This window comes from Clarias gariepinus, chromosome 5 (assembly GCF_024256425.1).
Source record: "Clarias gariepinus isolate MV-2021 ecotype Netherlands chromosome 5, CGAR_prim_01v2, whole genome shotgun sequence".
In the NCBI taxonomy this organism is placed as follows: domain Eukaryota; kingdom Metazoa; phylum Chordata; class Actinopteri; order Siluriformes; family Clariidae; genus Clarias; species Clarias gariepinus.
Genome location: NC_071104.1, coordinates 4047792 through 4119880, shown reverse-complemented (window position 1 = coordinate 4119880; position 72089 = coordinate 4047792). Strand labels below are relative to the sequence as shown.

The 72089-nt window shown below is 39.4% G+C and overlaps 2 protein-coding genes across 6 annotated transcripts; one reads left to right on the top strand and one right to left on the bottom strand.

Annotated features, from left to right (window-relative positions):
* Positions 1-32699: 32699 nt before the first annotated feature.
* On the top strand, positions 32700-43581 carry LOC128523908 (cingulin-like protein 1). 4 transcript variants are annotated; one of them, XM_053496100.1, is made up of 14 exons: positions 32700-32909; positions 32989-33053; positions 34797-34976; positions 35523-35564; positions 36570-36749; positions 39222-39305; positions 39418-39558; positions 39914-39997; positions 40939-41088; positions 41814-41993; positions 42232-42324; positions 42506-42646; positions 42907-42990; positions 43126-43581. In XM_053496100.1, exons 1-14 carry the CDS (start codon positions 32765-32767, stop codon positions 43195-43197), a joined length of 1641 nt encoding a protein of 546 aa, XP_053352075.1. In that variant the 5' UTR covers positions 32700-32764; the 3' UTR covers positions 43198-43581. The 4 variants fall into 4 exon arrangements, with proteins under 4 accessions (XP_053352075.1, XP_053352076.1, XP_053352077.1 ...); XM_053496101.1 differs by lacking the exon at positions 34797-34976; XM_053496102.1 differs by lacking the exon at positions 36570-36749.
* A 2581-nt stretch (positions 43582-46162) lies between these two features.
* LOC128523909 (zinc-binding protein A33-like) lies at positions 46163-51509 on the bottom strand. Of its 2 annotated transcripts, XM_053496105.1 has the most exons (7): positions 51475-51509; positions 50872-51327; positions 48358-48453; positions 48036-48266; positions 47885-47907; positions 47687-47805; positions 46163-47580 (listed from the first exon to the last, which is right to left on the bottom strand). In XM_053496105.1, exons 2-7 carry the CDS (start codon positions 51268-51270, stop codon positions 47009-47011), a joined length of 1440 nt encoding a protein of 479 aa, XP_053352080.1. In that variant the 5' UTR covers positions 51271-51327; positions 51475-51509; the 3' UTR covers positions 46163-47008. The 2 variants fall into 2 exon arrangements, with proteins under 2 accessions (XP_053352080.1, XP_053352079.1); XM_053496104.1 differs by lacking the exon at positions 51475-51509 and having other exon boundaries at positions 50872-51464.
* Between the last annotated feature and the right edge of the window lie 20580 nt (positions 51510-72089).

Here is a 72089-nt window from a genome sequence, read left to right as displayed (position 1 = left end):
TTGAGGCATCCCGCGGAAAAACACGCGCAGTCTTAATGGCCACATCTGTACAAGACAGGAAAGCAGAGCTTGAAGAAGAGGAAGCAGAAGCAGAACAAGCTGGACCCTCTCACCAAACAAGAGCCCAAGTTAGACAGCGAGAAGACAAACGTACCAAAATTGAACCAGTGCAGAGACAGTTAGAAGCGGATACTGGCTCAGATGGTGATTAAATTATTTAAATCAACTACAGTAGAGAGAACATACCCAACAAAAAACACCCCAAAAAACACATTGTGTAGATTATTTGGCCATAGTCCCACGTGTCACCGTTGTGATCCTGATGGTGAAACCATCATTTTATTGCCCCCTAAAAGACAGAAGGAAATCCATGGTTATAGTAATATTTCTAATGATTGGCCTAATTGATGGTAGGGCTGCCAGAAGAGAAAAGAGCTAACCAAAGTGGAACACTAAAGAGAAACAAATACGTTGCGTACTAAGTAACTAGAGCAAGACTGGTAACTGGCTTATCAATGTGGGAAAAAAACAGAAAATTGGGAAGGAACTTTTCAGATAGAGGTAGACAAGTCACGACCCCAAGAAGATCAAGTGTGAATTTATGTAGAAATAGAGAAAACTCCTGAATCAAAAATGATGATCGCGTTAGATGGACTATAAACTTATCACATGTATACTGAAAAGTATCTAGTGTAACAGCATATTTTAATCTAACACATTTAATCCATATATCAGAGAAAGTAGAATTAGTAGAAGTATGTCTTGTATTTTGTGTTTTGTATCTATGTTTGTGTCTTGTTTCTCCTATACACGTGTTGTAGGAATGAACGGGTACCTGACCCAAGGTGGATAGTTCCCTGTACAATCTGCTGTAATGCATGGAAAGAAGTGATGAAAAAGACCCCAATGAAAAGATGGGCAGAGTTGAGACATGATCTGGTTGATTGGCATCCACAACGCGCAATAGGGAACAAGGAATCCATCAACGATGCCAACCTCTTGACAAAGGACTTCAAATGGATTAAAACAAGAACACAGGAGACTTTCAGCCTTGACATAAGCACAGGACTTTGTCTAGTAACAACTTCATAAGAGCTTGGAAGACATCTGAAGCTAAGCATCTATAGAGGTATTGGGATCAAAGAGGATTAGGCTACATATGATATCTGTGGGATAGTTGAATTTGAAGATGTGTACATGCCAGCAACTAAGACCATAACCAAAGTAATGTTGGAGGATAACATTTTATGGAGAGATACACTGATATCCCTGCAACGTTCGCTGGATGCTCTTCCGGAAGCCGATGAACCGTGGTTAGACTTTTTGTGTCTAGAGATGAGCAGAATAAACCGAATTCCACTATCACAGCTGGGAACTGTAAGGACCTGTATGTAATCGAATCAACTGATGAGGATCGTAAGACATGAACTGAAGAGGGGACTGAAAATCTTGACACACTATCCTTAATCTACAGGGACCCTAACGGACTGCTTAAATGGCTTTGATGGCTTCAAATGTTTTTTGTCATATGTGTATTAGTATAGGGGATGAAGTCCTGGTGGTGAATACACTGTCAAGCTCAAAAAAAGCTGGCTAGGTGGGAATTTTTCCTTCTGAATTGGCTGTACTGGAGTTTTTTTACCCACCTCTGGACTCATCTTTATTATAACTAAGATGGATTGTTTGGTGAGGGGGGTTATATGTAAGGTTTAGGTTTCTTTAATTACATTTGAATTTGAAAATTTCTGTAAGGTTTGACAGTAATATGTAAAGTTTATTTCTTTTTTCTGTATTAATATGTAAGGATAATGTTCATAAGTTAGTAAGTAAGCATTATTTTCTTTTTCTTTACTTTTCTTTATGCTCTTTTATGTGACTTAAAAGTCACAGAGGGGGAAATATGTAAGCAAATTTTAATTAAATATATTTGTGCATGTAACAAAAAACTAAGTAAAAAAGAACATAGAAATGGGGTATGGAGAACAGAGTCGAGTCAAGGACAATGTGATGTCACAGTAGCAAGGACATCATGTTCAGTGTGCAGTATGAACTCAAATGAACTCTAGATAGGTTGCCATCTTAGATGTGAGATGCTTAGTGGACAGTGTGTACCCTAGAACATATGATGTAATCTTTGTACACTGAATACCCAAAAGCACCTCGTGAGAAAAAGTCCCTGTAAAATCCCTGGACAAGATGTAATGTCAGCTGACTCATGAGGTGATCTTAACTGTGATGTCAAATTAAAGGAACACATATAAATTACCAAAATGTATAAGAAAAATAAGCGCCATCCCTTTATTTTTAAAATAAACAAAGTGAAAAGATAATGGAAAGTTATTTGCAACAAAAATAAGTTATAATGGGAAAAATATGGAGTCAGATGACGAGGTATATGATGTAACGAAACAAGTTTGAGGGACGTATGATTGTAATGGGTTAATAATTTGGTAAGAGATGTACAGAGGAGGGGACAAGGTGAGCGCCCCACCCCTTGAAAAAACTGTATAAAAAAGCATGTATGGCACAGCCAGATCAGTCTGTCCTTGGTGATGGCTAGATTCATAACCTAGGCATTTTCAAGGCTGGCTCACTTTGTTTTATTGTTGCAATAAAACTTATCCTTACTTTATCCAGATCTGCATGGAATCCGGAGTCTTTCTTTGATTTCTTTTACTAAAAGTTACAGTATTTGGTTAATATTTTAAATTAGGGCAACTTCGGTGTGGGGAGAATAAAAAATCCACCACACTGGGTTAACAACGACCGCCACTGGTGCTGTTGAGTTACAGGGTGCCGGTGGAAATTGGGCTACTGTTGGTCAAAGAAGGAGAGGAGGAAGGCGTGTTCGAAAGCAGAGAGAGAAGAGGAAAGGCAAGAGTTTAGGAGTGATAGTAGGGACTTTGAATGTTGGGACCATGACAGGGATATGATGAATGATATGATGCAGAGATGGAAGGTGGATATACTGTATGTCCAGGAGACCAGGTGAAAAGGTAGCAAGGTCAGAAGCCTAGGATCAGGGTTCAAATTGTTTTACCATGGTGCGGATAGAAAAAGAAATGGAATAGGAGTTATTCAGAAAGAGGAGTTTGTAAGGAATGTTCTAGAGGTGAAGAGAGTATCAGATAGGGTAATGAGTCTGAAGCTGGAAATTGATGGTGTGATGTTTAATGTTGTTAGTGGTTAGGCTCCACAGGTAGGATGTGTGTTAGAGTAGAAAGAGAAATTCTGGAGTGAGTTAGATGAAGTGATGCAGAGCATCCCCAAAGGTGAGAGAGTGGTGATTGGTGCAGACTTTAATGGACATGTTGGGGAAGGGAACAGAGGTGATGAAAATGTGATGGGCAGGTTTGGTCTTCAGGACAGGAATGTAGAAGGATATATGGTGGTGGACTTTGCAAAGAGGATGGAAATGGCAGTAGTAAATACTTTCTTCCAGAAGAGGCAGGAACATAGGGTGACATATAAGTCATATAAGAGTGGAGGCAGAAGCACTCAGGTAGACTACATCTTGTGTCGACGTTGTAATCTGAAAGAGATCAGTGACTGCAAAGTGTTGGTAGGGGAGAGTGTAGCCAGACAACACAGAATGGTGGTGTGTAAAATAACCCTGGTGGTAAGGAAGATGAAGAGGACAAAGGCAAAGCAGAAGACAAAGTGGTGGAAGCTGAGAAAGGAAGAATGTTGTGTAGTCTTCAGGGAGTAGTTGAATTCAATTCAATTCAATTTTATTTGTATAGCGCTTTTAGTAATTTTCATTGCCGCAAAGCAGCTTTACACAATCAAAAGAATTATTTAAGTTTGTACGAAATGTGAATTTGTATGAATCAAAATGGTCAGTTTGTCCCTGGTGAGCAAGCCGAGGGTGACAGTGGCAAGGAAAAACTCCCTGAGATGGTAATAGGAAGAAACCTTGAGAGGAATCAGACTCAACAGGGAACCCATCCTCATTTGGGTGAAACAGAAAGCAGTAAATTATCTGCATTTATACAGTGTTAGGTGGCAGGCAGTTCAGCTATAATAGCTGATATTAATTGATGTTAATATGAAGTCCAGGTAGTTATAGTAAGTTCCAGTCCTGAACTATCGAACTGTCAAGTCCCCAGAGAAACAGTTGCCAACACCAGTCAAGGTGAGACACACGGGGCATCCATGTGACGAGATCTTCGGCCAGAAGCGGGGCACCAAGATGGGTCAGACAGGTCCGGAGGGCAGAGGAAGTCTGGATCACTGGCAGCTCGGGAACGACATGTGTAGCTCGACAGAGAGAGAGAAAGAGTGAAAGGGGGAGACAGGAGGAGAGAGGAAAAAGAAAGGGGGGAAAGAGAAGAAGAGGAGAGATGGCAGTTAGGTATGGTTACAGTCACACAATGTATAGTGTGAATGTATATTAACTGTAGAGTGCAAGCAGAGACTCCGGCAGGACTAACTATGACAGCATAACTAAAAGGGAGAGCCAGAAGGAAACACAAACATGAGGGCTCCCTGAGATGTAAAGCAAACAATCACCTCACCGTCAGCAAACCTGATTGATCAATGAGAGTGAGGAAGACAGCATCTAAACATACCAGTTCACCATAATACTCTACGTCCATGAGTCACCTAGATCTGCTCCTTTACCTATGGCAAATCTATTTATAAAAATGCTTGGCTAAATAAATAGATTTTTAGCCTGGACTTAAACACTGAGACTGTGTCTGAGTCCGGAACATTATTTGGAAGACTATTCCAAATTTTAAACTTTGTAAGAAAAAGCTCTGCCCCCAGCTGTATTTTTCATAATACGTGGTACTGACAAGCAGCCTGCATCCTTTGATCAAAGTAGGCGTGGCGGATCGTAAGACATTAGCAGTTCGCTCAGGTACTGCGGCGCGAGACCATTTAATGCTTTATATGTCAAGAGTAGTATTTTAAAATCAATACGAAATTTCACAGGGAGCCAATGCAGTGAAGATAAGATAGGGGTGATGTGCTTATATCTTCTGGTTCTAGTGAGGACTCTCGCTGCTGCATTCTGGACTAGCTGAAGCTTATTTATGCATCTAGCTGAACAACCAGACAGTAAGGCATTACAATAGTCCAACCTAGAGGTAATAAAAGCATGAACTAGTTTTTTTGCATCGTTTAGCGACAATAAATTTCTTATCCTGGCAATATTTCTGAGGTGAAAGAATGCTATCCTGGTAATTTTATCTACATGAGCTTCAAATAAAAGGCTGGAATCAATAATCACACCAAGGTCTTTCACTGTTGCATTTGATGGAACAGAAAGGCCATCTAAAGTTACGGTGTGATCTAAAATTTTACTCCTGTATGCGGTCCTATGACTAAAACTCCTGTCTTATCCAGATTTAGCAGAAGGAAGTTAATTAGCATCCAATTTCTTATGTCCTGCACACATTGCTCAATTTTAGTAAGCTGTTTTTTCTCATCAGGTTTTGCTGTGACATATAACTGTGCATCGTCAGCATAACAATGAAAACTAATACCATGCTTACGGATTATGTTGCTCAGAGCAAGCATGTAAAGGGAAAAAAGCAGTGGACCTAAAACTGAACCCTGCGGAACGCCAAACTCCACTAGAGAACATGCAGAATAATCACCATTTAAGTCTACATACTGATAACGATGGGTCAGATAGGATCTAAACCAGGAGAGGGCTGTACCCTTAATTCCTACTACATTTTCTAATCTGTGAAGAAGAATAGTGTGATCAATGGTGTCAAAAGCTGCACTGAGGTCGAGTAATACAAGCATAGTTACACAACCCCGATCAGAGGCCAATAGTATGTCATTTACTACTTTAACGAGTGCTGTCTCTGTACTGTGATGAGGCCTAAATCCTGACTGATACAGTTCATGTATGCCATTTCTATGTAGATATGAGCATAGCTGCTCCGCTACTATCTTTTCCAGAATCTTAGAGATAAAGGGGAGGTTTGATATTGGTCTGTAACTGGACAGCTGACAGGTTTCGAGGTCAGGTTTCTTAATTATTGGTTTGATAACTGCTAATTTAAAAGATTTTGGAACATAACCAATGCTGAGTGAAGAATTAATTATTCTCAACAGGGGTTCTGTTATTGCTGGTACTATCTGTTTAAGAAAATGTTTCGGTACAGGATCTAATATACAGGTTGATGAATTTGCAGAAGAGATGAGTGAAATTAGTTCATTCTCTTCAAGGGGAGTAAAGTATTCTAGGTTCTGATCTGACATGGCTAGATTAACATCTGCATCAATTACATTGTTTGATTTCAAAACCTCAATTTTATGCCTAATATTTACAATTTTATTACTAAAAAAGTTCATGAAGTCCTCACTATTGCATGATGTTGTTGTGGAGATTTCTGCAGTGGTCTTATTTCTGGTTAATTTGTCTACAGCATTAAATAAAAATCTAGGATTATTTTTTTTATTTTCTATAAGAGTGGAGAGATATGTTGATCTAGCTACACTAACAGCTTTTCTATAGTTCAGGATGCTCTCCTTCCATGCTATTTAAAATACTAACAATTTAGTTTGACGCCATTTACGTTCTAATTTCCGAGCGGTCTGTTTTAAAGTGCGCGTGTGATCGTTATACCAGGGAGCAAGTTTCTTATTTCTAATAATTTTTCTTTTAACTGGAGCTACATTATCTAAGGTATAGCGAAATGTCAACTCTAAAAATTCAGTCGCCTGATCGAGTTCTGTGGGGTCAGACGGTGATCTAATCGAAGTTGGGAACTCTGGGAGATTACTGATAAAACTCTATTTGGTAGTTGATGTGAATGTACGTTTCATACGGTAGCGCGGCGCTGTGCGTACATTATTACTGTGACACACTTGAATTGAGACAAGATAGTGATCTGAGATAACTTCAGATAGTGGAATCAAATTCAAATTCAAATTCAAATTTTATTTGTCACATACACAAACATACACAGTACGAAATGTAGTGAAATGCATTTTACGGCTGCCATTGACCCTAGAAGAGAATTAAAGTTTACAAATAAGAAATAAATATGAATAAAAGAAATACGATAGAAATTAAATAAAAATTAAATTAAACTAGGAAAAATAGAACTAAAAATAAAAATAGAAATAGAAATATGATGTGCAAAAATAGAAATCTACTGTACAAATTGAAATATACTGTGCTGTGTGTGCAAATATGCATGGAATAAAGTGACTTTGTGCAGAGGTTATTAAAGTGTCTTTGTGCACTGGTCCAGGATGTAAACGTAAAACTGTAAAATGTAGTGTAGTTGTGAAGGTAGGTGTGCAAAGTTATTAAAGTGACTTTGTGCAATGGTCCAGGATGTAAGCAAACGACATGTAGTGTATATATGAAGGAAGGTGAGCATGTAATTGTCCATAGTGTTCATGGATGTAAGAAGATTGATGGATTTGATCAATTATGAAAAAGATGAAAAGATTGTTAGTTCTGCATAGTGGTGTGGTTGTGGTTGAGAGACCTTATCGCCTGCGGGAAGAAGCTCCTCCTCAGTCTCTCTGTGTTGGCCTTCAAGGAGCGGAATCGCTTCCCAGACCGCAACAGAGTAAACAGTCCGTTATTGGGGTGACTGAGGTCCTTCACGATCTTCCTGGCCTTGGTCAAGCACCGCTTGTTGTAGATCGAGTGCAGGTCAGGGAGCTCGATGCGGATGATGCGCTCAGCTGATCGCACCACCCTCTGTAGAGCTCGTCTGTCCTGCATGGTGCTGTTCCCGAACCAGGTCGTGATATTTCCCGTCAGGATGCTCTCTATGGTGCAGGAGTAGAAATTCCTGAGCACCTTGGAGGGCAGTCTAAAGTCTCTCAAGCGTCTGAGGTGGTAGAGACGCTGCCGGGCCTTTTTTACCACGGTGTTGATGTGACAGGACCATGCCAGGTCCTGCGTGATGTGAACACCGAGGTATCTGAAGCTGTCCACTCTCTCCACTGGGCTCCTGTTGATGACGGGGGTCTGGTAGTTCCTCACCTGCTTTGTACTAAAGTCCACTATCAGCTCCTTTGTCTTACTGACGTTCAGGAGGAGATTGTTTCTCTGGCACCAGTTCTCCAGATTTCCAACCTCCTCCAGGTAGGCCGTCTCATCGTTGTTCGTGATCAGGCCCACCACAACAGTGTCGTCAGCGAACTTGATGATGGTGGTGGAGCTGGTAGTGGCCACGCAGTCGTGGGTGTACAGAGAGTACAGCAGGGGGCTCAGAACACAACCCTGGGGGGCTCCAGTGCTGAGAGTGAGGGAGGCTGAGACATGTCCGCCCATCCTTACTGCCTGTGGTCTGCCAGTCAGAAAATTGGAGATCCACTGACACATTGATGAGCTGAGTCCCAGGTGCTCCAGCTTGGTGGTAAGTGTGGAGGGAATTATGGTATTAAATGCAGAACTGTAGTCGATGAAGAGCATTTTCACATAATTCCCCCTCCGAGTGTCCAGGTGAGTGAGAGATGTATGGAGGAGATGAGAGATTGCATCGTCCGTGGAACGGTTTGTACGATAAGCGAACTGTAGTGGGTCTAGTGTGTCTGGTAGTGAAGAGATGATGAAGTCTCTGACCAGGCGTTCAAAGCACTTCATCACTACTGAAGTGAGGGCTACAGGGCGATAATCATTGAGGGAAGCAGGATGAGGTTTCTTTGGGACAGGAACAATGATGGACTCTTTGAAGCATGTGGGGATCACCGACTGAGATAAAGAGATGTTGAATATCTCAGTGAACACAGGTGCTAGCTGGTCTGCGCAGGCTCTGAGGATACGGCCTGAGATGCCGTCTGGTCCTGCTGCTTTCCTGGTGTTCACTCTCTTGAAGGCTCTCCTCACGTCATGCTCGGTGATGATGAACACGCTTCCGGTGCTGGCAGTGACTTCCTGTCTGCAGCCGTTAGCGCCGCTAGCATTAGCATCGCTAGCGTCTTTAGCTGCAGCCTCGAAGCGAGCATAGAAAGTGTTGAGCTCATCTGCCAGAGACACGTCTGCGTTTATCATACCGGATGTTGGTGCTTTATAATCCGTTATTGTTCTTAATCCCTGCCACAGGCTCCTAGAGTCACTCTGTTGGAGTTGTGACTCTAGTTTTCTCCCGTAGCGCTGCTTCGCCTCTTTCACCGCCTTCCGGACGCTGTATGACGCAGCCTTGTACGGTTCCATGTCCCCCGACGCGAGTCCCGTGTTGTAGGCAGCGGTGCGAGATCTCAGAGCATCGCGGATGGTTTTATCCACCCACGGCTTCTGGTTGGGAAACGTTTTAATAGTTTTTTTTTCCACGGTATCATCCGCTAGTTTCCCGATGAATCCCACAACCGCTTCCGTAAACACGCTGACGTCACCATCGGAGCTGTTTCTGAACATGTCCCAGTCTGCGTCATCGAGTGCGTCCTGTAACGCGGCCACCGATTGGTCCGTCCAGCACGCGACCTCCCTCTGAACCGGAACTTCCTGTTTCAGCCTTTGTTTGTATTTTGGCATGAGGAAGATGGCGGCATGGTCGGATTTACCAAACGGTGGACAAGATTGTGCCTTGTAGCCGTCCTTGACCGTTGTATAGCAGTGATCCAATGTCCTTTCGCCCCTGGTGGGGCAAGTTATGTGCTGATAAAAGTTCGGCGCTGCGCGTTTGAGGTTGGCACTGTTAAAGTCCCCCGCCACAATAAGCGCAGCGTCCCGGTGTTGTGTTTGTTGCTGTGTGAGTGCCTCATGCAGCTCGCATAAGGCAGTGTCCGTGTCCGCTTGTGGTGGAATATAAACGGCGCTGATTATGACCGATGCGAACTCCCGAGGAAGGTAAAAAGGACGACACATGATGGACAGTAGTTCCAGGTTGGGTGTGCAGGAGCGTGTGAGAGAAACAACGCTCGCGCTGTTGCACCAGCTGCTGTTCACCATTAAACACACGCCGCCTCCCCTTGATTACCCCGAGTCCCGCGTCCTGTCCATGCGGTGAACCGAGAAGAACTCGGCCGGCTGGATGGCGTGGTCCGGCACCGCTGGGTTCAGCCATGTCTCGGTGAAGCAGAGGAGATTGCAGTCCCGAATGTCTCTCTGGAACTTTACCCTGGCCCTGAGGTCATCGAGCTTGTTTTCCAGTGACTGGACGTTGGCGAGCAGGATGCTAGGCAGAGGTGTGCGGTGTGCACGGGCTCTCAGCCTGTTCCTGACGCCGGCTCGTTTCCCTCGAGGCCGCCGCTTCGCGTCGCGTCCTTTGTTGTCCCTCAGGATCTCACTCGGCCAGCTCGGATCCGGAGTTAAAAACGTCGAATTGTGAGTACATTGTATACCAATAGAAACAAGAGTGTCTCTATCATAACTAATGTACCCCATGGTGGTAATTTTGCCAGTTTTAAAACGCTGTAAACTAACTTAAAGAACAAAAACAAAGAAAAGGTGGTCGGAGCAGTCGTGACGGCAGCCGACCTCACCGGCGCCATCTTGGATCTTGGAATTGTGAGTAAATTTCTTATACTTAATCCGAATAATATTATTAAATCTAAAGTGTGACCTGCTTTATGAGTGGGTCCTACTACACACTGATTTACTCCTATCGAGTCCAGTATGGACATAAATGCTGTTCTCAGAGTTGAGACAGGCTATGGGTGGTCAGGAGGTGCTTTTAGTTGACTGGACAACTACAGCCAATGTAATCAGGGAGAAAGATAGGAGGGTACTTGGTGTATCATCAGGTAAGAGAAAAGTGGACAAGGAGACATGGTGGTAGTATGAGGAAGTCCAGGAGTGTATACAGAGAAATAGGCTAGCTAAGAAAAAGTGGGACACTGAGAGGACTTAAGAGAGTAGACAGGAGTACAGGGAGATGCAGTGTAAGGTGAAGGTAGAGGTGGCAAAGGCCAAACAAAGAGCATATGAGGACTTGTATGCTAGGCTGGACAGTAAGGAGGGAGAGGTGGATCTGTACAGGTTGGCGAGGCAGAGAGATAGACATAGGAAGGATGTGCAGTAGGTTAGAGTGATTAAAGATAGAGATGGAAATGTACTGACAGATTTCAGGAGGGTGATGGGAAGATGGAAGGAGTACTTTGAGGAGTTGATGAATGAGGAAAACGAAAGAGAACAAAGAGTAGAAGAGGTGACTGTTGTGGAACAGGGAGTAGCAAATATTAGTAAAAGTGAGGTGAGAAGGGCGTTGAAGAGGATGAAGAGTGGAAAGGCTGTTGGCCCTGATGACATACCTGTGGAGGTATGGAAGGGCTTAGGAGAGGTGGCAGTAGAGTTTCTGACTAGTTTGTTTAACAAGATCTTGGAGAGTGAGAGGATTCCAGAGGAATGGAGGAGAAGTGTATTGGTGATTTGGAAATTGCCGATTTTTAAGAACAAGAGAGATGTGCAGAGCTGTGGCAATTACAGAGGTATAAAGCTAATGAGCCATACAATGAAGCTGTGTGAAAGAGTAGTGGAAGCTAGGTTAAGGGCAGAGGTGAGCATTTGTGAGCAGCAATATGTTTTTATGCCTGGAAAGAGTACATCAGATGCAGTATTTGCTTTGAGGATGCTGGTGGAGAAGTACAAAGAAGGTAATAAAGAGTTGCATTGTGTCTTGTAGATTTAGAGGAAGCGTTTGACAGGGTGCCGAGAGAGGAGCTGTGGTGTTGTATGAGGAAGTCTGGAGTGGCAGAGAAGTATGTTAGAGTGGTGCAGGACATGTATGAGAGCTGTAAGAAAGTGGTGAGTGCTGTAGGTGTGACAGAAGAGTTAAAGGTGGAGGTGGGTCTGCATCAAGGATTGGCTCTAAGCCCCTTTTTGTTTGCTCTGGTGATGGACAGGATGACAGATGAAGTAAGACAGGAGTCTCCATGGACTATGATGTTTGCAGATGACATTGTGCTTTGTAGCGAGAGCAGGGAACAGGTGGAGGAAAATTTGGAGAAGTGGAGGTATGCTCTGGAGAGCAGAGGAATGAAGGTTAGCCGCAGCAAGACGGAATACATGTGTGTGAATGAGAGGGACCTAAGAGGAACGGTGAGGCTACACGGAGCAGAGGTAAAGAAGGTGCAGAATTTTAAGTACTTAGGGTCAACGGTCCAGAGCAACGGAGCATGTTCAAAGGAGGTGAAGAGGCGGGTACAGCCAGGTTGGAATGGGTGGAGAAAAGTGTCAGGTGTGTTGTGTGATGAAAGAGTATCAGCGAGAATGAAAGGAAAGGTGTACAGGACAGTGGTGAGACCAGCAATGCTCTACGGCTTAGAGACAGTGGCACTGAAGAAAAAACAGGAGGCAGAGCTAAAGGTAGCAGAGCTGAAGATGTTGAGGTTCTCTTTGGGAGTGACAAGGATAGATAGGATCAAGAATGAGTTCATCAGAGGGCCAACCCATGTTAGATGTTTTGAAGATAAAGTCAGAGAGGCCAGAATAAGGTGGTTTCAGACATGTTCAGAGGAGAGATTGTGAATATACTCAGCAAAAAAAGAAACGTCCTCTGACTTTGAACTGTTTTTACTTTCAGTAAACTTAATGTGTAAATATTTGTATGAACACCAAAAGAGTCAACACCGTAAGACATAAACTAAAAATGTTTTACAATGTGTCCCTGAATGAAGGGAGGCTCAAAATCAAAAGTACCCGTCAGTATCTGGTGTGGCCACCAGCTGCTTGAAGTACTGCAGTGCATCTCCTTCTCATGGACTGCCTATTGCGGACAGTCTGAGCACTGATAGAGGGATTGTGTGTTCCTGGTGTGACTCGGGCAGTTGTTGTGGCCATCCTGTACTTGTCACGCAGGTATGATATTCGGATGTACTGATCCTGTGCAGGTGTTGTCTTCCACTGCAAGGATGATTAGCTGTCCTTCCTGTCTCCCTGTAGCGCTGTCTTAGGCGTCTCACAGTGCGGACATGGCAATTTATTGCCCTAGCCACATCAGCAGTCCTCATGCCTCCCTGCAGCATGCCTTATGCACGTTCACGCAGATGAGCAGGGACCCTGGGCATCTTTCTTTGGGTGTTTTTCACAAGTCTCTTTAGTGTCCTGCATTTTTAGAACTGTGACGCTGTTAAGGTCTTAACGACCATTCCACAGGTGCATGTTAATTAATTGATTATGGTTAATTGAACATGCATGGAAAACATTGTTTAAACCCATTACAATGAAGTTCTGTAAAGTTATTTGGATTTTTACAACATTATTGTTGAAATACACAGTCCTGAAAAAGGGACGTTTCTTTTTTTTCCGAGTATATATTGGTAGAAGGATACTGAGGTTGGAACTGCCAGGCAGGAGGTCTAGAGGAAGACCAAAGAGGAGATTTATGGATGCAGTGAGAGAGGACATGGAGTTAGTTGGTGTAAAAGAAGAGGATGCAGAGGATAGGGTTAGATGGAAGCAGATGATTCACTGTGGTGACCCCTGAAACGGAACAGCGAAGACAAAGAAGAAGACTGTTATTGTTCTGGGGTTGCACATCTATCTATAAAAAATATTTTTGGAAATTATTTTGTGCAACCTGTACTTTTAGTCTGCTAATTAGGCCCAACCTTCCCTCCAAGAACTTTATTAATCCCAAAAGGAAATTTCTTCATGTGACCTGAGACCTCAGTATAATTTTCTTTAAATCAACCATGGCGGACACAGAGCCAACCTGTAAAAAAGACGCCAGCTTTTTATGGAATCTGCCAGAAAAAAATCTTCTTACATTTTAACACATGTAATATACATTTTGAGAAACACGTATGGTCTGTGTCAATCTGTAAGATCTCTAACCAAGGTAATGTGCAACTTTTAGTGCACTTCTATATATGGTACATACTGGAGCATATTATTATCTGTATAATACTGTATATTATTCATTATCAATAATATTGAGTCATAACTTCTGCATTTTATTATTTACTCTTATTGGTAATTTCATGCTCCCAGTGATCTGTTCACTGTGTGATCTTTTATAGATCTTATTGGGCATTACTAAATAAAAATGGGTTGTGTCAGGAAGAACTTATAATTTTACAGGTGATAAACATGAGTACAAAAAAAAATAATAATTTACATTATTTTTTACGTAAATTAGGCATAAAATGTATGGTCCATGATGGGGCCATGGGAACAGTAATTAATGGCCACTGCAGATCTAAAATAAAACAAACCCAAGCTGACCAGCTCTCCTGTTCATGGAGCTCTCCAGTAACTGCTCTCTGGAAAGTTGACTGGATTGCATCCAAATCTAGCAGATATTTAGTGTGAGCTTACAGGGTATGGGTTTTTACAGAAATGTGGCCCAGCAACCATGGATGGTGATTTTCTGCTATACTAAACTCTTTACCCCATCTGCTGTCTAGACAAAGGTACTGAAACGTTCAGACCCAAACAAAATACTCAAAAATTATCAAATAACAAAAATTATAATTTCCATATTTACTATTAATTATTGTAAAAAGGTTTTTGCACAATATTCTCATTAGAACAATGTGCTGGTCAGAACTGCACTGTTTTGTGCCTACTATTTTGTCCTGTTTTTAGTAATAATTGTACTATCCTGAGCAGTTTGCACACATTTGCACTTTATTAAGTCCTGTATTCTAAATTAGCAATAGGGACTCTCAGACGACTCTTTTTTGGCTCATTTATGTTTCTCTAGGAATGCTGTTTTACATCAATGTGTATTCTATCTCCTGTATTTGCATATAATGATGATAAAAACACTTAATCCTGTTTTATTTGGCTTACCAAAACAATTAGACACAATTTAACTAAATGTGTGATAAATAAAACCTACTGCGAGTTCTTACATTGTTTCTAAAAGAACTGCATAATGCAAAAATTTCTTATTTACCTTTGTTATTGTGGTCCACTTATTCTGTGCCTTACTGAGCTCTTCCTCCAAATCATGCACAATGTCTTTGTAAAATTCCATAACCAATTTTAGGTTGAAGATATTGGCTACTAGCTGAGTACTGGCCCATCAACGTATTGCATTTCTCATCAGATTCAGCCAAAGCAACCTGCGTTGTTCTACAACCAAAACATGTTGGTTTAATTAAATTACTTCTACACTTACAGATGTTGTCACAAGATTACATACAGTACATTTTAAAATTATCATGATTTGTTGTTGTTGTTGTTGTTTGTTTGTTTTTTCAAGCTGCTCGAATCAAAGAGTCATTGGATGGGACTTCGACATGGCAGGCGAAAAAATTAACCATTTTTCCATGATAACCATGATCCAATTTTTTTTATGGACTTTTAATTGATTCTATAAATGGGTTTATTTCTGTATCATTGGACCAACAAACAGGACAATCAGAATGTCCAAGGAGTTCAGTATTAGTCAGGAACACCTCTTGAAGGAATTTCCAAACAACTGCATATTACATGGTGAACTATTATACATGAATTATTTAGAGATGGAGCCACTTTGCCAAGATCTAGAAGATCAAATCAGGAATCAACCATGCACAGGTCTACCATGTACTGGAACCTGCTGGAACATCAGTGTCACTGTCGAGTCAAGTGAATTTTAAATCATTATTAACTGAAAGGCTGCTGTGCAAGAAAGAAGCCCCTACTTTAAAATCAAATAAGATTCACAAATCATCAGCTGAGTGTTCCAACTTTAAGCTTTTTTCAATTCAATTCAATTTTATTTGTATAGCGCTTTTAGCAATTTTCATTGCCGCAAAGCAGCTTTACATAGTCAAAAAAAATTTTTAAGTTTGTATGAAATGTGAATTTGTATGAATCAAAATGGTCAGTTTGTCCCTGGTGAGCAAGCCGAGGGCGACAGTGGCAAGGAAAAACTCCCTGAGATGGTAATAGGAAGAAACCTTGAGAGGAACCAGACTCAACAGGGAACCCATCCTCATTTGGGTGAAACAGAAAGCAGTAAATGATCTGCATTTATACAGTGTGTAGGGTGGGAGGCAGTTCAGCTATAATAGCTGATGTTAATTGAATAGCTGATGTTAATTGACTTAAGCTTTTGAAGACTGAACCCTATTGAATATTAGTAAACTGTGCTTAAGCTGGATCTATTCCAGGAAACCAACACATATACAGTGAAGGTTTACGTTATTAAGGGAGAAAAAAAACTCCAAACCTACATGGCCCTGTGTGAAAAAGTGATTGCCCCCCTTGTTAAAAAATAACTTAACTGTGGTTTATTACACCTGAGTTCAATTTCTGTAGTCACCCCCAGGCCTGATTACTGCCACACCTGTTTCAATCAAGAAATCACTTAAATAGGAGCTACCTGACACAGAGAAGTAGACCAAAAGCTAGACATCATGCCAAGATCCAAAGAAATTCAGGAACAAATGAGAACAAAAGTAATTGAGATCTATCAGTCTGGTAAAGGTCATAAAGCCATTTCTAAAGCTTTGGGACTCCAGCGAACCACAGTGAGAGCCATTATCCACAAATGGCAAAAACATGGAACAGTGGTGAACCTTCCCGGGAGTGGCCGGCCGACCAAAATTACCCCAAGAGCGCAGAGACAACTCATCCGAGAGGCCACAAAAGACCCCAGGACAACATCTAAAGAACTGCAGGCCTCACTTGCCTCAATTAAGGTCAGTGTTCACGACTCCACCATAAGAAAGAGACTGGGCAAAAACGGCCTGCATGGCAGATTTCCAAGGCGCAAACCACTTTTAAGCAAAAAGAACATTAAGGCTTGTCCCAATTTTGTCTAAAAACATCTCAATGATTGACAAGACTGTTGGGAAAATACCTTGTGGACCGGCGAGACAAAATTGAACTTTTTGGAAGGTGCGTGTCCCGTTACATCTGGCGTAAAAGTAACACAGCATTTCAGAAAAAGAACATCATACCAACAGTAAAATATGGTGGTGGTAGTGTGATGGTCTGGGGTTGTTTTGCTGCTTCAGGACCTGGAAGGCTTGCTGTGATAGATGGAACCATGAATTCTACTGTCTACCAAAAAATCCTGAAGGAGAATCTCCGTCCATCTGTTCGTCAACTCAAGCTGAAGCGATCTTGGGTGCTGCAGCAGGACAATGACCCAAAACACACCAGCAAATCCACCTCTGAATGGCTGAAGAAAAACAAAATGAAGACTTTGGAGTGGCCTAGTCTAAGTCCTGACCTGAATCTTATTGAGATGTTGTGGCATGACCTTAAGAAGGCGGTTCATGCTAGAAAACCCTCAAATAAAGCTGAATTACAACAATTCTGCAAAGATGAGTGGGCCAAAATTCCTCCAGAGCGCTGTAAAAGACTCGTTGCAAGTTATCGCAAACGCTTGATTGCAGTTATTGCTGCTAAGGGTGGCCCAACCAGTTATTAGGTTCAGGGGGCAATTACTTTTTCACACAGGGCCATGTAGGTTTGAAAATTTTCTCCCTAAATAATAAAAACCATCATTTAAAAAATGCATTTTGTGTTTACTTGTGTTATCTTTGACTAATAGTTAAATGTGTTTGATGATCAGAAATATTTTGTGTGACAAACATGCACAAGAATAAGAAATCAGGAAGGGGGCAAATAGTTTTTCACACCACTGTACTCTATATAGATTTCTTAAATTATTTCTAAAGTAACTGCATAATGCAAGGCTGCAGTTCTCCATTGCTTCATGGAACTCTTTTTCTTGATCCTTCACTGGGTATTCCAATAAGTTCACAAAGGAGCTCAGTTCAGAGTTCTCCTCCTGTAGCTGAGCAATGGTCTTCATTGCTTCCTCATATTTCCTCTGAGCTTCAGCTACTGTAGTTTAGACTGGACGTTCTACAAACAAAGTGATGGAATTAAACTTAAAATATTCAGCAGAATTATTATCAAGATTCCCAGTTTGGTTAAACATTAAACCACAGCCAAAGATGCCAATAATTACGGGTTAATCCTGATTTATATGAGTCTCTGTGAGCATGTCAGGATGTTGTGTGCTGTTGCTCGCATAGGGTCGGGGTTCATACTTGTACCTAATGTGAGTGTGTCTTCTAGGAGGCAAAATCACATAATCCACAACAAAAGTTATTTTCCAGCAGGGCTTTTTGGTTGTCAGAACATCGTGCATATGTTTACTAAGTGTTACAGATGTTGGAAAACACACAACAGTACAGTACTGTTAAACTGACTGTAATAGCTGTCACCCACTGAAGCAGTGACAGAATCTCATCTATTTAACCAAAACAATTTTATTAATGGCAGTAAACCAGGATGTAGGAAAATGTTTAAATGTAAACAAAAAGTATTCTATTCTATTACTGTACTGTACATGTAGATATTTAACACAGTAATTAATATAATTTGATAAATTAATTCAGGTAATTAATGATCAAATATAATTTTTTTTAACATACAGTATAAAATGTTTTCAGATGCATGTTAATAGTATAATGTATTAGGTATTTAATATGCAGTATATAAATATAGATTAGTAATACTCAATATTGCATTGCTAGAAATTAATAATGGTTTACATTTATTTGTGAATTATAAGACTGATCTGTGGTGTGCGCATGCTCTGCGTTTCCCGATGGTTGTCATCAACCTTGTTGCATTTCCGTCTTCTACTGGTCCTGATCTAAATCATCTGCCTTACAGTTTAAATCCTTGCGTCACAATGACATGCTGATGCGGTCACCATAGTAACGGGAGGCGCTGAACGCGTGTCATCCAGTAGAGCTGGAAAGTGCTAAAAGGAGGCACCTTCATCATCATCATCATCTATCTACTGCATGTTTTATAACTAAATAAAAAATGCACTGATAAAGTGTGTGTGTATTTATATACAATAAACATGATGAAACATTTAACTTTTCACATAATTAACCCAATGCCTTTAAAATTATAGATTAATTGACTTATAATAGTATAAAAACAGAATCTATTTCATATGATTGTTCCAATAAAATGCATAAAATAATATAAATTCATATATTTTCATATAAAATATAATTCATTAAAAACATATTAGGGGAACATCTGGAAACTAGACAGATACAGTGGCATGTACTTCAAGATTAACATTAGGTGAAATGTCTATTATTTTAAAGTGTGAAGGCAGTATTTTAAGATTAGCACCAGCATTATTTTAAGTTAAACTTACTGCATAGTATATGAGCAGTAAAGAGCAGTGTTAACTACATAATTAACAACATTACATTAATACGATTAACATTACATCAGTAACAACAGAACAATTAGATGGGATTTTGTCCTGGGTTAATATTAAAAAAATCATAATCTTCAAGACTGACCTTCATGTTTGGGAAGTGCTTTGACTTTCCACAAGAATTAGACCTTTGCTGAGGGTAATTCCTCAGTCCCAGAAACAACATATCTGCTCTCATTTATAAACTCCTGTGTGAAATCTTTATTTTTAGAAGCATGGAGGACTGGGACTGGTAAAATATAAAGTTAATAAAATTTATCAAATAAATCACTTAGATTTAATGCTTATAGTGCCGTGCAAAAGTATTGAACTTTTCCACATTTTGTATGTTACAACCACAAATGTAAATTTGTTTTATTGGGATTTTATGTGATAGACCAACACAAAGTGGCACATTATTATGAAGTGAAAGAAAAATTATAAATCTTTTTTACAAAATTGTTAAAAATGAGTACAGTGAAACCTCGGATTGCAAGTAACGGCGGTTTGCAAGTGTTCCGCAAGACCAAAGATTTTTGATAAATCTTGGTTAAAATACACATTCTCTCTTTCTCGTTATCTCGTTTTGTCTTACTGTATATTCAGCTCGTTCAGTGTGTATGTTTGTGTGGATGTTTAGACATTCTTCCTCCGTCATTAGTGGTAATTTTATTTGTGATAGGTGTGTGTTAGTGAGAACTCTGACGGAGAAGATATCAGCGTTAGGGGAGCGCATCCCGACTTTAAAGAGGGTTAGAGAGTGTGAGAGCAGCGTTATTGCTGTAGCAGACAGTCTGTGTGCCACAGGTGGAGATAACCAGCCCCCGACTCCGGCATTAGAGCCCTCACAGCGGGGCGAGTGGGTGACGACTCGGCGGCATACTCGTTCAGCCACAGCTAACGCTAAGGTTAGCCCACCAGAGCACACCTCTTTTGCGTTTCACGTGTTTAACAGGTTTGTTCTCCTCAATGATGCACCCGCTAAGAAACCCGAAAGGGCTCTGGTTATAGGAGACTCTCTACTGAGACATGTGAAATTAGCCAGGCCTTTAGGGGCACCAGCGGCAGTGGTTAGGTGTATCCCGGGAGCCAGAGCACCGGACATAGCAGGTAATCTTAGGGCTCTAAGACAGCATAGGTTCTTTAAGATAGTGGTACATGCTGGAGCTCATGATATACGCCTTCATCAGTCAGAGGTTAGCAAGAATAACTTTATAGAGGTGTTCAAATTAGCAAAGGTGATGTCTGATGACGTAATATGCTCTGGTCTCATCCCAGTGAGACGTGGTGACATAGCTTACAGCAGTTTATGGTCGCCGAACCGCTGGATGTCCAGGTGGTGCTCCGAAATCAACGTGGGCTTTATACATAATTGGGAGACCTTTGAGAGCAAAGCTGGCCTGTTAGGGTCCATCCCACTCGGGAAGGTGCTGCTCTTATTTCTTGTAGTACAGGTCCTTCTAAAAAAATTAGCATATTGTGATAAAGTACATTATTTTCTGTAATGTACTAATAAACATTAGACTTTCATATATTCTAGATTCATTACACACAACTGAAGTAGTTCAAGCCTTTTATTGTTTTAATATTGATGATTTTGGCATACAGCTCATAAAAACCCAAAATTCCTATCTCAAAAAATTAGCATATCATGAAAAGGTTCTCTAAACGAGCTATTAACCTAATCATCTGAATCAACTAATTAACTCTAAACACCTGCAAAAGATTCCTGAGGCTTTTAAAAACTCCCAGCTTGGTTCATTACTCAAAACCGCAATCATGGGTAAGACTGCCGACCTGACTGCTGTCCAGAAGGCCATCATTGGCACCCTCAAGCAAGAGGGTAAGACACAGAAAGAAATTGAATGAAAAGGCTGTTCCCAGAGTGCTGTATCAAGGCACCTCAGTGGGAAGTCTGTGGGAAGAAAAAAGTGTGGCAGAAAACGCTGCACAACGAGAAGAGGTGACCGGACCCTGAGGAAGATTGTGGAGAAGGACCGATTCCAGACCTTGGGGGACCTGCGGAAGCAGTGGACTGAGTCTGGAGTAGAAACATCCAGAGCCACCGTGTACAGGCGTGTGCAGGAAATAGGCTACAGGTGCCGCATTCCCCAGGTCAAGCCACTTTTGAACCAGAAACAGCGGCAGAAGCACCTGACCTGGGCTACAGAGAAGCAGCACTGGACTATTGCTCAGTGGTCCAAAGTACTTTTTCGGATGAAAGCAAATTTTGCATGTCATTCGGAAATCAAGGTGCCAGAGTCTGGAGAAAGACTGGGGAGAGGGAAATGCCAAAATGCCTGGGCCCTCATTTATTAACAGTGCGTAGAAAAGGTTCTATATTTTGTCCAACGAATTTAGAATGTGCCTAAGTACAAGAAAATCCGCATTTATCAAACGTGCGCACGCAGTTCTTACACACATGAGTAAGCAATCATTGTTGATAAATACCACATGTGCGTAAGTACCATGCTCGTTCACATTCATGGTCATTAGCATTCGGAAACACCTCCAACTAACCATATATGGTGACAACACTTCCCTTTAAAAATTACGTGATTGTGTTTTTTCCTCACTGCAATAATGGCAAAGAGGAACTTCACAAACACAGAATTAGAGATACTTGTAAATGAAGTTGAATCCAACCAACAGATATTGTTTAGTTTATTCACTGCAGGAGGAATTACAAATAAAAGAAAAAATTCTGCATGGGAGAATGTCACCAATGCAGTTAATTCCGTTGGGTCTGAGGAAATAACTGTCCCAGAAATAAAAAAAAATGGTTTGATATTAAAGTATTGGCTAAAAAACGTCACAGCACACAGACGAGAAATGTCCACAACTGGAGGAGGACAGACAACAACGGAATTTTCCCCATTGGACAACCGCATAGCCTGCATCATCGGAGACACGGCTCTGTTCGGGATTACTAAAGACGGTAACACTGATGCTCTTGCGACAGAACAAACCGGGCCATCTAACACCCAAAGTGAAGGTAAAATAAACCAACTGGAATAGGATATTGTGTTTGCATACATTTTATTTCAATTTGTAAACTGTTAATGAAATCATTCATAGGATAAACTCAATTAAATTAATGTGAACATGTGTTTCCTCAATAGCGACACCCGTTGTGCCTGAGGAGCTTGAGGAGCCGGGCCCATCCATTGCCCCTTCCATGCGCCGTGCGCCAAGAGTGCTGAGGAAACAACAAAATCCATTAATGACCTAAAGGATCAACTGAGCAACATAACAAATGTATTGATTCAAATCAACGAGTCCCTGAAACAGATTGCCTATTGCGCAAATACAATTGCTAATAAACCATAAACCGCTGACTAATGTGATTTCAGTTATTTGTTTCCACGAAGCTGCAAAACACAAAATGAAATCGCTGTAATGTTTCTGCACTCGACCAATGGCCAGACTTACCTAAAATGTCTGTATGATCCTCTGTCTTGTCTGAATGCCAGCGGCATTAGAAGGTGGCAGGGGCACTGCATCGGGCATAGGGCCGTCTGGTCTTGGGGGTTCCTGCAGAGGGATGCCCTGTCTGATGGCCAAGTTGTGTAGCACACTGCAAGCCATGATGATTTTGCATGCTTTTTCTGGCTGATACTGCAGTGCCCCTCACGTGCTTGACAGACACAGCCATCGTCCTTTCAGCAGACCTAGGACCCGAGGACCGAGCAGGAACAGGCGTACAACCGTGCCCATGCGCGCTCAAGGAGAGCACTCGAGTTGGTTAGGGGGGTCATTAGCCATGGGTTTAGTGTGTAACCTTGATCACCTAATGATGAAATAGTTTTAAGTAATTGTACATAGCCCTACAATAGCATTTTAAACATTTTGTAGCCTTAAATTCACCAATGAGCCAGCCATCCTCAACAGCGCCTTCTTGGAGACGCACACCCACAGAACTATTCTGCAGAACGAACGAGTCATGTGTTCCTCCAGGCCACCGCGCAACGACGTTTAATAACAACAAATTTGCATCACAAATTATTTGCACGTTAACAGAATGAAACCTTTTTCTATTTACATAATTAAATTCGTTGGTTGATGGTGCTTTTATGGCGATGTGGGTGCAGTCTATAGCTCCAATTATGTTTGGGAATCTAGCAATGGCATGAAAGTCCCATTTTATTGCGGCTTGTTGAGGATTTCGATAAGGAAACTGGATGTAGGTTGGGGCCAAGGAAATAATTGCATCCAACACTGCCGGCATGATCCTACTCACTGATGGCTGGGATATACCACATATGTCTCCAAACTCACGCTGAAATGTGCCAGTAGCTAAAAATCCAAGGGTGGACAGGAGTTGGATGTGCACAAGAATGGCTTTCGTGCGATTTTTTTCTCTCTCCAACACTGGTCCTAAATCATGACACAAATCCAGCAGTACATACTGGGAAGCGGTACCTACTTAGAAGCCACTCTGTGCTCTCACCAAGCAGATCAGTGCGATCTAGGAAAACGCGCTCTCTGCGGAGCGCATTGTTTGCCAAGTCTTCCAATAACGCAAGATAAGCCATTGCACTGAGACAAATATATTTCACATCTGTCTTTTATAGGGTTTGACACCAATTAAGCATAGTGTTTAAAACTAGACAAATGATAAATTGAGTGTTTTAAAGGAAATACAGGACATATGTGGATTGCTTAATGCTTACTGTGACACTCTTAAATGCTTTTTATGTGTAGTGTCACTATTCTACCACTAGATTATCTGCGTAAGCATGCTCAGAGGTGTGCTTATATTTACACACATTTCTACGTATAAGTACAACTTGGTGAATCCCACACTTTGCGTGAAATTGTTCTTACGCACTCACTACGCACAAATCTGTCCGTACGCACCATTGATGAATGAGGGCCCTGAAGTCCAGTGTCAAGTACCCACAGTCAGTGATGGTCTGGGGTGCCATGTCAGCTGCTGGTGTTGGTCCACTGTGTTTTATCAAGGGCAGGGTCAATGCAGCTAGCTATCAGGAGATTTTAAAACACTTCATGCTTCCATCTGCTGAAAAGCTTTATGGAGATGAAGATTTATTTTTCAGCACGACCTGGCACCTGCTCACAGTGCCACAACCACTGGTAAATGGTTTATTGACTATGGTATTACTGTGCTCAATTGGCCTGCCAACTCTCCTGACCTGAACCCCATAGAGAATCTGTGGGATATTGTGAAGAGAAAGTTGAGAGACGCAAGAGCCAACACTCTGGATGAGCTTAAGGCCGCTATCAAAGCATCCTGGGCCTCCATACTGTAACACCTCAGCAGTGCCACAGGCTGATTGCCTCCATGCCATGCCGCATTGAAGCAGTCATTTCTGCAAAAAGATTCCCGACCAAGTATTGAGTGCATAACTGAACATAATTATTTGAAGGTTGATTTTTTTTTTTTTTGTATTAAAAACACTTTTCTTTTATTGGTTGGTTGAAATATGCTAATTATTTGAGATAGGAATTTTGGGTTTTCATGAGCTGTGTGCCAAAATCATCAATATTAAAACAATAAAAGGCTTGAACTACTTCAGTTGTGTGTAATGAATCTAAAATATATAAAAGTCTAATGTTTATCAGTACATTACAGAAAATAATGAACTTTATCCCAATATGCTAATTATTTGAGAAGGACCTGTATAGCTCATAGTCTCAGAAGAGCCCTAGTTAATCGGTGACAATCCAGAGCCCAGGCCAGGGAGCAGACAGACAGGCTAAACCAACCGTCTGCAAGCTGCATAGAGTCGTCACTCAGGGTTCACTATATTGAGACTGTGTCTGTTCCCCGAGCTAAACACAAAAACAGATTTAGAAAGACTCAGAAAGTCTGTTTTAGTAATTTAATTAACATAAAGACCACAAACTCAGATCACACTGAATGCGCAACCGGCACCTCTGATCTGAAGCTAGGACTGTTAAATATTAGATCTCTCGCATCTAAAGCAGTTATAGTTAATGAAATTATCACAGACCAGGAGTTTGATATACTCTGTTTAACAGAAACCTGGATTAAACAGGAGGAGTATGTAGCTCTAAATGAAGCTAGTCTTCCTGGATACAGCCACATACACCAGCCTCGGTTAACTGGTGGAGGAGGAGGCGTCGCAGTTATTCACAACGATAATCTGATTTTTATATAAAAACACGGACACAAATTTAATTCATTTGAAGTTCTCTATAGTAACATAAGTGTAGCTACAAATATTATGTCAGCTCAGTCGATTCCACTAATGATCATTTACAGACCTGCAGGGCCGTACTCTGAATTTCTTAGTGAATTTGCAGATCTCCTTTCAAACCTAGTTTCTGTAGACAAGGCGTTAATTGCTGGAGATTTTATATATTTATTTTGAGAATCTGGAATACCCTGTGTTTAGAGCATTTATGTCCATACTGGAATCAGTAGGAGTAAATCAGTGTGTAGTAGGACCCACTCATAAAGCAGGTCACACTTTAGATTTAATAATATTCTTCAGATTAAGTATAAGATATTTATTTACAACTCCATTGTCTGAAGTTATATCAGATCACTATCTTGTGTCAATTCAAGTGTGTCATAGTAATAACGTACGCACAGCGCCGTGCTACCGTATTAAATGTACATTCACATCAACTACCACACAGAGTTTTATCAGTAATCTCCCAGAACTATTAACTTTGATTAGATTACCGTCTGACCCCACAGAACCCAATCAGGCGACTGAATATTTAGAGTCGACATTTCGTTACACCTTAGATAATGTAGCTCCAGTTAAAAAAAAATTATTAGAGATAAAAAACTCGCTCCCTGCTATAACAATCATACACGCACTTTAAAACAGACCACTCATTAGAACGTAAATGGCGTCAAACTAAATTGTTAGTATTTCAAATAGCATGGAAGGAGAGCATCCAGAACTATAGAAAAGCTCTTAGTGTAGCTAGATCAACGTATCTCTCCACTCTTATAGGAAATAACAAAAATAATCCTTTTATTTAATACCGTAGCCAAATTAACCAGAAATAAAACCACTGCAGAAATCTCCACAACAACATTGTGTAATAGTGGGGACTTCATGAACTTTTTTAATAATTAAATTATTATTAAAACCAAACAATGTAATTTATGCTGATGTTAAACTAGGCATGTCAGATCGGAACCTAGAATACTTTACTCCCCTAGAAGAGAATGAACTAATTTCACTCATTTCTTCTGCAAACCTGTATATTCGATCCTATACCGACACATTTTCTTAAACAGATATACCAGCAATAATAGAACCCCTGTTGAGAATAATAAATTCTTCACTTAGCATTGGGTATGTTCCAAAATCTTTTAAACTAGCAGTTATTAAACCGATTATTAAAAAACCTGACCTTGACCCCTGTCAGCTGTCCAATTACTGACCAATATCAAACCTCTCCTTTATCCCTAAGATTCTGGAAAAGATAGTAGCACAGCAACTATGTTCATATCTACATAGAAATAACATACATGAACTGTATCAGTCAGGATTTAGGCCTCATCATAGCACAGAGACAGCACTCTCTTAAAATAAAGTAGTAAATGACCTCCCATTGGCCTCAGATCAAGGTTGTGTAACCATGCTTGTATTACTCGACCTCAGTGCAGCTTTTGACACCATTGACCATAGTATTGTTTTTCACAGATTAGAAAATGTACTAGGAATTACGAGCACAGCCCTCTCCTGGCTCAGATCCTATTTGACCGATTGGTATCAGTATGTAGACTTAAATGGTGATTATTCTGCATGTTCTCTAGTGGAGTTTGGTGTTCCACAGGGTTCAGTTTTAGGCCCACTGCTTTTTTCCCTTTACATGCTTCCTCTGAGCAACATAATTCGTAAGCATGGTATTAGTTTTCACTGTTATGCTGACGACACACAGTTATACATCTCAGCAAAACTTGATGAGATAAACCAGATTAATAAACTTGAGCAATGTGTGCAGGACATGAGAAATTTGATGCTAATTAACTTCCTTCTGCTTAACCCAGATAAGACAGAAGTTTTTGTCATAGGACCGCATACAGCTAGAAGTAAGATTCTAGATCACTCTGACAGTAAAAGACCTCTGTGTGATTATAGATTCCAGTCTTTCATTTAAAGCTCATGTAGATAATATTACCAGGATAGCATTCTTTTACCTCAGAAATATTGCAGATAAAAAATATATTCTCGCTAAATGAAAAACTAGTTCATGATTTTATTACCTCTAGGTTGGACTATTGTAATGCCCTACTGTCTGATTGTTTAACTAGGTGCATAAACAAGCTTCAGCTAGTCCAGAATGCAGCAGCGAGGGTCCTCACTAGAACTAGAAGATACGAGCACATCACGCCTATCTTATCTTCACTTCATTGGCTCCCTGTGAAATTTCGCATTGATTTTAAAATACTACTTTTGACATATAAAGCATTAAATGGTCTCGCGCCGCAGTACCTGAGTGAACTGCTAGTGTCTTACGATCCGCCACGCCTACTTCGATCAAAGGATGCAGGCTGCTTATCAGTACCGCGTATTATGAAAACTACAGCAGGGGGCAGAGCTTTTTCTTACAAAGTTATGGAATAGTCTTCCAAATAATGTTCGTGACTCAGACACAGTCTCAGTGTTTAAGTCCAGACTAAAAACCTATTTATTTAATTAAGCATTTTTATAAATAGATTTGCCTTAGGTAAAGGAGCAGATCTGGGGGACTCATGGACGTAGAGTATTATGGTGAACTGGTATGTTTAGATGCTGTCCTCCTCACTCTCATTGATCACTCAGGTTTGCTGACGGTGAGGTGATTGGTTGCTTTCATCTCAGGGAGCCCTCATGTCTGTGTTTCCTTCTGGCTCTCCCTTTTAGTTATGCTGTTATAGTTAGTCCTGCCGGAGTCTCTACTTGCACTCTACAGTAAATATACATTCACATTATACATTATGTGACTGTGACCATACCTAACTGTTATCTCTCCTCTTCTGCTCTCTCTCCCATTCCTTCTCTTCCCTCTCTCCCTCTCTCTCTCTTTTCCTCTCTCTGTTGAGCTACACATCATGAGCTGCCAGTGATCCAGACCCATCCTGGTGCCCCGCTTCTGGTTGGAGATCTCGTTACATGGATGCCCCGTGTGTCTCTTTGGGATGCGTCTCGTGTCTGGGGATGGTTCTCGCTACCTAGAAGACGGTTCTGGCCTCGACTGGTGTTGGCAGCTGTTTCTCTGAGGACTTGACAGTTCGATAGTTCATACAAGTCTACCTGAGTTTTCAATAACTAACTGGACTCCATATTAACATCAATTAACATCAACTGTTATGCTGAACTGCCTGCCAACTAACACACAGTATGAATGCAGATCAATTCCTGTTCTCTGTTTCACCCAGATGAGGATGGGTTCCCTGTTGATTCTGGTTCCTCTCAAGGTTTCTTCCTACTACCATCTCAGGGAGTTTTTCCTTGCCACTGTCTCTCTCGGCTTGCTCGTTAAGGACACACATAACTAAAGGCTCAAAAACACACACACGCGCGGATAAACTGAAACACCTATCTGTCGGGATTTATTTTTACTTTTTTTTAAAGGTAAAGTGCAGGTTAATTTGTTTTATTTTTACTTCATATTTTGGATTAATTATTGTTATGTATTTATTTTTTGGGGGCTGTGGAACAAATAATTTTAATTTCTTACGGGAAAATTAAATTTGGTGTTTGTGTTTTGGAATACGAGCCCGCTTCCCGAACGATTTATGCTCGTAATCCAAAGTTCCACTGTATCTAAAAAGTGTGGAGCGCATTTGTATTCGGGCCCCATGAGTCAATACTTTGTAAAAGCACCTCTCACTGCAATTACAGCTCCAGTTCTTTTGTTGTAAAATATGTATGTTTCTACCAGCTTTGCACATCTAGTGATTTGGGCATTTTTCCTTGCAAAATAGCTCAAACTCAGTCAAATTAGATGGAGAGAATCTGTGAACAGCATTTTTCAAGCTACAGATTCTCAACTGGATTTAGGTCTGGACTTTGACTGGTCAATTTTAACACATGATTATGCTCTGATCTAAACCATTTCATTATAGCCCTGGCTGTATGTTTGGGGTCATTGTCTTGCTGGAAGTTGAAGCTCCGCCCCAGTCTTAAGTCTTTTGCAGACTTAAACAGATTTTCTTCTAGGCTTGTCCTGTATTAGGTTCTGTCCATCTTTCCTCTGTCCAGCTTCCCTGTCCCTGCTAAAGAAAAGCATCCCTACAACATGATACTGCCACCACTGTGTACAGTCTTAGTTTTTCGCAAAACATTGCATTAAGGCCCAAAAGTCTAATCTATTCAGAGCACCTTCTTCACATGTTTGACAAACTGCAAACAGGACTTCTTGTGGCTTTTTCAAGAAATTCTTTATATTTGCCACTCTTTCATAAATGCTAGATTTGTGGAGGTCACGACTAACACTTGTTTCTTCCAGATTCTCCCACCTGAGCTGTGGATCTCTGCAGCAACTCCAAAGTTACCATGGGCCTCTTGGCTGCTTCTCTGATTAATTCTCTCCTTGCAAAATCTGTCTGTGTCAAATCATGTCACTACACGAGATGTTTAAAGCTTGTGATTTTTTTTTTATGATCGAACCCTGCTTAAAACTTCTCCACAACTTTATCCCTGACCTGTCTGGTGTGTTCCTTGGGATTTATGATGCTGTTTTCAGCTGTGTCTGCATCACTGGCATCTGTTTTGTCCATCTCCATCGTTCTTGTGAATTTAGCGGGTTTGTTCCCCTCGCTGTTATGTTTTTAAAAAATTATTTTTCTTTTTTATTCATTAATTTTTTTACTCAGTAGTGAATGTGATTTTAAATGTAGCGAAGTACAATACTTTACACAAAACATACTTAAGTAAAAGAAAAGATTTTAAAAACTACTTTAAAAACTAGAAGTACACAAAAAAAAACTACTCAGCTACAGTAAATGTAATTCCTTTCCACCTCTGCATATTTAAGCCATTACTTTCTCCACTAAAGTATGGAAAGCCAAAGTGTTCAAAATTAAATAAATAAATAGGACATGATGAAATAAATAACTCTATAAATAAATAAGACACGGATATGTAATATGAGAATGATATTGTAAAATAATAAAACACATTTAAAAAAAAAAAGCTTATTATTGTGAAATATATTGCTTTCTGCCATTTAAATTTACTTATTATTATAAAATAATATTTCATGGTCATTATTTTTCCCAATAACAGAAATTATTGCAGGGGCATTTTATTTAATTCCAGCTGTTTTTATTTCAAAATGTTATTCACACCAGTCCGCCATCTTAAGTGACTTTTGACTTAGCACCAGGGGCAGACTGGACTTCCTGGCCCACATCATCCCACCACATCCACACCATAATACATGGGCTTTTTTTTAACACAACTTACTAGTATAAAAATATAAAACAATACAGAAATAAATGCTTTTTTAAGCATATTATTTGAAGTATGACTGAATATATATTGAGTCATATTTGTAAAACAAAGAAAACAATAAGACAAACGACATATAAAACTATAAAGACAATATTTTAGCTAGCCGTCATCTTGATGGAGTCAGTGTAAGATACACCACTCATGATGATGAACCAGTACCTGCTGATGATGACCAACACCTCTCCCCTGATCTACCAGAGCCGAGTAAAAAGAAAACTGAACAGGTAATCTGGAATAAAATCAGTAGCAGCATCAGCTCATGCTAGTAATTATTATTGTAGTCAATATTATTTAAAAATTTTCTCAGCCTTATTTTAAATTAACATTGACCATAATAATAGTATAAGATAATTAAACATAAAATTAAAAATAAAATTAATTAAAATAAAATGAGTAACTAGTTTACTAGCCAAAGCTAATGCTGCCTCTGATTTTATTCCAGTTTATCTGTTCAGTTGATTTTCACTTGGCTCGGGTACAGAAGGGGAGAGGTGCTGGTCAACATCATCCCTGACCCTGAGGTGGCTAGTTCCAGACTCGCTGTCCCTGACCCTGAGGCTGCTGGATCCAAACTCGCTGTCCCTGACCGTAATGTTAGAGCTGTCAGAGCATGCGGAACTGTGAACTCCTCATGCCAAAGGCAGAATCTGCTAATTTGAAGAATTTCACAACATCTGCCTTTTTCAGCTTCACAAAATTATAATACAAAACATACAGTAAAAGTAAAGAAAAGGGTAAAACAATAGAGCGTTTCGGGGGGTTTGGGGCTTTGTAGCAGCACAGCTAAGCTCCTGCTCCGTTCTTTTGTCCTCAGCGTACACGCGCAGCACCTCTTAAAGGGCAACAAACATACATAATGTGATATACAACACTGTCTGGGCCGGCCACATTGACCAGCGGCCCACTGGGGAAAATGCCCGGTGCTCCAGATGGCCAGTCTGCCACTGAGCCTACACATTATTGCTAGCTGTAGCGGCGGTCCGCGCAGCAGGTATTTAGGGAAACTAATCGATGTTAAAGGATCAGCCAATAGGCGCGCAGTTCCAACCCACTGGCTTTGATTGACAGAACGACTCATTCTGCTGAAAAGTCGCATTAAGGAATATATAGGCCATTGGGAAAAATGGGATTTTAAAATAAAAACTGTATTTGAAAAAAATTACATTTGGGAAAAAAGAAAAACAGCTTATTATGCCTCTGCAATAATCTCTGTTATTGGGAAAAATAATGGCTATGAAATATTATTTTATAATAATAAGTAAATTTATATAACAGAAAGCAATATATTTTACAATAATAAGTTTTTTTTTCAAAATGTGTTTTATTATTTCACAATATCATTCTCATATTACATATCCATGTCTTATTTATTTATAGAGTTATTTATTTCATCATGTCCTATTTATTTATTTAATTTTGAACACTTTGGCTTTAGTGGAGATAGCAGGGCTAACGGTCCGTCCAATGCTGGGCTTGGGGGGTTGAGTTACTGTTGTGTCATAGTGACATCTAGTGTTCATACTAGGAAGCTCGCTTTTTAAACGTTCGTAATAATGGATCATTTTATTTTTAAACTTTTCCTAGGGTGGTTTTCAGAAATTTGTTTGGACACCCCGGATTTAGTATTATGACATAATGCCTTAAAGTACCCAAAGACACAACTTCCACTTCCAAAATTGTGGTAATGTATAGGACTGTGGATGAGCCCGTTTTTTTTTACTCCTCGTATAAGTTTAATAAAAAAATAACGCTGGTGCTAATCTTAAAATACTGCCTTAAGTCTTTTTGAATATTACTTACTTTTTATGCCATAAAGCCATGCTACGTCATCTGTCCATTTCACTGAAATGTTCCTGAAATATATTTTTATTGAATATATTAAAATTCTATTAAATATATTATGGTATTTAAGACTTGATTTTAACCGATTTATTGCTGCAATCATATAAAATAAATAAAATTTTCACACTGGTTAATTAAGTGAACAACTAAAGGTCCCCCACACACGTTTGTAGTATATAAACGCGCGCGCGTTCAGTCTGCACGTGATTAAGATGTTTAGTCTTAAATCACGTAATAATCATATATAATAGACGATGATGATGATGGTGATGAAGATTAATGTGTCTGCTGCACATTTCGGCACTTTCCATTAGCATGTAATTGTGACGCATCTTTAAAAAAAACTAGACAAGACTAGAGTGTCACTATTTACTTATACTTTCTAACTGACAAGTTATTGGACTTCAGCGCTTTAACACTATGAGAGATTTAATAGGTTTAATTTGCTGGCACTCGGCGAATGTTGTCCTTCTGCGCCCCCTGCTGTTAGCAGTTAGAGCTGCATTCGCGTATTTTACCACTTCCGGCGAGGAACAGAGAAGCCCGGAGCATGCGCACACCGCAGGTACAGCATCCCTCTCTCTCTCCTACTTAAAGTCAGAAGGTTTAGGCTTACAGTATGAGTTTTTCGTGTGTGTGTTTAGAGTCAGACTCGTTGTGTGATGTGGATGGAGTCAGAGTCAGACGGACTGACAGCTCTGTCACTGAGGTAACTGTTACTGTTAAAGCACAAAAGTCTTCACTTTTAATCCAAAACTTTTATAATTCAGATTTAACATTTATAACTGAGCATTATGGAGCCAGATCAGTGCCATAAATGTGAATCACAAAACTTATGCATTTCCAGTGATACAATATTATGTATTACTCCTCAGTAATTATACAGGGTGACCGACCGGAGTCGGACAGTTTAAACAACAACAACAACAATAATAAACAGTACTCCGGAGATAGACTCAAAATGGGAATGCCTAGCTCATACTCCTCCCACAGACACTTACCGTGTACTAACTGTTCTAAAAACCTGTTCTATGACTCCCATCGGTCATCCTGTATAATGCACGTTAAATGCTTAATAAATTATACTTGGGGCAGGGGTGGCTCAGTGGTTAAAGTGTTGGACTGCAGACCAGGATGTCCTTGGTTTGAGCACCATCAGTTTGCCACTGTTGGACCCTTGAGCAAGCTCCTTCACCACCAAGTGCTCAGATACAATCAGTCGTCAAGCTGGCAACCTGATCCTGTAACTGCTACAGAAACAGTAGATGTGTGATGTTGAGATTATTAATATTTGCCCATGAATTAAATTAATTTAGTTTCATCAAATTACTGTATATCAATCACAATATTAACAAAAATATAAAGCATAAAGGAATGCACATATAAAAGAAAAAGTTATCTACCATGGAAATAAATTAACTTGCTTAAATGTTCCATCTTGCTATAATTAGAAGTGTGCTTATTGAATTAAACCCATTACTGCTCTGGGAAAGAAGCTATTTTTTAGTGTTTTAGTCCTGGTTTTGAGAGACCTGAGAAAAAAATATCTGACTGACCTGTCAGTTTAACATTTGATAACAGCAACATTATTGATTTAAAAAAAAATAATCATTATAATTTCTTTTATTTATATATATATATATATATATATATATATATATATATATATAAGAAATTCTTAATCATTACTGCACATGTGTGTGTATATATGCATACTTTCAGCCATTAATAATACTGTGAATCATTTTGTAGAAATTATAATTATATAATCCTGTAGAAAGAAAAAAAAAACTCTGCTTTAAAGACGTCCGTGTATTTCTTTATATCACTGCACAAATGTAATACAATATCGGACAGCCTCAGTCATAGCCTTAAATTTACATTTATGTGATTGGCTGAAATTGAAGAAGTCATCGAATAGGCTGCAGAGAACGCCCCTTTGTAATGAACACGGTTTGTCAATACATTAGTGAAAAAGGAGAAATCTTTGTAAATTATGATGCTGATGCTATACTCCATATAGCAGCTACTGCATGATTTATAAACTAGTAAGCTGTTTGGACAATAAATAGAGTAGCAGTAAACAGCTCCTGTTTAACTTTTTAGCTGATTTAAACTTTTTTAGAGACTTTATTAGTAACAAACTAACTTTAGCCGAGGTGTTATTATCAGGTGGGCTGGTTTGTGTATTTCAGAAGGTTTACACAGAATGGTGGGGAAAGTAACTTATGGGGTGGTTTATGAAAGCACCTCCTAGAGGACACGCTCACATTAGGTAGAAGTATGAACCCCTGACCCTGTGGGAGCAACTATACACAATATTCTGACGTGCTTACGGAGCCTCATATTAATCAGGCTTAACCCGCATTTATTCGTATGTTTGGCTGCAGTGTAATGTTAAACCAAACCTTAAAATCCTGATAAGTTTAATTCCATCAAACTTTGTTTGTAGAACTTTCATGCCAATCTGGCTGAAGCTCAGAGGAATTATGAAGAAGCAATAAAGACCATTGCTCAGCTAACGAAGGAGAACTCTGAACTGAGCTCCTATGTGAACTTATTGGAAGACACAGTGAAGGATCAAGAAAAAGAGCTCCGTGAATCAGTGGAGAACTGGAGCTTAATGACAAATGTGAGAAAATCCTTGCATCATGCAGTTACTTTAGAAATAATTTAAGAACCAACATTCCTTGCTTTTCCCTTTATTATGGCTAAATGGCAGAAAAAGAATGCAGTGTTTTGCCTCCAGAAATATTTTATAAGTGTAGTTATAAGCCATAGTATATTTGATTTAAGAAAAATTCCAATAATCAGAAGATTTTTACAATATTTTCACTCTATACCACATTATCCTGTATTCAGTGTCGCGGGGACCTGAAGCCTATCCCAGGAGGCTTAAGGCACGTGGCGGGGTACACCCTGAACAGGGTGCCAATCTATCACAGGGCACACACACATACACTCAATCACATACTATGGGCAATTTGGAAATGCCAATTAGCCTAATCTTCATGTCTTTGGACTGTGCCAACCTGTTGAAACCGGATTTCATTAATGCCAAAATTCTTGTCTAAATGTTCAAAGGAATATTTTGCAAAATAATACATTTATATCCAGTGCAGATGTAAAAAGTAAGTATCGAAGTTTTAACTTTATCTGCTACATGCCTGTGTTTTAGGAGCTTAAGCAGGAGATGATGGAAACTTTAACACACAACGAGGTGAGGCTAAGTGTAAGCTTCTCTCTTTCTCTTTCTGCATGTGCTTGTCGAATCTTACATGGAAACTGTTAGCTGGTTTCACTAGTGAGGTATCGACTCCTAAATGTACAGTAGAGGTCGAAGTTTACAAACACTTATACTGTCACTGTAATATTGGGCTTTTTAAGCTTTTTTAAACAGGTCTTTTCGTAAGTAAAACATTTTGTACAGCATACATCTTAATAAAGAAAAACCAAAGAATTTGGTCAGCACAAGTGTATTTTGGAATTTCTAAAATCAACATGGTCAAAATTCTACATACAGAATCAAACATATCCACATAGAACAACTTATATTTGGTTCAACATCCCTTAGCAGGTTTCACCTTCAGCAGAACCTATTGATAACCATCAACAAGCTTTTGTGACAATTCAGGTTAAATATCTGACCACTGTTCTTGGCAGAATCAGTTCAATTATACAGTATGTGTTGGTTTCCTAGAAAGTATCCAGCTTTTAAGCACAGTTCACTAATATTCAATAGGGTTCAGTCTTAAAAATATTACCGTTGGAACACTCAGCTGATGATTTATGAATCTTATTTGAGCTTGGAGGTGTGGATATTGGGGCAGAGGCTTCTTTCTTGGACAACAACGTTTCAGTTAATGTAAACTTCACTTGATTGTAGATGGTAATTATGGCAGGCCTGGTTGTGGTTGTTTCTTGAGTTATCCTAACCATCAGAAGCAGTTTTTTCTCGGTAGAGGGGGCATTTTGGTCTTCTTTCAGACCTTGGCAAAGTGGCTCCACCTCCCAATAACCTGCAGTTGTTTAGAAATTGCTTGAAAAGATTTTTCTGACTGAAACTGTCCTGTGTGTTGGTCCTATGAACTAGAAAATGAATAGTTCTCAGACTTCATTTAAAGTCCAATGTTTTATCATACTCATGTTAATTGTAAATGTATGTAAACACCTGACCACAACTGTAAGTGTGGAAGGAAATTAAACCAACATGTTTTGGTTGTAGAACTTGCAGGTTGCTTTGGCTGAATCTGATGAAAAATGCAATAAGTTTATGGAGACCAGTGCTCGGCTAGATGCCAATATCTTCGAATTGAAATTGGTCATGGAATTTTACAAAGACATTGTGCATGATTTGGAGGAAGAGCTCAGTGAGGCACAAAAGACGTATACCACGATAACAAAGGTAAATAAGAAATCTTTGCATTATGCAGTTTTTTTTTAGAAACAATGTAAGAACTCACAGTGGGTCTTATTTATCATTCATTGAGGTAAATTGTGTGTAATTGTTCCTGTTAGCCAAATAAAAAAGGATTAAATGGGTTTTTAACGTCATTATCAGCAAATACAGGAGATTCAATACACAGAGAATATGAGGACTTGTATGCTAGGCTAGACAGTAAGGAGGGAGAGGTGGATCTGTACAGGTTGGTAAGGCAGAGAGATAGAGATGGGAAGGATGTGCAGGAGGTTAGAGTGATTAAAGATAGAGATGGAAATGTACTGACAGATGCCAGGAGGGTGATGGGAAGATGGAAGGAGTACTTTAAGGAGTTGATAAATGAGGAAAACGAAAGAGAAAAAAGTAGAAGAGGTGACTGTTGTGGAACAGGAAGTAGCAAATATTAGTAGAAGTGAGGTGAGAAGGGCATTGAAGAGGATGAAGAGTGGAAAGGCTGTTGGTCCTGATGACATACCTGTGGAGGTATGGAAGTGCTTAGAAGAGGTGGCAGTAGAGTTTCTGACTAGTTTGTTTAACAAGATCTTGGAAAGTGGAAGGATTCCAGAGGAATGGAGGAGAAGTGTATTAGTGCCAATTTTTAAGAACAAGGGAGATGTGCAAAGCTGTGGCAATTATAGAGGTATAAAGCAAATGAGCCAGACAATGAAGCTGTGTGAAAGAGTAGTGGAAGCTAGGTTAAGGGCAGAGGTGAGCATTTGTGAGCAGCAATATGGTTTTATGCCTAGAAAGAGTACATTAGATGCAGTATTTGCTTTGAGGAAGCTGGCGGAGAAGTACAGAGAAGGTAATAAAGAGTTGCACTGTGTCTTTGTGGATTTAGAGAAAGCGTATGACAGGGTGCCAAGAGAGGAGTTGTGGTATTGTATGAGAAGGTCTGGAGTCGCAGAGAAGTATGTTAGAGTGGTGCAGGACATGTATGAGAGCTGTAAGAAAGTGGTGAGATGTGCTGTAGGTGTGACAGAAGAGTTCAAGGTGGAGGTGGGTCTGCATCAAGGATCGGCTCTAAGCCCCTTTTTGTTTGCTCTGGTGATGGACAGGATGACAGATGAGGTAAAGACAGGAGTCTCCATTAAATATGATGTTTGCAGATGACATTGTGCTTTGTAGCGAGAGCAGGGAACAGGTGGAGGAAAGTTTGGAGAGGTGGAGGTATGCTCTGAAAAGAAGAGGAATGAAGGTTAGCCGCAGCAAGACAGAATACATGTGTGTAAATGAGAGGGACCCAAGAGGATCGGTGAGGCTACAGGGAGCAGAGGTAAAGAAGGTGCAGGGTTTTAAGTACTTAGGGTCAACGGTCCAGAGCAACGGAGAGTGTTTAAGAAGATGAAGAGGTGGGTACAGGCAGGTTGGAATAAAGAAAAGTGTCAGGTGTGTTAAAAGAGGTGTGGATAAAAGAGTATCAGCGAGAATGAAAGGAAAGATGTACAGGACAGTGGTGAGACCAGCAATGCTCTACGGCTTAGAGACAGTGGCGCTAAAGAAAAGACAGGAGGCAGAGTTGGAGGTAGCAGAGCTGAAGATGTTGAGGTTCTCTTTGGAAGTGACAAGGATGGATAGGATTAAGAATGAGTTTATCAGAGGGACAACCCATGTTAGATGTTTTGGAGATAAAGTCAGAGAGGCCAGATTGAGGTGGTTTGGGCATGTTCAGAGGAGATTGTGAATATATCGGTAGAAGGATGCTGAGGTTGGAACTGCCAGGCAGGAGGTCTAGGGGAAGACCAAAGAGGAGATTTATGGATGCAGTGAGAGAGGATATGAAGTTAGTTGGTGTGAGAGAAAAGAATGCAGAGGATAGTGTTAGAAAAAAGGCAAATGATTCGCTGTGGGGACCCCTGAAAGGGAACAGCCGAAAGACGAAGAAGAAGAAGAGCTGGTGTTAGTGGACTAGTTGAAGTTCTCCATCAGGTGAAAACCAAGGGATTTGGTACCTTTGAAGATCTTCATTGAAGAGCTATTGGTGTTCATCGGAGAGTGGTTGATCTGTGGTCTCCTGAAGTCAACAACCATGTTTTCCCTGTGCTTGGTGGGTTTACCCAAAAAAGTAAAAGTAAAAAAAGACAAGCAGATTAGGTTCATTAGCATTCCCAAATTGCCCGTGTGTCTCTCTGCGATAGATTAGCACTTTGTCGACCCTGTGTACAGGAAAAGCGTTATAGAAGATGACTGAATGAATAAAGCTTATTCCTGACAAAAGTCAGAATTTACAGGATATTGATGAATGGCAAATTTTATTTGTAAATGCACATAAAAGAAATCATTTACTAATTAATTCATTCGTGTCCAGTGTTATAAATGAAGTGTTTTCTAGATTGAGATGCTGTGTTTGAATTGTATTGAACGGATGTGGCCTACTGAAGATGTGAAAAGTAGTATTGAAGTTTTAACCTTTTCTCCTCCATGGCTGTGTTTTAGGAGCAGGAGCATGATGTGCATTGTGTCTTGAAGTCCGAATATGAAGTGAAGACAGAAACCTTTGAACAAAGCGAGTCACTAAAGGTAGGTTTTCTCTGTGTGTGTGTCTGTTCTGGCATAGAACTTATTTTTATATGCATTGCCAAAGCATTTTATACTGTTGTGGTATTAGGCTTTGGGTGTGTGTAACTTGCAGGTCGCTTTGGCTGAAGCTGAGACTAAACACAAACAGGTGATGGAGTCCAATGCTCAGCTACAGAAAGAAAACACCAAACTGATAATGGACAATGAGGTGCTACAGGACTGCTTGTGCGAGTTGGAGGAACAGCACCTTGAGGTTGAGTTTCTTGATTCAATGCTTCTATGTACAAACATTTACCAGACTACACATTTAAAATGAATAAAATATCACATGATATTTATCCTAAAATACACTCCCTTGATGTTTTTTATGTTCTGGGTTAGTTCTGAAACACATCTTAGAAATGGGCCTGCATCACAGTGTGCATAAATAAATATTTATATGTGTGTGTGTGTGTGTGTGTGTGTGTGTGTGTGTGTGTGTGTGTTACACCCATACACTGCATCTGTTTAATACATGTTTTCAAAAAAAGGAAATGGAAGGGGGCGATTGTAGACATAAAGTCTGAATCAAGTGTGAATCTTTTATTTTGTCCATGGCTATGTTAAAGGATCTTGAGGAAGTAGAAGAAGCTTACAGATTTTTGCAGTTAAAGTATGAAGAGGCTTTAACACAACGTGATGAGTCACTAAAGGTAAGATTTTTCTCGTTATGTAGTAAATGCTTTAGGACTGTTTCGGAAATGTGAATACAGGACCTTAATTTCTAGTTAGTAATTTCAACAAGTCCATTGTCATGCGAATCCTACTTACCATAAGTAGCATCTGAAAGCTTTTTAATTGTAATGAGCAGACGGGAGGGCAGCCACGGGAGGGCAGTCGGAAGATTTCTGACATCAGTTTGGATATAATTAATTCCCTGCACTCAATGACTTCTTTTGCTGATAGGAGGTCTAAGAGCGATCTTAATCAGCTGAAGATAAAGTTGAGTGCGAGGATGGGTCTGGGGATCGTACATGCATTGGGCGAAGCTATGTCCTTGGTCAGGTGCGGAGCGGCATGAACGAGGAAGGGAGGCTGTAGAGCCAGGGAATTGGCTTTTTCACGGGGGTTTTTAGTGCACCGGAGTTTCCTCGGGAAGGTCAGATTCTAAGGGGAGAGGACAGAGGCATAAGTCTATTGTTGTGCAAGTCCTACTCACCATAAGAAGCAGTTGCAAGTTTTTTAAAGCTAGCAGACAACCATAGGAGTGTAACTAAATCATTGCAGCCGGCCATGGTGAATTTCGAGGCCATGCCCCAGTGTAGCTGTCCATAATGCTGAACGGTCGCTGTTTTCCCATGGAGAAGAAAAGCCTCTAGGCTTGTGTGATGCACTGGCTTCAAGCCCACCATCACAGTGCCATGCGATATGTGTGACACCAAATAAATCATCTAAAAGCAAATAAAAGCTTATAACTATAACCTCTGTTTTCTGAAGAAGCCTATTAAGATATAATACCTTGCTGCCTCACCTCGAAGCTGAGCATGGCTTCTCAGGTTGACCTGAACAGGGAGCAGAAGTTATGATCATAATCATTCTTTCATCTTGTTCTTCATATGTAATTATGTCAAATGTTTTGAACTTCGTGATTAAGGGTCCTCTGAACAAGAATGTGGAGAAGACTCAGGAGAATGAAGTGGCCAGTGCTCTAGTGGACAGTGAGAGGTCCAAACTGGAGGAGAGAGTAATGGAGTTGGAGGAACTGCTCCATGTTAAGCAAACAGAGTGTAAAAAAAAAACTGAGGTGAGCAACACAGCTCTTATATACTTCTCATAATAATGAGTACCAAATAATATAGAACATATTCAGTAAAAACATAAAATCTGCCAAGTTAAATTGACACTCACCAGTGTGGAGCCTGTGGGGCATGTCTACTGACGTGCTTTCTCATATTGCATGGAGGAATAACATTTCTTACTGTACCTACCTATCTCAAGAAAGAAAATATTACTTTGAGCCATACATTATATCACACAGCTTTATGGGCGCCATCTTAAGAATGCTGTGCAGCAAAATATTACACTTACACACAAAGACAGATGCACATTTAAAGTGTTTCATCTCTGCAATGAACTAGTATCCTTCTACTTCTAGATTACGTATTACTATAAATCAAACAGGTAATAGGTGTAAATCAAAACACAACCTAGGTATGGGTTAAGCATGACAGGCTAAAATATAGTTGGAAGCAATGATGAGTAGACCCAACACATTCCTTTTTCTTTCGTCTATTGAATTCCCAGTCAACACACAGTGCAGCTAATAAAAACAGCAAGGTTATAAAACTATGGATTTAAACACTTCTTACTGTACATTGATGTTTTTTTATACAACATTGAAATGAATCCGACTTAACCTCTATTTATTGGTGTCTTTGGCTCATGTGTAATGTTAGAACAAAAAGAAAATAATGATAGTAATATAAATCATTTAATTTAAGAATAATTACGTACATCATGCTTTGGTAGGAGTTGCAGACCAGGCTGGCGAAAGCTGAGAGGACACATATGAATGTGATACAGGCCAATGCTCAGCTAAAGGAGGAAGTCTCTGACCTGAGATCCCAGGTGGCCAAACTGCAAGACTCAGTAGAGCAGAAAAATGATAAGCTCAGTGAGGCATACATGAAGTTTAGTGTGATAATACAAGTAAGTGAGATATATCCTTGCATTAAGCAGTTTATATATAAACTATAGAAGAATTTACAGTGTGCCTCATTTTTTTTTTATCTTTTGTGTATAAATGTTTGCACAAATTAAGAGGTTTTCACCAGAGTTTTCAGAAACACTAAAAGAAAAAGTTTTTAGTCGGGTTTGTATTGTATTGAATGATATGAAAAGTATGTACTAAATTTTAAATGTCTTCTGCTCCATGGCTGTGTTGTAGGAGCTTGAAGAGGAGAGAAAGGCTCATAGTATCACCGAATCACAGTACTTAAAGTTAAGGAAAATGCCAACAGAGAGCGAGGAGACACTTAGGGCAAGTTTTTCTGTGTCTGTGGGAGGTTTTGCATTTTGTAATGTTTTTAAGACATTCTGTTTCTTGTTTCTAAAGCATTGTAATCTGATCTGATGAGTGATGAGTTGAGTCCTGAGTAGTGTTTGAATGTGTGTGTAGAAAGAAGTAAATAAAGATGTTAACCTTTGGTCGTAACTTGCAGGTTGCTCTGGCTGAAGCTGAGTCTAAATATGAGCAGGCGATGGCATCCAATGCTCAGCTAGAAAAAGAGAATGCCAAACTGATAACTGACAGTGAGGTTCTGCAAGACTATGCGCGCGAGTTGGAGGAACAGCACCTTGAGGTTGAGTTTCTTGATTCAGTGCATCTGTGTACAGAACAACACATTTAAATGATTACATTCTTGGTTAGTTCTGAAACACATCTCGGATATGTGCGTGACAGTAGGCAAAAATTTGGGTAAAAAAATTAACAAACAGGGCCAAATATTACACCCTCACACTGCGTCTGTTTAATACACAATTCAAGAACTGGAAACGGAAGTGACCGATTATAGACATGAACAAGTCTGGATCTTTAATTTTGTCCATGGCTGTGTTTTAGGATCTTGAAGAAGCAGAGGAGGCGTACAGATTCCTGCATTCAAAGTATGAAGAGGCTTTAAAACAGCGTGATGAGTCACTAAACGTAAGATTTTTCTCGTTACGTAGTAAATTAATTTCTACTTGAGCAAAACTTTCTTTACCTTTTAATTTACTTATTTTTGCCATTGAGGTGAAGCAGCCCAGTTAGCACAAATAATTAACACTGGCTGTGTTTTAGGAGTGTGAGCGTGTTCCACAGTGTGCAGACATCAAAGCACAGTCAGATGAAGGAAACTGTTTCCCACAGTGAGGAGTCTGTAAAGGTTAACCTATACTCCATGGCACTTAGTGGTGGAGGTGTTGTTTTTGTGATTTTTCTTGCTGAATGATCAGTGGATTATATTTGTTGGGGGTCATGAAAAAGTGATGTTTATGTTGGGTACTAGCAGCAAGCACTACACCCTTGTTAGCAAGTGATTCCAGAATATCCATTTTGTTATCATACTGCCCCTGGTGGTTGGAAAGGGTGAAAAGTAACTGCCTCTAATATGCGGGTGCTCACAAAGAAAGATGGATGCAATAAAACACTGACAAATATGTATTATTTTTATCCTTGACCTTATCAACATAATTAAATGTATTACATTAATTGTAGTGTATTACATAAATTAGTTTAATGTATTTTAATACTATAATTTACCCTTCCTATATAAAAAGAAATAGATCTTAATAGTAAAATGTAATAAATTGTATGTAATTTATATGTACAACAATAAAAATCAAAGTAAAAAAGTGTATAAGACCTTCTTTTATTAGATTGTTTAATAAAATGTTGTACCAGACAGCTGGAACTTACTATTTTAATCACCCAAAATATAAAATTTTATGTTATCTGTCAATTCTTTTCTTATTGTTTTAGTGCATCATTTGTACAGTGCTAAGACAGATCTATGATATTTTCCAATGCCACTAAAGAGGACTTTAACTCCTCTATTTACACCTTCCCATGGAGTGCTCTGCACAGTCCAGCTAGTTTGCACTCTTTTACATGGTGGCACAACCAGTTATTCAGTTTAGGGTAATTACTTTCTTTTTTAACATAGGGCCAGGCATGTTTGGACAGTCTTTTTTGCTTAATAAATGCATTAACTGTTTATGATTAATTTCTATATTTAACGAGTTAATGTGCTCCTTTATTTAACAAAATAAATAAAAAAAACATTATTATGGCACTGTGCAAAAGTTTGGGCACACTAAGAGGTCCAGAGTATTACAAATATTTCGACTCTTCAAACCTTGTGCACTTGCGGACACTCAACAACCATGGGTTCCTCTAAGCAGCTGTGTAAGACTCTGAAAATTAAAGTTATTGATGCCCACAAAGCAGGATAGGGCTACAAAAAGATAGCAAAGCGTTTTTCAGCTTGCAGCTTGTAATTAAGAGATGGCAGTTCAGGGAAACTCTGGAGGTCAAGATGAGATCTGGAAGACCAAGAAAACTTTTCGGAGAGAACTGCTCGTATGCTGGTCAGAAAGTCAAATCAAAACCCCCATTTGACTGAAAAAAAAAAACCTGCAGGAAGATTTAGCAGACTCAGGAGTGGTGATGCACCCTTCCACTGTGCAGCGATGCTTGCACGGACAAGACCTTCTTGGAAGAATCAGCAGAAGAAAAACACCAGAAGTATGCAACGGAACATCTACAAAAGCCTGATGCATTTTGGAAACAAGTGCTGTGGACTGATGAAGTTAAAATGGAACTCTTTGGCCACAATCAGGAAAGGCATGTTTGGAGAAAAAAAGGAGCAGCATTTTTTTAAAAGAACACCTTGCCAACTATTAAGCATGGGGGTGGATCTATCATGCTTTGGGGTTGTGTTGCAGCCAGTGGCACAGGAAACATTGCATGGGTGGAAAAGAAAAAATGGATTACACCAAATATCAGCAAATTCAGGAAGCAAACATCACATCATCTGTAAAAAAGCTAAAGCTGAAAAGGGGACGGCTTCTACAACAGGACAATGATGCTAAACATACCTTGAAATCCACTATGGATTACCTCAAGAGACGCAAGCTGAAGGTTTTGGAACAGCCATCACAGTTCCCTGATTTGAACATCATTTAAAATTTGTGGGTAGATCTTAAAGAGCTGTTAATGCAAGACAACCAAAGAATATTACAGAACTAGAAGCCTTTCGCAAGGGAGAATGGTAGAAAATCCCATGTACAAAAATTGAAAGACTTTTAGCTGGCAATAAAAAGTGTTTGCAAGTTGTGATATCTGCCAGAGGAGGTGTTACAAAATATTGATTATGTAGGGTGGCCAAACTTTTGCACAGTGCCACAATAATCTATCTATCTATCTATCTGTCTGTCTGTCTGTCTGTCTGTCTGCCAACCACATGTCAGAACTTGCGGTTAACTGCAGTTAAAGAACAGTATTAACATAAAACAGTTGGTTTTAACATCAGTTACCCAGACGTTAAACTGAACACATCAACAATCCTGTACATCACATCAATCACTGTACAGACCTGTACTTATTTTTAACTGAACACATCACTGATGTAAATTAAACTGATAAAAATGTAAATTAAGCAAACTGTATTTATGTCTGTGTTGTTTTTTTTTTTTTGGTAATTTGTGTAATTGTTTATTGATGCAGATTAACACTGTTCATTCTCAGCGTAAACAATTGAATTTAATTCTAAATGATTATGTACCTAATGCAGAATTAACACACATCCATCAGTTTGTTTCAAAACAACAAACTACTGGTTTGACTTCTCCTCCACTGCAGTTTCACACAGCCAGCTAAATACTTTACCCAGGATTTTTAAAAACACGGCACTAACAAGTACAACTACAGGAAAGACACATCCCTACAAAGTCTCATTTCTCTTAAAGTTATTTAAATACATAACTTTAAGAGAAATGCAATAATCTAATTCATGGAGATCAAGTCCTTCCTATACCCGGCACATTCCCCGATCTTACACACCACTTGTTGCCTATTTAAGGAGAATGTTAAAGGAGAGTGTTCAACTATGAAGCTCCACCAAGGACTGTGCTTCGTCTCCTTTTGCAGGAGTCAGTAGCAGCCTTTATTCCGGGAGTCCGGGTTGAGAATCTGCGTGAATGATATGAACACTGTCTACAACGAGGTGCTGCACACACACTTTGAATACTTACATTATGCATACCATCATAAAGCAAAATGCTATAGTGTGTATATTAGTTTCTTTCAGAAGAAATAAAACTCACAGATGACAAGATGATATCTGACATCTTTTCATTTCAGTGCTGGATATTTTGGCACATACTGTATTCATGTTCAGGATTATATATACTCCAAAGGCTGATGTGTACGTATATGCAGACATCTGCTAAGTCATCTTCACATGCACATACATGGCGCACAGTATTTTAACCAAACGGTTGATTATTGATTGATCAAAGACTTTACAGTTTTTCTCAGTCACTTTAGTACATTTCTCAAATCAAAACTCAAATTCTCAAAATAACATTTAAACTTAATCTCATGAAATCAATTTGTCATTTGTATGAACCAATTAGAAATGCTCTTATACATTCATGTAAAAGATTGTGTACAACTGTCTGCCAGCCTCTTATGTCATGTTTAACTAAATGTATGCTGTATAATACATATCTGTTAAATAGTCTTATCACCTAAAACATTAATGTTTTTTTATATAACAGTTTTTATATATTTCTGTACATGCAAAATGGTTAAACCAGCTGTCATAATCTGTCAAGTGTATGTTCTAGAATTTGTATTAGATGCTTTCTACTGTATAAATGTGTCCTCAATTGTTGAGCTGCTGATTTGGAAGAGAAACTGTTGCCTGACAGGGAGAAAATATGTCATTCCCCATACTATGCAATTCTCCCTATGCAAACTTCTCTTTTTTTGGTCATTAGTTTTTTCTTATCTTTATCACAATGACATCATCTGTCACCAAATTACAGGAAATTATATCATCTGTCACCACATACAGTAATGTATAACTTTGTATTGATACATGTCATGAATTCTGACCTGCTCTATGTCAATACAGACATTTATGACAAATAAAAATAATTTAATTAGCAATATTTAATTAATGAATTGAAATGACGTTATAGCTATAAATTATCTGTTGCCCTCTTACAGAGCACTGAAATGGGATGATCTTTACAAGAGATTTTTCACAAGCCACATTTATAAATGGCAGTAATTTGTCAGTAAATGTGTGTGTGAAAGTGTGTATGTGTGTGTTAGTGAGCGGATCGGAAAATGACAGTTTTCCTCTGTCCCAGTCCAGCTTCACTCTGATCCTCTGGAGTTTCTGTGTTACAGAGAGGAAAGAGGGTGGGTGTGGTGTAGCACATGAGTTATATTTATCACCATAATATCCCCCACACCAGATTCCACTATTGAAGTAGATTTCTCCCTTCCTCTGAGCAGATTCTGTCATCACACCGACATACCACCGTGTACAGTCTCCAACTTCAACATCCCAGCAGTGAGTCCCTGAGTTAAAGCCCTCAGAGCCCAGAATACACAAATATTCATCAAATCTCTCTGGATTATCTGGAAGCTTCTGTTTCTTATCACTACGTCTCACACTGGTCAGATCATCAGATATAATGAGATTAGGATGAGCAGTGTTGGGGTCCAGAGTTACAGGTGCTGAAAGAAACAGAAAATAATTTCATGTTAAATAGAGTCACAGAGGGAAAGAGAAATAAAATGGAGGAAGAGAGGGAGGGAGGAGAAAGGGAAGAAAGATTTTTACTGTATTGAACAGTGTGCTGCATCTTCTCCCAGACTCTGAACTTCAGGTTGGCCAGATGTTTGGCCACATGGATCAGTGCTCCTGAAAGCTCCTCTGGATGCCGCAGTGTGCTCTGGGCTCTGCAAGAACATTCAGTGTTGCTGTGGGTTTGGATTCAGAAACACAGAGAACGAGAGAGACAGGAAGCACATCACTCACCTTTTCACTGTGGCCTTGTAGTTCTGTAACACAACAAAGCAAACATCAGTGGATATGATTTACATTTTTACACCACTGAAATGTGATGTTTCTGATGATGGAGAGAAGTTTGACTTTCTCACAATATAAATACTGACTAAATGATCCTCACTTGTAAGAACGAGACGTCTTCAGCTCTCATCTCCTCTTCTGTGGCTCTGATTGTGTTTGAAAGAGATGATATGTCTCTGCTCAACTTCTCAATCTTCTCCTTCGTCATCTGACTCTTCTGCTCCTCTTCCTCTCTCAGTGCAGTGATCCTGGCTGCCTCTTCATCTCGTAGAAACTGGTGAAGCTTCTCAAACTCCTCCTTAATCTGACGCTCTGTGTGTCGGGCCTGAATCTGCAGTGAAGAGAAAATTAAATGAAATATAACTGATTATATATGATGGAAAATATAATACTAATATAAAAACCATGTTATTGATTCTAACCTTTATATGTTCTGCAGTCTGACTCCAGTTCAGTTTACAGTCGTTAAAGATCTTCAGTTTCTCCTGTAGGGGCTTCAGTGCAGTTTTGAGCTTCTCCTGAAACAAATCAACACACTGCATGGAGACTCTGTGTTCAATAATAACTTTCTCACAAGCAATTACAGTAGTTAATCAATTGGAATGGTTATTACCGTCGCGCTCACCGCTGTGTAAAAACGTCAGCGTCAAAATAAATCAGTTGCATTTCAAAGTCATTCGTAAAATGGCCGCCAGGTGGCGCAAAGTGACATTTTTGCTCGTTGCAGTAAATACAATAGTGACTTTTATATAGCGTATCTCTGTATCTGTTTATTGTTATTTAAGTTCTGGATTATTTTAGGTACTTTAAACACAGTGTTGGGTTGCTCAAGTTGGCTCATATGAGATGTAGTTTACAAATGAACACCTGGTTGGGTTATTTTGACCTAACAACTGGTTTATTCATTATTCTTTCGTTTCTCCAAATATCAGCCTGCAGAATGTTCGAAATATTACTGTTTATTGTGTCACAGGTGTAGTTTTAAGAGTTGTTTAGGCAGGAATGCGTGTGTATACAGCTCAAAACCTCCATCAGTTATTAAAGATAGCGTCTATTTAGAAAAAATGCGCCAGTGATTTTGGAGCTTCAGGAAATCTCCCGGTGCTCTGCGCATAACACCGGGCCAACTTATGTCGGAAAGAATTTATAAACGGTTTCTAAATGTGCGCTATTGTTTTTTTTACTTATAATATTTTTAAATTTAATTGAAATGAGGTTTGGGCTCAGGACTTCGATTCGGCATCGTGATTCTCCTCTTTAATTTACTACATAGTTTTAATCAGCGCTCAGCCGCATGCATGAAGTTTTCCAGAGCGCACCGGCAGAAGTAGACTAATGATTATGAACGCGTCGGGAAAACAGCAAGCAGACTAACTCTGACCATTTAAAAAAACGTTTGCGTTCATTTTCTGACGCGCTCAAGTTCACCAAAAACAATACAGAACAGCGCAGCTTATTTGCTTTCAAACATTTACAAAATCACAAAGTTTTTTCGTTATTGTGAGTGCGCTTAAATAAAAGTTGAGTCTTATAAAGGCATGTAGTCTTATATAGTTTTATTATATAGTTTTTGCACATTAATCTGACAACAGTTTTTTTAGCCTGTCACGGCGTGCGCCCAAATCAATATCACTCCTCGCTCACTAGTTAGGCGGCCTCCCCTTCAGACATGCGAAGCAGCTGGGAAACCTTATGAAATACAAGTTTAGGACAATTATGATGATCTGCCATGGCGTGTGCCTGTGATGGGTGAGCGCCCAAATCTACTATCGCTACTCGCTCACTTCGTAGGCTCCCTGAATAGGCGGCAAAGGGACGGAGCCGCCTATTCATGCCGGCTGGCGATAATTAACGTTAATATGATCTCGGACTTGCTCCGCATTATAAAAGCAAGGCGCGGAGTTTTGTCCGATGTCCGGGAAGTACTGTCATTTTAGTTCTGTGATTATGAATTTGTTTACCTACAATGTTTTACTTGATTTTATCCGCTACTATGTGCGGTTCTAAAACTCCGTGTCTCATTAATCCAACAGAGAATGAACTAAGCCATGAGGCGTCAGTCTGTAGTTATATAGCGCCACTCAGCGGTAAAAGCCAGCAAACGCACAAACCCAAACGGTACCGCCGAGCGCCGCGACGGTAGAACCTCCATTCCGATTAGGTAACCACTGTATTAGAACTTTTAAAATGCACCAAGTACTAAAGAAAATGATGTCAAGTGCATACAGGATGTGGGTTTATTGATGTACACTGCTTTAAGTGTGAAGTAAAATAAAGTAAAATGTAATAAAATTTAAGCAAAATAAAAATTATTGTCTTTCACACTTACTGTCTTAATACACTTGCTAGTATTCAGTACCAGAAAAGACAGAAAAGCACACACATACACAACACACACATGCATGATGTTTAAAGGTCTTTGTTAATTATCAGTAAAGAGAGCATATTTAAGCTTTTGGTCAGGTGCCCTGTACAGACATTAATGAACCAGTCATTAACCTGTAAGTGATATACAGTAGAGACCCAGAGGCAGACAGATAGACAATAAGAAACATAAGCTGTTTGTTTAAATAATTATCTGAATGCAGGCTATAATTCAATTCCATTTAATTTGTTTAGCACTTTTAACAATGGCCATTGTTACAAAACAGTTTTACAGAATCAACAGAAAATTAGGGAAATGTGTGAAAAATATGTATGAATCAAAACGATCAGATTGTCCATATAGAAAGCGTTGCCATGTAAGATTTCACATCATATTACAAAACCTTACACAGATGGAATTGTAGACTCACATTTCATAATTACATTTGAATGTTATTGTGTTACTGTATTGACAACAATGCAACTGAAATCTATTAGTTAATTATTACACCATGTTTTTTATTAAACCTAAAGTGATATGTAGAAAAAACATATAAGACCATTTTATTTACCTTACAATCAGTTACTGCCTCATCAATAGGGCAGAATTTGTGGTTGATGTGTTTTTTTGAACTCTGGCACACCAAACACACCGGCTGTTGATCATCCAGACAGAAGAGTTTGAGTTTCTCACTGTGCAGACTGCAGACTGTTTCAGACACTGATGAAGATCTCTGACTTCTCTTCTGTAAGATAGTCTCACACAGGTTCTTTAACACCAGATTTCTAGGAGGTTCAGTCTGTAAAGACTTTTTTCTACAAACAGGACATTCTCTGGATGCTTTGGTCTCCCAGAACTGCTGCAAACACACTTTACACACATTGTGACTGCAGTGCAAAATAACAGGATCCTTGAACATTTCATAGCACACAGGACAGGAGAAATCCTCCTCTGAAAGCTTAGAAGCCATTGTGTTTCGCTGCTGTTGTTGCTTTCTTCAGTCCAAATGTTTCGAGGGTTACCTTCACTTTGGAAAAAGGTAATCACAGTCTGAGTTTCGATTTGTTTAAAGTTAACACATGACTCTGTTGGTTCAGTTAGTACTTATTACCTTCCCCAGAATTGAAAATTAGACTTAAAAGTTTTTATAAACTAAGAATAAATCTAAACTCACCAGCGCAGAACACTACAAAAGAAACTGCAGTTGTCTTAGACTCTGTACTTCCTTATTAGGAGAATTGAAGCATAATGACCTATTACAGTTATCACTAACAGAAAGAACAGCCGAGAACACTTATCTTTATGGACTCACTGTTAATTTACAGCAACTGGTAAATGTTTACCCGGTTTTACTCTTCTACACTAAAATATTGGAATCTTTCAGTATAAGATCTCTCCTGTCACCAATAGCAAGAAGGTTTACAGTTTTATAATCAGAAAAATACCTTATTCTCAAACCTGATTTCAGAAAACATTTAATTTAATAATTTTTTATTACATTTAGGCATTTCAATTCAATTCAATTTTATTTGTATAGCGCTTTTAACAATTGTCATTGTCCCAAAGCCGCTTTACACAATTAAAACAATTATTTAAGTTTGTATGGAATTTGAATGTGTATGAATCGTGTGATAGTCCCTGATGAGCAAGCCGAAGGTGACAGTGGCAAGAAAAAACTCCTTGAGATAGTAGTAGAAAGAAACCTTGAGAGGAACCAGACTCAACAGCGAACCCATCCTCATTTGGGTGAAACAGAGAGTATTGTCCAGTTAGTTATTGAAAACTCAGGTAGACTTGTATGAAGTTCCAGTCCTGAACTATCGAATGGTCAAGTCCTCAAAGAAACAGCTGCCAACACCAGTCGAGGCCAGAACCGTCTTCTGGGTAGAGAGAACCATCTCCAGACACGAGACGCATCCCAAAGAGACACACTGCGCATCCATGTGACAAGATCTCTAACCAGAAGCGGGGCACCAGGATGGGTCAGACAGGTCCGGAGAGCAGAGGGAGTCTGGATCACTGGCAGCTCAGGAACGACATGTGTAGTTCGACAGAGAGATAGGGAAGGAGAGAGAGGGGGAGAGAGGAAAGAGAAAGAGCAGGAGAGAGAGCAGAAGAGGAGAGAACAGTTACGTCTGTAATGTAAATGTATATTTAGTGTAGAGTGCAAGCAGAGACTCCAGCAGGACTAACTATGACATCATAATTAAAAGGGAGGAGCCAGAAGGAAACAAAGACAGGGGGCTCCCTGAGATGTAAAGCAACCAATCACCTCACCATCAACAAACCTGAGTGATCAATGAGAGTGAGGAGGACAGCATCTAAACATACCAGTTCACCTAATACTCTACGTCCATAAGTCCCCCAGATCTGCTCCTTTACCTAAGGCTAATCTATTTATAAAAATGCTTGATTAAATAAATAGGTTTTTAGCCTGGACTTAAACACTGAGACTGTGTCTGAGTCCCGAACACTATTTGGAAGACTATTCCATAATTTTGGGGCTTTTTAAGAAAAAGCTCTGCCCCCAGCTGTAGTTTTCATAATACGCGGTACTGACAAGCAGCCTGCATCCTTTGATCGAAGTAGGCGTGGCGGATCATAAGACACTAGCAGTTCACTCAGATACTGCGGCGCGAGACCTTTAAATGCTTTATATGTCAAGAGTAGTATTTAAAAATTAATGCGAAATTTCACAGGGAGCCAATGAAGTGAAGATAAGGTAGGTGTGATGTGCTCGTATCTTCTGTTTCTAGTTAGGACTCTTGCTGCTGCATTCTGGACTAATAGAAGCTTGTTTATGCACCTAGTTGAACAACCAGACAGTAAGGCGTTACAATAGTCCAAGGCATTTGGCAGACACCAGACACTCTTATCCAGAGCAACTTACAAAAAGTGCTTTGAAGTTTACATCACTGGACATTACTTTATTGGTAAAGTGCTGTTAACTGAACATTGCCACTAGTGATGGGTCGTTCATGAACGATTCGTTCTTTTTGAACGAATCTTCAACATGACTCAGATGAACGAGTTGTCCCGGAGAGTAATTTGTTCATTTTCTATTGGGCGCGCATGCGCAAAGCATCGCAAAACCTCCATATGTTATATAGTATAATATAATATAATATATACAGGAAACAGAATGGAGTAATTACCTTTGAGTCTTTTCGGTCCTGAGTCGTTTGTTCTTTTGTCACGTGACTCCCATAGACGCTATGCAGTACAGTATACAGGAAACAGTATTGAACGAACGGTTCTGCTAATGAGTCCCCGAGTCGTTCGTTTTGTGACTCCCATAGACGCTATGAAGTTATATTTAAGTATATAAAATAAACATCAAAGAAAGTATTATACTGTTGATTTTATTTTTTGTAAAATTAAATAATTTAAATAAAAAATAAAAATAAATTGGAAAATTTTAATAAACAAGTGAAAGTTTTCACCCTATACACTACAGTATGAGCCGCAACAATAACATATAGTTATCAATATATTACAATATAAAGCCTAACATCAATACTGTTTTAAAAAAATTAACACACAAAACACACAGACACACTGTGACCTGATTCAGAGCAAGTTTGCATTGAGAAAAACAAGCTGCTGGACTTTGGATGGGCTCAGTCTGTTTTTTCTGTCAGAGATAATCTGCCCTGTCTTAGAAAAAACTCTCTCAGATGGCACAGATGTAGCCACAATACAAAGTCTAGCCTTCATTACTTCAAAGAGGCTTTTGTAAACAGGGGAACTCTTCCTCCACCATGCCAGAGGGTCTGATGTGCGGGGTAAAAGTGGATCTGCAAGATAGGCCCGCATCTCCATCATTGTATCTGCAGTATGGGACGTGGTGGCAGAAATTGGCCTCATGCTCGCTACCCTTTCGTCAAAGTCCTCCCAAAACATGGCTGTTGCAGTGACGATTGCAGCACAATCTGGAGCAGTCTCCTCTTCACCCTGAGTTGGGTTAACATGTGCTGCAGCTGTAGTGATCCTCTTTACTGTCTCATCTGCAGCCTGTTGGTTGACAAAGGCTTGCTTTTTGAACCTTAGGTCCAAGCAAGTAGCATCAGCGAGTTTCTCAATAAATTCAACTTTGCCTTTTGAAGCACTGGAAAACTCCTAAAACCCCAGAGTTAAAAGAATGGGTCAACATAATGACCAGGACAGCTTCGTACGAACGTTTGCTTTGCAAACTGCATAATAAGAACAAAGCAGGGGCCCCTGTGGGTATTCCAGTTTGGGAAGATTTTTGGTCTTTTGTGACGCTGTCTTCTCATGTAACACAATAATTGTGGCTTTTCATTGTTATTGCCATTGTAATTTTTCTCTATTTATTGATACATCTACTTCTGTTAACTTCAGTCACTGTAATATTTTGGCCTTGCAAGCAGTATTGATACATTTGTTGTCATGTACCGAATGAAAACAATAATTACCGAATTTGAATAAAAAATAAAAAAAATTCAACTTTTCCAAACCTTCTGTTCATTTCAGCCATGAGGGTGTCCACTAATTTGTTAACAGGTTTTAGACAGGATGGATTTCTCTGAAACCTGACAACAATCTTCTGAAGACCTCTTGTCATCAAAATGACTTTGGAGGCAGTCACAAACCTATAAAGATGAACAATTATATTTAATATAATTTCTTATAACTTTATTTTAAATAAAAATGAATTATTTCTACTCTCCTGCTCATAGATCTGATATAGCGTAGTAAATCTTCCCTGCTGCCATCTTCCTGTCTCCTCTTTCATCTGTTCTTAAAGGTGCAAACGCTCTCACGCTCACCTTCGCATTCTGTGTTCTTTATGTGTCTTTCTATATCTCTATCTGTCCCCCCCCCCCCAAATCAAGCCATCATCTTGTGATTCGTCTCTGGATGGACACCTCTCTATCTTCCTCTCCTTTGATTCTTCAGGATCTCACCGGAACATTTACAATGGTTCATGTCCTTTGTAGTAACATATGTCGATGGCACAGGCGTTTGATCAAACATATAAAAACACCATCTTTTGCTATTAATAAACATAGACCTTTATGACAGACAATGTGTGTGTGTGTGTTTGACTGAGTCTCTCCTTGCACCAGAAAAACTTAGCGAAGCACAGCAGACAGACCGAGCAATTGGCTTCTTCTACTACGCAACTTTACGTAACTAAATCAACATCTATATTGTACATATGATTAGCTTAATGTAAGTATAAAAATATATAATCTTGTATAAAAATAGAGAGTTTAATTTTGTTTATTATAAATGATAAGCAAAAAAAGTTAAACTACTTACTTTTCTCCGCTCACTTCAGTGGTGACCTCCTCAAATGGCTTAATGATATCAGTAATTTCTTTGGCAATTTCCCATTCCTCTGGTGTTAATGTTGGCAAAGCATTGGTGAGTGCCAGGGTAGAGATGATTGGATCTTTCAGATCAGTGAACCTTTTCAACATGTAATAAGTTGAATTCCACCTTGTGGACACTTCCTGTTTTAGACGCAGCGGCTCCTGTCCCATCTGTTTCTGTGTGGCCTTGAGTCTGTCTGAAGCAACTGTGCTTCTGTGGAAGTATTCAACAATAGATTTCACCTTTTTCAGTACATTTTGGACCTCCTTCAGTGCAGCTTTGACAATGAGGTTTAACATATGAGCAAAGCATGGGATGTAGTCCCAGTGGAGGTGTTCTCTCAGAGCTGAAACAATATTGCTGGCATTGTCAGTTACACAAGCTACAATTTTGTTATCCACATCCCATTCATTAGTAACTCTGGACAGCTCTCTTGCCAGGTGAGAGGCAGTGTTTCTTTCTGTCAAAACAAAGCAGTCTAAAAGATAGGATGTCATCTGAAAATCCTCTATGAAATGACAAGTCACAGCCATATAACTTGTGGCATTCACAGAAGTCCAGCAGTCTGTTGTGAGACATACAGCAGAGGCACTCTTGATTTTATCCATTATTTCTGACCTTAGCTTGTCATACAACCTAGGCAGTATGGTTTTTGAGAATGTTTTTCTACTTGGTAAAATGTATGATGGGTCCAGGAGATTTTAAAATTCTTTAAAGCCCTTATCCTCAACAACTGAAAATGGTTGAAAGTCACAAGCAATCATTTTGACCAAGGCCTCATCAAGTTTGCTCTGTCTTAATGGGTCCATCGGTCTTGTTATGAAACTGCCCATTGAGGTTTGAAGATGTGGTCTCCGTGCCCGAACTGATTCTTGGATGGTGGTGGGTGCTGCGGGTAAATTGGCAGGTGTGGATGTGGTCGATGAGTCAGTTGAGAGTCTGGCTGAAGTAATGCTGCTGGAAACCCTTCCAGCTGCAAAAGGGCCACTCTCTGTTCTTACTTGTGCTAACAGCACAGTTGGGTGAATAGATTTGAGGTGTCTCCTCAAATTAGAAGTACTTCCTCCTTTGGTGGAAAAAGTCTTCTTGCATAAATTACACTTTCCCTCTGTGGCTGAAGTTGCCAGAAAATGTGTCCAAATGTCACTTCCTTTTCTTGTGGCCATTCTCTTGAGCTTGTCAAATCAGGTTTTGAGGATTCCCTTCTCTGCGCCTCATTTAGTGTAAAAGTGTGGGGATGGATGGGGAGGGGTGGCGGTTCCTTTGGAGATAGCTTTGAGTGACAGTTAAACTTACTGGATACACCCTGAACTTTGTTTGACCCCAACACTTTATATTAGTATTTAGGTGACATTTGTTTGACCCAATCATTTGTAAATACAGTGGTGTGAAAAACTATTTGCCCCCTTCCTGATTTCTTATTCTTTTGCATGTTTGTCACACAAAATGTTTCTGATCATCAAACACATTTAACTATTGGTCAAAGATAACACAAGTAAACACAAAATGCATTTTTTAAATGATGATTTTTATTATTTAGGGAGAAAAACTTCAAACCTACATGGCCCTGTGTGAAAAAGTAATTGCCCCCTGAACCTAATAACTGGTTGGGCCACCCTTAGCAGCAATAACTGCAATCAAGCGTTTGCGATAACTTACAACGAGTCTTTTACAGCGCTCTGGAGGAATTTTGGCCCACTCATCTTTGCAGAATTGTTGTAATTCAGCTTTATTTGAGGGTTTTCTAGCATGAACTGCCTTTTTAAGGTCATGCCACAACATCTCAATAAGATTCAGGTCAGGACTTTGACTAGGCCACTCCAAAGTCTTCATTTTGTTTTTCTTCAGCCATTCAGAGGTGGATTTGCTGGTGTGTTTTGGGTCATTGTCCTGCTGCAGCACCCAAGATCGCTTTAGCTTGAGTTGACAAACAGATGACCGGACATTCTCCTTCAGGATTTTTTGGTAGACAGTAGAATTCATGGTTCCATCTATCACAGCAAGCCTTCCAGGTCCTGAAGCAGCAAAACAACCCCAGACCATCACACTACCACCACCATATTTTACTGTTGGTATGATGTTCTTTTTCTGAAATGCTGTGTTACTTTTACGCCAGATGTAACGGGACACGCACCTTCCAAAAAGTTCAACTTTTGTCTTGTCGGTCCACAAGGTATTTTCCCAACAGTCTTGTCAATCATTGAGATGTTTTTAAGCAAAATTGAGACGAGCCTTAATGTTCTTTTTGCTTAAAAGTGGTTTGCGCCTTGGAAATCTGCCATGCAGGCCGTTTTTGCCCAGTCTCTTTCTTATGGTGGAGTTGTGAACACTGACCTTAATTGAGGCAAGTGAGACCTGCAGTTGTTTAGATGTTGTCCTGGGGTCCTTTGTCGCCTCTCGGATGAGTTGTCTCTGCACTCTTGGGGTAATTTTGGTCGGCCGGCCACTCCCGGGAAGGTTCACCACTGTTCCATGTTTTTGCCATTTGTGGATAATGGCTCTCACTGTGGTTCGCTGGAGTCCCAAAGTTTTAGAAATGGCTTCATGACCTTTACCAGACTGATAGATCTCAATTACTTTTGTTCTCATTTGTTCCTGAATTTCTTTGGATCTTGGCATGATGTCTAGCTTTTAAGGTGCTTTTGGTCTACTTCTCTGTGTCAGGTAGCTCCTATTTAAGTGATTTCTTGATTGAAACAGGTGTGGCAGTAATCAGGCCTGGGGGTGACTACAGAAATTGAACTCAGGTGTGATAAACCACAGTTAAGTTATTTTTTAACAAGGGGGGCAATCACTTTTTCACACAGGGCCATGTAGGTTTGGAGGTTTTTTTTCCCCTTAATAACGTAAACCTTCATTTAAAAAAATGCATTTTGTGTTCAATTATGTTATCTTTGACTAATAGGTAACGGTTTTTGATGAGCAGAAACATTTAAGTGTGACAAACATGCAAAAGAATAAGAAATCAGGAAGGGGGCAAATAGTTTTTCACACCACTGTAAGTATCCAAATCTGTTATTTAATTTTATATGACTGTGTCCCTTACTATTTTTTTCACAAAATATTAAGCAAACATTATGAAGCAAATGTTTAGTTATTAATAGTATTATTATTTGCAACTAATTTGCACCTAATATTAAATTCAAGCACATGTTTACACATTTTCCAAAATAAATAAATAATAAATACAAAAATAATTTCTGAGTACATTATATTTGTATAATACTTTTTATTAAATGCAAAAGTATACATCATTGACAAGAACATACACTCGATACATTTACTGTCAATTTTTTTGCATGCTTTTTTATTAGGTCACAATAAACCTGATCTATTTCACTGCATAGAGTCTATGGGAGTCACGCGAGAACGAACGACTCGGGGACTCATTAGTAGAACCATTCGTTCAAAACTGTTTCCTGTGTACTGTACTGCATAGCGTCTATGGGAGTCACGTGACAAAAGAACGAACGGTTCGGGTCAGAAGATATGACAGGTGAGCTGCTTATTCTGTTTATCATATGTCTTTAGCTGCATTGTAATATTTTAATTACTGAGACTATAGCAAAATTGTGTGTATGAAGTCGTGTTCGGGGTCTGTTAATTGCAAATTTAACATTTTATATGTTTTTTCTGATCAAAAGAACGAAATGAACGAAATGATTTAAAAAAAGATTCGTTCATTTTGATGAACAAGATTCAAAGAACCGAGTCACTAATCACTAATTGCCACTCAGCAAATTTCAACATTTCATATTAATTTTATCCCTATTGAACACACCTTCACCTTGTTTAATACTTGTTTTACATTGAAATGTGCTTTTTTGTTTAAATTAATGTCTTGTCCACTCCATAGAGTCATTATACCTGCATTTACCTATTCTTACTTTGGTTTATTATTTTGAATGCTGTTTTTTTACCTAAATGACTCTTTACTTCTGCTCTCTCCTCTTCTCTCTCTCTCTCTCTCTCTCTCTCTCACTCACTCTCCCTGTCTTTTTGCCGAGCTATAGATATCGCTCCTGAGCTGCCAGTGATCCAGACCCCCTCTGCCCTCTGGACCTGTCTGACTCGTCCTGATGTACTGCTTAAGGTTGGAGATCTCGTCGCATGGATGCCTCGTATGGACTCCAAATTAACTTAAACACATCTTCTGTTATACTGAATTTCCAGCCTCCTAACACACAGTATGACTGCAGATCAATCACTGTTATTGCCCAAATTAGGAGTTCCCTGTTGAGTCTAGTTCTTTTTAATGTTTCTTTCTATTGCCATTTCAGGGAGTTTTTCCTTGCCACTAGCTTGCTCATTAGGGACAATCTAATCATTTTGACTCATACAAATTCATATTTCACACAAAAGTATAATTCTTATGATCGTGTAAATCTGCTTTGCGCCAATGATAATTGTTAAAAGAGGTATAAAAATAAAATTTATTCAATTGAATTACTGTTTTTATTATAAAATACCTAACCTGCATTTGCATAATTTTTATTTTAATTACCTAAAGGTAACAAAAGTTTACCTAGTTTATTTGCATTATGTTGAGATATTATATTTTTAACAACATTTTCGAGATGAAAACGACTTTGAGTAAAGTAACTGTAGGTACAGTAGGAATTGAAAAGAATCACCCTCATAATACAATTTTGTTGCTTTGCATCATGAAATGATGACAGTTTTTGTTACCCATAGCAAAGAAACTCCATGAGGAGATCTCTTGTTATTCTTTTCTTTGTCTCCTAGACAGAAATGATTCTCAAATATGGCTCATTACCTTTTAATCTGAAGGGGAGTTCATATTTGTCTTGTGTGCAACTCACATATTTTTTGTTTCCTCAAAGCAGTGTTTCCCACACAAAGTATACAGTACTTGTAAACTGTGCATTTGTTTTTTCTGATATGTCGTGTAGAATTAAACTCATCATTAGTATGCTCTGGTCCCATCCCAATGAGACGTGGCGACATAGCTTACAGCAGGTTATGGTCGCCGAACCGCTGGATGTCCAGGTGGTGCTCTGAAAACAATGTGGGCTTTAATGACAATTGGAAGACCTTTAAGGGCAAAACTGGCCTGTTGGGGCGGGACGGTGTCCATCCCACTCGGGAAGGTGCTGCTCTCATTTCTTGTAGTATAGCTCATAGTCTCAGAAGAGGCCTAGTTAACAGGTGACAATCCAGAGCCCAGGCCAGGGAGCAGACAGACAGGCTAAACCAACCGTCTGCAAGCTGCATAGAGTCGTCACTCAGGGTTTACTGTATTGAGACTGTGTATGTTCCCCGAGCTAAAAACAAATTTAGAAAGACTCAGAAAGTCTGTTTTAATAATTTAATTAACATAGATATTACAAACTCAGATCACACTGAATGCGCAGCCGGCACCTCTGATCTGAAGCTAGGACTGTTAAATATTAGATCTCTCGCATCTAAAGCAGTTTTATTAACGAAACTATCACAGACCAGGAGTTTGATATATTATGTTTAACTGAAACCTTGATTAAAGAGAACGAGTATGTAGCTCTAAATGAAGCTAGTCCTCCTGGATACAGCTACAGACACCAGCCTCGGCTAACTGGTAGAGGAGGAGGCGTCGCAGTTATTTACAACGATAATCTGGCTATCGTACAAAAACACAGATTTAAATTTAATGCATTTGAAATTCTCTATAGTAACATGAAGTCAGCTCAGACGATTCCGCTAATCATCATTTACAGACCTCCAGGGCTGTACTCTGAGTTTCTCTGTGAATTTGCAGATTTCCTCTCAAACCTAGTCGTTTCTGTAGACAAAGCATTAATTGCTGGAAATTTTAATATTCATTTTGAGAATCCAGAAGACCCTCTGAGAACAGCATTTATGTCCATACTTGACTCAGTAGGAGTAAATCAGTGTGTAGTAGGACCCACTCATAAAGCAGTTATCAACTTTGATTGGATCGCCATCTGACTCCACAGAACTCGATCAAGCGACTGAATATCTAGAGTCAACACTTCGTTATAGCTTAAATAATGTAGCTCCAGTTAAAAGAAAAATGATTAGAGATAAGAAACTCGCTCCTTGGTATAATGACCACACACGCACTGTAAAACAAACCGCTCAGAAATAAGAACGCAAATGCCGTCAAACTAAATTGTTAGTTTTCCAAAGAGCATGGAAGGAGAGCATCCTGAACTATAGAAGAGCTCTCAGTGCTGCTAGGTCAATGTATCTCTCCACTCTTATAGAAAATAACAAAAATATTCTTAGATTTTTATTTAATGCCATAGCTAAATTAACTAAAAACAAGACCACTGCAGAAATTTTCACAACAACAACATACAGTAGTGAGGATTTCATGAACTTTTTCAATAACAAAATACTAAATATTAGGCAAAAACCAGACAATTTAAGTGATACAGATGATAAAATAATCACATCACATCAGAACCTAAAATACTTTACTCCCCTTGAAGCGAGAGAACTAATTTCACTCATCTCCTCTTCAAAATCGTCAACCTGTGAATTAGATCCTATACCGACACATTTTCTCAAGCAGATAGTTCCAGCAATAACAGAACTCCTGTTGAAAGTAATTAACTGTTCACTCAGTAGTGGGTATGTTCCGAAATCCCTTAAATTAGCTGTTATTAAAACCACTAATCAAGAAACCTAACCTTGACCCCTGTTAGCTTTCCAATTACAGACCGATATTAAACCTCCCCTTTATCTTTAAAATTCTGGAAAAGGTAGTATCACAGCAGCTATGTTCATATCTACATAGGAATCGCATACATGAACTGTATCAGTCTGGATTTAGGCCTCATCATAGCACAGAGACAGCACTCATTAAAGTAGTAAATGACCTCCTAGTAGCCTCTGATCAGGGTTGTGTCACTATACTTGTGTTACTTGACCTCAGTGCTGCTTGTGACACTATTGATCATAGTATTCTCCTTCACAGATTAGAAAATGTAGTAGGCTCTTATGGCTCAGATCCTATTTGACTGATCGTTATCAGTTTGTAGATTTAGATGGTGACCATTCCTCATGTTCTCAAGTTGAGTTTGGTGTTCCACAGGGTTCTGTTTTAGGCCCACTGCTTTTTTTCCTTTACATGCTTCCTCTGGGCAACAAAAAGTGACCATACCTAACTGTTATTTCTCCATCTCTTTTGCTCTCTCTTTTTCTGCTCTCTCCTCTCTCTCTCTCTCTGTCTCTCCTTTTTTCTCCATCTATCTCTATGTCAAGCTATACATGTCGCTCCTGAGCTGCCAGTGATCCAGACCCCCTCTGCCCGCTGGACCTCTCTAACTCATCCTGGAGTCCTGCTTCTGGTTGGAGATCTCATCACATGGATGCCCCCGTGTGGTCTGCCTGGAATGCGTGTGGTGACTGGGGTTGGTTCTAGAGATCGACCGATATCGGTTTTTTTATAACCGATGCCGATGCCGATGTTTAGAGGTCAGGGTCAGCCGATGGCCGATATGTGCTGCCGATTTTTTTGGCCGATTTTTAGGGCATATATCTTGAAGTTTTCCCTTTCATTTGCATGCTAAAATGTCACACTAATAACGAGTGGATGCACAACATTTCTAAACTTAACATAATTTATTAAACACTGACTTATAAATAAAACAGGTAATATAAAAAAACTGTGAATCATTTACATAAATGTTTTAGAGCATTTATCTAGCAGAATTTTTCAAGTTTGTTGGAACATGAATAAACTTAAATATACATTTAAATAAAATAAATATAACATAAATAAAATAAATAAAAATCAATTAAACTGAAAAATATAAAAATAAAAACTAATATATACAAAACATAATAAAAAAAAGTATAAGGACGTGCTGAAACACTAGCAACCAGCAACATTTGTGTTCGGTATAAATGACACAGAACATCTGAAGTGCATTCTAACTTTCTGCTCTTTGGAATTTCCTGCATTTTTATATAAAACAAAGTCCTCAAGTAACCAACTGTAAATAAAGGTTTTCATGCACTTGACTTAGCAGCATCAAAAATCTATTTTAGTTCAAATAACATAGCAGCAAACCCCTCATTTTTGAGTGAAGGAAATTATGTAAACATTACAGAACAATATAAAAAGGAATGTGCTTCAATTTTAACTCAATTGCAGTCCCTGAGTCTTCCTCACTCTACCCATCTTCACTGAAAGTTCTCTAAATTGGCTATTGCTGAACGCTGTAAAAACACGCGTCTCCACACCATATGACCAATGGATGAGAACTCCCGAACCGCAAATTGAAAGGATTTTTGTGTTGGTGTTTTTGTCGCGAATCTAACAGTTAACAGGCAGCGTTCCAGTCTATCTGTACAGCATGTGGACATGTTAAAAACTAGGTACACTGAGGTATAGGCTGGTCCGCTATATATGTTTGACTATGGGACTTTGAAATATCAGAATTTAAGCCTTACCTTTATCTCCCAGGACTGTTGAATCTTTTCTTGAAGTTTTGTCTTGGGGTCCTTCACACGCGGCAGCAGCATATTCCACCGCATCAATAACATGGGACTGCCCGCGGATGTGCCTGACTTTAAATCGGCGCTACTAAACAGGGATATCGGCCGATGCCGATATATTAAAAATTGACAAATATCGGCGCGATATATCGGCCGACCGATATATAGGTCGACCTCTAGTTGGTTCTACTTTTCCATGAAGGTGGTCCTGTCCTCGACTGATGCAGACAGCTGTTCTCTGAGGACCTGTCACTTTAGTCGCTCAATAGTTCAGGACTGGAATTTCTTACAGTCTACCTGAGCCTCCAGGAACAAACTGGACTTAAATCTTACACATCTCCTCTTATACTGAACTTCCAGTCTCACATATTATTATGCACATCAATCCCTGCTATCTGTTTTCACCCAGATGAGGATGGGTTCCCTGTTGAGTCTGGTTCCTCTCAAGGTTTCTTCCTATTACCATCTCAGGGAGTTTTTCCTTGCCACTGTTGCCGTCGTCCTCGGCTTGCTCATCAGGGACAATCATATCATTTTGATTCTTACACATTCACATTTCATACAAACTTAATTCTTTTGATTGTGTGAAGCTGCTTTGTGATGATATAAATCGTTAAAAGCGCTATACAAATAAAATTGAATTGAATTGAAATTACTTTTAAAAAATGTATATTTTACTACTGAATGACAATGCAAAATTGTAGAATTCACAAAAAAATGAGCATATTGATATATTTTACGTCCTTGATAGAAAATGTATGTTTGCTGACAGAGAGGGTTTTCATCACATGTCACTTTATTTTAGACTGCATGGTTAATTTGTGCATTCTTCTTCTTCCTCTTATTATTATTATTATTATTATTATTATTATTATGGTCACATGTGATCTTATAAATCTGTTTTAAAAAATAAACATAATAGGCATGTTATGTTGACATAAATAGAGTGTAAACTAAATATAATTATACACAATAAAAAAATAAATAAACATACCACACTGGCTGCACATAACCAGGAGGAAATGAGTACACTTAAAAAACGCCAAAAAAACTTACAAATAGCTTCTTTTACTTGTCACGACCCAACTTCACTTGAGAACACTCACTTCTCTTTAACATGTTTACTCAAGTCATGTGTGTTCTTAGCAGCGAAGAAAAAAAAAAGGTCTGTGTGCAACATAGCGCAGAGGAACGTAATAATAGTTTCTTGTGAAAATACAACAAGAATTCAACAACAGAACAAAATAAAACAATCAATATACATGAATGAAATTTCTCAAATAATGACATAAATAATGTTTTTGGCAGCTAAAAGATGGTTGGATTTCTGAAATGTAAAATTAATAGAAAATAAAATTAATCAAAATATTATGTTAAAGGTCATATATATTTGTTGTCACACCTGTGGAAAACACTGCAGTGTGCAAATTATTTACACTTTCTGCCTAAGAATGACAAAAATAAAGTACCCAAGTACACAGTAAACATTTCTTCTCTTTTATTTGAATTTCACACACACACACACCCAAACACAAATTTATGGAAAGACTGTTTTATCAGAAAAGTTAGCATGGAACATCGCTAATGACACTCGTGTGAGCGCGTAAAAATTAACAAACAAATGAACCGGCACTTTACCTTTGAAAAGAATCACGAAAGAGCAGTGTTTCTGTGAAGAGCAGAGAGTGTGTATGTGTGTGTGTGTTTGTGGGTGAAGCAGAGAGGGGGTGTGGGGGGTGTAAAGGCGAGAGAGTGAGATAGAGAGAGAGAGAGAGTGTGCACATAACGACAAGCTGAAACAGAGAGAGTGAAAATGAATTTTTAACCTCTCTAATGAGACTTTCTTTTGCTTTACACACACGCACACACGTGTGTTATAAGAAACAGTACACACGCGCTTACAAACACAAAATAAAAGATGCTTTACACACACACATGGTCACAGTGTTGTAGTAAACAGTACACCTGTATATGAATGTTGATTATACCAGTGAGAGACGTGCACTAAGACCCAGCAGGGGAGGCGATTACCCACAATTCCGCAGCGCAAGAGAGAGAAAAAACATTAGGTGCATTCGACTTCATGCGGCGCTGCACAGACCGATCGGCGGCTGACTTGAAGTAGTGCATGCCGGTTAGAAATTTTGTCTGACTTGAACCAGCGCCGACGCCACGTGACGTTCACGTGTGGCATCAAAGTAACGCGAGAGCGTTTCGATGACAGCCGGCTTGCTCAGCCAGCGCAGCATTTCAGGAGCGACTGCACCAGGCTGTGATGACGTCACAGCTTCTCATGATTGGCCACATGCACCACATGACGATGATCACAAGTGTTTCGTGCTTCAATCCATATAATTGCATAATAAATCAATGTGCATTCCATTTCGTAAATAGTTTACGATCTTTTGACTGCAGTACATTGTTTCCTTTAAATTCTTTATATTGGATTTGTGCATAAGTTTATTGTAATTTTCCATACAGACCATTTATGGTATTCAGCTGCATATTTAAGTTATATTTTTTATGGAATAAGTAAAATCTCACAGACATTGAATGTAATGTGGTCAACATTGATTGATGATGAAATCTCTAGTTGCTGCTTCACTTGTGCTGCATTGTGCTAGTGTGCATTTCCAAGTGAAAAATACAACATTTAGATCACTTTTATACACTGGTATAAATTATAATAAAGACAAATACATTGTGCTTGTGCATCCATGATTTTTCTCGGGGGTTTGTCTAACCTGCCCTTAGCTAACTGAAGGTAAGAGTTAAATGTAAAAAAAATACATACCACAAAACACAACATAACTACAAAATTATACCACATAACTACAATCTAAATCAAACTACAAAAACACAGCCTAATTCCTTATAATGTGCAGGTCATTCATGAACATTGTAGTTGTTCATGAAGAACAATGTTTTTAGTTTACTAAAACTTGTTTATGCCATAAATATCACATACATTCTAAACCACAACAATTACAAACAGACAACCACTAAAATCAGACGAATTGAAATCTGTTAAGTGTTATTGCATTAATTAGTTTTTATTAGACATAACGAGTCACACACCTTGAGTATAGTCCCATGGTCTCCCACTTTGCATATATATATATATATATATATATATATATATATATATATATAAAGACCATGCATTACCAAGTGCAAGAAACAACAAAATGAATAATATAACAATGAATGTAAAGGACACACTTAAGGTTTACTCTTAAGGTTTCCAAGGAAATTGCAGAAAGAATGAAAACTGGTAAGTAAATGGAAGAACTGAAATAAATACAAGTTAACAGTGATTTGTGAGATAATTTTGAGTTTTTCCTCAGATGCAAAGTTCCTTTCTTATGTCATGGCAAAAGTTACAGCCGTTGACACAAAACCAGGTAAACACTTGTGATGAACAAACACATACTGGACACATAAGTGACAACTAAATTTTCAGCTTTCTCTCTAAACAGCTCCTACAGTATCAGCGATCTAGCTTGTGCTGCAGTGTTCCCCCACCTCCTTCTCCATGTCCCTCTACCTCCACTGAGTCACCTGTACCCCTAAATCTCAGTTTTGTAAAACCACCAACCAGCCAGTGCCCTGTGCACCAGCCACCCATTAGCCTAGACCTGCCGACTACCACCCTAAAAACCGATGTAGTGGGTGGTAACCCTTCAGAAGCCAGAAACCCATCCTCAGTTCAGATAGACCGCCCTGAATCACAAGGTATGGCACCTAAGACTGAAAAATCTTATTTTACTTTGCATCTTATTACAAAGTCACTTTCGTATTACATTGTGCTTTTTCTGCAGCAAATGGATGAGCTATTTGGGTCCTCTGGGATAGGAACTGCACCACCTGGAACTATCTGCTCTACTCCTCTATGTGTGGAAGATCCACCTTCTCAAAACAGGCCTCCATCAATCTCTCTTCCTCAAGCTCAGGCAGCAGGTGCTTCTGTAGACGAGCAGCCGGGGACCTCTGCCAGTACAAGCATGGCCAGGAGGCAGAGATCCTCATAACCCTCAAAATTTTTTGAGGCATATGAAGCGCATGCAGAACGAAGAACAGCTGTGCTTGAGTCTCTTGTAAGGCCGGACCTGGAGAGATGGCGTCAACTGAAAGAGAGGCACAGACGATCTTTTAAAAAAAAGATGTTGACCAGTTTGGAAACTGTTGTGGAGGAGCATCGGAAGACAACAAGAGCAAATTATACTGTTACTTTTTGAAAACATGGCAAATAAAGCTTATTTTGTTTCAAGCAAATGTCTATGTACTTTTATTGTCATCAATTTTATTAGTAAGTCTTACAGACTAAATTATATTAACCGTCTACAATTTCACACTTCTATATGTATTGTGTCATGTAAGCATCCACCCAACAGGTGTCAAGTGAATTTTGGATTAGGAAATGAGGTTATGCCACATGGAATTATGCATTAAGTGTTTAGTATTGACCTTTCTGCATTGTTTTCAACACTAAAGTATTTTCACCCAATTAATCCCAACTCCTTAATAAACTTCTACATAATAATTCTCAACGATCACATTATCCATATGACATGCTGAGTCTATGTTTTTTAAATGTTTTTGTAGAACTGGGATAGATTCCAACAAGTAAGGTTTACACGACTGTTGAACTTATTTGTATTTGTACTATAAACACAAAACAAGTAGCTTACTCTCCAACAGCAATTACAGCTAATTGTTTATTGTTTACAGAAGCCTAACATAACACCACTAAACAAGACATAATTTCATTAAGTATAAGCTTGATTTGTAAAACAGTATTTGTTCAGTTACTTTAAAATGAAATGATTTACACATGCACATATATTGTTTATAAGCTTACCGTCGTTGTTCATTCTGCTGCATTTCTTCCAACAAAAAAGGTATTTCTATAGCTTTCAGTTCATCTGCAATAAAGTAGGCAAACGCCACGTGATCTGCTATGTTTGAAGAAGCAACGAGATCCTCAACGTGTCCGACTTGACGGCTCCGTTTTCAGCTCCTCCCCGACTGCTTTCGGCTAATCTCGCCGATCGGTCTGCGCAGCGCAGCATGAGCTCGAATGCACCTTTTGTCTCAGTTGTGATCACATGATGCTCAGCCTCAAAACAAGCGCATACGTGATACATGATACTCATAACTCGTAAACCAAGTTGGTTTTTTCAGAAGCATGCCACCTCTCAACCTTTAGAAAGTAGCTAGGAATAGAGTAGCTGAATGGTCACTGCATGAAAAGATCTATATCTGGACAAATATGTGTATGGGAAATCCCCATTAAACTTTACGTTTGGCAGATGTATGAGGCAGAGTGCTGGGAAATGTCGCATGCTAAAGGAAATGTTGTGAAACGACCAGATACCTTATGTATGTGGATGTACTGTATACAGAAATGGGTGAAAGTTTCAAGGAATCCTCACAGCTAGCAGTGAGAGGTGATGGCTGTGAGGTATAAAGGCCTTTCGTATGTTAACGACTAGCAGAAAGAAGTGCTGTCTGAATGTTTGAAGGAGAAGCAAGCGGCACACACTGCTCATCTCAAAGAGGCTAAGCAGCATCTTGATGCACTTGAGTGCAAGTTTGGTAAGCGAAGACCACAGGAAGAGTCAAGCCATGTGCATAAAAGAGCTAAGAGGGCATAATGTGGGCATTGCCATTGCAGAGGAATATTACAGAGGAATTACTCTTTGTCTCAGCCAGGAAAGTCTCAGCTAAGAGACTCCATTAAGGCAGGGGCTAAAAACCAACAAAGATGAGTAAGTATACAAATTTACCTATGTATTAGGCTCAGTACATGTCTGTGTTTTTTTTAGGGGTTAACATATGGTGTGTTTTGCATTTTCTGGAGTCCAGGTGTAGGGTCGTTCAAAGAGATGCAGAGAGAGAACTGTGGCAGACTGCAATGCTGGAACTGATGTCCGATGAGGAGAATGCCATTGTTGGTGTTCACATCACGCAGGACCTGGCATGGTCCTGTCACATTAACACCGTGGTAAAAAAGGCCCGGCAGCGTCTGTACCACCATCTGTGGTACAGACGGTGGTACAGACGGTAAAAAGGCCCGGCAATGGTCTGTACCATTTCGTACTGTGTATGACTGTGTATGTGACAAATAAAATTTGAATTTGATTTGATTTGATGGAAGATCAGTGTGGGTTCTCTATCTCACAGGAAACCACAATTGTCGGAGCTTTGCCAGCAGCTTTAAATTATTTTTTTTTCAGTTTAAAGTGATTATACTTGGGGATACAGAAAGAAATACCGGTCCTTCTTTTAAAGGAACAGTCTGCACATACTTCAGATGCCGACTGAAACTGTCCCCGATGTCCCCTAATGTTTTATGCAGACTGTTTCCAGGGGCGCTCCCTCCCACCCCCCGCTCAACATGCAGCAACTCTCTCTCGTCTGCTGAGCCTGTCATATGAGGGTGGCTCATGACACTAGTACAGTACTGTAACAATGACTTTAATGTTACAGCACCCCATGGCAATATTTGGTGTCCTGCTTATTTGACTGATAATCATCAATTTGTAGACTGTCACAGATGCATTATTAACATGCATGCAACCAAATATTTTTTGTTACTTACTAACTCCAGCCAGTGTGAAAGGTTGGGGGAGCTAAATCTGGCATGGCTGGCAGCAGATGGCTTGCTTCGCTTTTTAAAAGAAGGAGCTTTCCTCAAGATTCAGAAGTCTGGAGAAAGCATGCAACATGTTAACGCAGAGAGTGGCATGCAAGTGGGGTGATTCCATGTGCCCCAGGGTGGAGTATACACCACTGTAAGATTACCGAACAAGATAACCTACTGAAGAATTGCATGAGCTGCCCTGGCGCGAGAGCAAGCCATCATGACCCCCCCCCGCCACGAAAGGCAAAAGACCGCTGCCTTGACATTAAGGCCGCTAGTCTCCAGTGAGAATGCGCAGACATGCCTGGCCAAAACTGCAAATGCACTGCAGAGGAGCCTGAGAGTCGCTGACGTTGCTGACCAGCAGCAGTGACACTCTGCTGCCAACATTGCTCACCAAAAGCACAGGGGCCTACCACGTGCCCCAGGGTTCTAAAGGTGTCTAAATTGTACAACACTGTTTAACCACCTGCTGAAGGACAAGTGTCGAAGGACAACACATTCTGCCCCGCCCCTTTCAGTTTTGTTTGACATAGCTGCTGTTTGTTAGATACAGTCGCTGAATGGGAAAAGGCCACTGCCTTGATATAAGGGCCCTCAGTCTGGGTCCCTGCAGCAGCTCTTGGAGAAGCAACTTCTTAAAAAAATATGTTTTTGTGTCCTCTGCACCTTAATGTGCTTTCCTTCTGGGTCCAAACCAGCGAAAGGACAAACAAACATGCACACATGATCTCTAAAGTTTTATTCAGTATATTCGTCTGGATATGGGCTATAGGAAGTGTTACCACTTGAGGAATCAGGAAGCACAAAGAGGAAATTGTTTAATGGACATGAAGTTATGGGAAAATTCACATCATATTATAAAAACTTAGTTACTTCTATGTTTGTATTTACTGTAATACCTTACTGTCTGAATGTTCTACTGGATGCATATTGTAAACAAGCTCCAGTTAATACAGAATGCAATACCCAAGAGTCTGTACTAGAAACAAAAAGTGTGAGCACCCCACTCATATCTTTTCCAAATGGCATTGGTTACATTTTGCATATATTTTACTATATTACTATTATAATATTACTATTGATCTATAAAGCACTAAAAGGTCTTGAACCTTGGTACCTAAGTGAACTCCTAGTGGTTTATGATCTGCCACACCTACTTTGATCAAACTAGGCTAGCTTGTTGGTACCATATATAATTCAATTCAATCCAATTTTATTTGTATAGCACTTTTAACATTGTCATTTTACAAAATTATGGAAATTTGAAATAATGAAAACTACAACAAAGCATATATTTTTCACCAAAAGTAAGTTATTGAGTAGCCCTTCAATTA

Bases quoted from the DNA above. Each gene is read 5' to 3' on its own strand.
- LOC128523908 (XM_053496100.1), top strand. From the start codon at position 32,765: ATGAGAGATTTAATAGGTTTAATTTGCTGGCACTCGGCGAATGTTGTC. The intron at 42,325-42,505 runs GCAAGTTTTTCT...CGTAACTTGCAG, and splicing joins AGAGCGAGGAGACACTTAGG to GTTGCTCTGGCTGAAGCTGA. The intron at 42,991-43,125 runs GTAAGATTTTTC...GCTGTGTTTTAG, and splicing joins AGCGTGATGAGTCACTAAAC to GAGTGTGAGCGTGTTCCACA.
- LOC128523909 (XM_053496105.1), bottom strand. From the start codon at position 51,270: ATGGCTTCTAAGCTTTCAGAGGAGGATTTCTCCTGTCCTGTGTGCTAT. The intron at 48,267-48,357 runs GTTAGAATCAAT...TCTTCACTGCAG, and splicing joins AGACTGCAGAACATATAAAG to ATTCAGGCCCGACACACAGA. The intron at 47,581-47,686 runs GTAAAAATCTTT...TGTTTCTTTCAG, and splicing joins GCAGCACACTGTTCAATACA to CACCTGTAACTCTGGACCCC.